General features: G+C 43.6%; 2 protein-coding genes across 3 annotated transcripts; one reads left to right on the top strand and one right to left on the bottom strand.

Annotated features, from left to right (window-relative positions):
- Nucleotides 1-9325: 9325 nt before the first annotated feature.
- ZBTB37 (zinc finger and BTB domain containing 37) lies at nt 9326-23191 on the top strand. 2 transcript variants are annotated; one of them, XM_088461875.1, is made up of 4 exons: nt 9326-9369; nt 15883-16838; nt 18438-18537; nt 20454-23191. In XM_088461875.1, the coding sequence occupies exons 2-4, from the start codon at nt 15910-15912 to the stop codon at nt 20979-20981; spliced, it is 1557 nt and encodes a 518-aa protein (XP_088318001.1). In that variant the 5' UTR covers nt 9326-9369; nt 15883-15909; the 3' UTR covers nt 20982-23191. The 2 variants fall into 2 exon arrangements, with proteins under 2 accessions (XP_088318001.1, XP_088318002.1); XM_088461876.1 differs by lacking the exon at nt 9326-9369 and adding an exon at nt 9489-9571.
- An 11294-nt stretch (nt 23192-34485) lies between these two features.
- Nucleotides 34486-51784, bottom strand: SERPINC1 (serpin family C member 1). The gene is made up of 6 exons (XM_088461874.1): nt 50893-51784; nt 47452-47667; nt 40878-41015; nt 38992-39388; nt 37329-37393; nt 34486-34719 (listed from the first exon to the last, which is right to left on the bottom strand). Exons 1-6 carry the CDS (start codon nt 51262-51264, stop codon nt 34543-34545), a joined length of 1365 nt encoding a protein of 454 aa, XP_088318000.1. The 5' UTR covers nt 51265-51784; the 3' UTR covers nt 34486-34542.
- Between the last annotated feature and the right edge of the window lie 1291 nt (nt 51785-53075).

The following is a 53075-nucleotide window of genomic DNA, read 5'->3' as shown; positions in this document are numbered from 1 at the left end:
TCACCAATTTCTCTGGTAGTCCCCCGAACCCAGAGTGGTTGGATCCTAGTGAAGTGGGCAGGATGGGGCAGCCAGGTCGGCATTGCGGAGGAGGGCAACGTTAGGGCATGATCATCGTGTGAAGCATGGTGTGGGGTCATGATGATACGTTTCAGAATCCTCCCCCCCCCCCGGTCCGCCCTCAAGTGGACGGCTGCAGAAGGGCTACGAAAGGGGCTGCGTGGGGGGGTTTGGCCGGCTGGAAGACTTCCCTGCTTTTCCGGGCGGCCGTGAGCTCCTCACGATTTTCGAGAGCTTCCTGGCTACATAGGGATGGGGCAGGGCGGATAAGACGTGGTTCAATTAGAATTGCGTAGTTTTAGCCTTCCCACCTCCCCATAGACACATGATTCACAGCAAAAACTACCTACATTTTTTAATTTGCCAACAGCAAATTAATTAAAGTGGTTCCTTATCTTGCATTAATTACTATATAGCAATTTTGGTCCAGCCAGAATGGGGAGTTTCTTGGTGAGCTGCATGATACAGTCACACAGGATTGTCGGCCAAAATATCAGGAGGATGTGAAAGAAAGACAATGAGGGGTATTCAATATGAAATGTTAACTTCACTGTCGAAGTTGACGTTTCATATCAGAGTTTTTACCAGCGTTAAAGTACCGGGCGCGCTCCCGCTTATACCCGTATTCAATATAAAATTAACGAAAACAGGAAACTCCGAAGTTGGATTTGCGTAAAGTTACGAATTTTTCCTTAAAAAAATTGTAAGACCCCCTAAAGTAGTAAAAACATGGGGGAACACTATGGGTACCCGTTTTAGCCTTTAATTGAAAGTCGGGGATTTAAATAGCTGCAACAGGTGTTTTTTCCCGACATTGAAGAAGTGATGCAGAAGAGCACTTAGGTTATTTTTTTCATTTTTTTTAAGTCGACCCATCAAATTTGGGGTACATGAAAATGGGTACTAGCATATTTTGATGTCCCTAAAGTAAGTTTTTAAAAATTCTGCATTTGTGCACCTGCCGCTATAATTCTATTGTAGAAAACATCTGCCGCATACTTGCAGAATAGCCCTGAACCTATTTCCCTATTCTTAAACAATTTTTTCCCTTTTTTTTTTTTTTTCACCCCAATTTTTAAATACATTTTTTGGGGTGTCCCTATTTTTTTTTTTAACTTTTTTTTTATACAGTTCTTTTTTAAATGTAATTCCCAGGTGTGCAGGCTATTTTTTTTAAGCCTGCACCCCTAAACCCCAATTCTGCACTTTTTTTCGACACCTATTCAATGGTGAAAAGTTATCAAAGACTTTTCAAAACTGCGATAAGTCTTTGAAATTGAATACGGTGTAAAAGTAAAACCTGCGATAATGACGTCATACCTCCGATATTAACGCAAAAACGATGTTATCGCTCTCATATTGAATACCCCTGATAGTGTGAGGTTATGTGTGGACTGTGAAAGGGGATGTAATTAGACATGGAAGCTATGAAGGTTATGTGGGAGGTTCTGGAATCTGATAAGCTTGTCTGAAGAGGAGAGTTTTCAGGACACGCTTGAAGGATTGGAGACTAAAGTCTTATTGTGCGTGGTAAGGCATTCCATAGAGTGGGTGCAGCCCGATGTCCTGTAAGCGTGAATGGGAGCAAGTAATGCAAGGGGATGAGAGACGCAGATCTTGTGCTGAGCGGAGAGATCGGGTTGGGAGATATTTTGAGATGAGTGAAGAGATAACCCCCACATGTTCACTAAATTGTTTTTATACAAAATATATATTCCCCAAATAATAAGATGAACTACAAACATTGGGCCTGATTCAGACCCGCTCGCTAGATGCGGCCGCTCGCTCCCAGCGTATGCAAATTCAGCTAAGTGACGTCAAGACAGGCGATCGCACGGCAAGGCATAAGCACACTCACTATGTGTATGCTGACGCCCATTAGCGTATGGTGCGACGCCCACTAGCGCACGTCATCTCCAAGAAGGGTATTAAAACATTGGTACATTGGGAACCATTGGTTCAGACCGCAGAGCTTGTGGTTGACTGTACCCTACCGCAAGCACTGCGAGTAGTTCTGTGTAAAAATCAGGGCCAGATTAACAATGGGGCGGATGGAGCTACAGCTCCAGGCCTCCACATAAAAATAGGCCCATTTTTCATGACAACATGATGTTGACTGGCCATCTCCTCTCCACACGATCAGCCATAAATCATAAGTAGTAAAATTGTATTTCTTTTTACCTCACAAAATGAAGGATTTTTTTTTCCTTTACATATTTAGAGAGACATTGGGGCTGAGAGTATAGGGGGGTACATGCCCACATGGCACTGGACCCACCCACACAGCACTTGTCACGCCTCCTCTGCTTCTTATAATAGACCCTTGGTCATTTTCAGCTCCAGGCCCATGTGGCCATCAATCCGGCCCTGGTAAAAATTAACCAGGTGACGAGTACTATGACGCTGCCTGTTAATTATACACGCCTCTGAAATGGCGTTGAAACACTCAGGCATGCTTGAGTTCGCAACTCCACTCCAACGTTACTACTGCCCTTCCCGTTACCACCCACAAACGGCCTCTCCTGTCACTCATTCCACTGGGCTGCCTTTGTTGGGCGAGCGAGCGCTACCCGATCGCTCAAACTAGTTCACGCTTGCTGCGATGCATATGCATGCACAAATGCATAACATCGGCCGTGTACGAGCCAGCGTCTGCTTGCGAACGGGTCTGAATCAGGCCCATTGTTAGTAATTTGTCAGCCTTTTACAGGCTAACTGTGTTTTTCAAAGTAGTAAGAATCAAGGGTCTATGGGCCTGAATCAGAGATGGCCGCTAATGCGATCGCAGCTGCAAAAATATGCTAATAGTCACAAAGCTTACCCGAGCATAAGGACGCCCACTGCTGCCGTCTCATGTGTGTGCGACGTTGCCTACCTGCGAAATTAACAGTAACATCGACGCACATCAAAAAAACTAGGTGCATCAAAATTGGGGTACATGAAAATGGGTAGGGTGCAAGCATATATTGAAGTCCCTAAGGTGCATTTATAAAATTCTTCAAAAATGCCCCTTGCCTCCACTTCCTGCAATGAAGAAAACACCTGCCGCATATGTGGGAACCCCCCCCCAAAAAATTAATTTTGTTAGTTTCAAACTTGTTCCCCATATTTTTTTTTTTCACCCCAAATTTAAACTTAATTTTTTTTTTATGTATCCCGATTTTTTTAAAAACTTTTTTTTGACACAGATATTTTTTAGAGGACTCTCCCAGGGGTGCGGGCTATTTTTTTTTAAGCCTGCACCCCTGAACCCCAAATATGCACTTTTTTTCGCAATCTATTCAGTGGTGAAAAGTTATCCCCGTTTTTTTTCGCACCGGAGATAATGAAAATAGGCAAAAATGACATCATCAGCGATAAATTATCGCCGATAACGGCCTTTTCGCTTCAAATTGATAAAAGGCCCATAGACTCTGTTGGACAGTAATTATCCACTTACAGTGGTTCATGCCTATTTGATAGTCATTTGCCACAAGCTGATAAACATTTGCGTATATATCTTTTTAATATATTTTTTACTCTATTTTATTTGATATATACTTTTTTCTATTGTGATTATATTAAAGTATTCATAACCCCACTCCCGGGAGTTTTATAAGTGTTGATTGTCTATTTTATTTATGAACAGTATTGTTTGTTCTTAATAAACTTCCATATATCATCCCTGACTGTGTTTGATAAGCGCCACCTACTATTCTTGTTTACTCTTCATTTTGCACATGAGAAATACTCTCTTTACAATGGCTGTCAGGGGGCACCAAGGAGCAGGATGGGTCTGAATGAGGCTTCTACTGCGGGTAAGGGGGGGTCGTGGCACGACGATGATGTAGTATTAGGGGCGGGGCCAGGGAGTCATTGTGGCCCCGCCCCCTCTTCACAATGCCACAATTGGCCAATCACTCCCTGGCCCCGCCCCCTCTTCACAATGCCGAGATTAATGGCATTGTGAAGCAGGGGGCAGGGCCATGATAACGCAATTCAGCACTAATCTCATCACCGCCCCCCCCACGCTACAGGGGTGTATGTATTGGAGTGGGGGGGCAGGGCGATGCGAGGAGTTGCAGGGGGTGACGGTGGTCGGGAGATTTGCCTACTGTTCTGGTGGGCCAGGAGCGCCACACAATTTTCGGGAGACTCACGGTCATCTTGGGAGAGTAGGCAAGTATGTCTATAACTGCTGCCTGTGCCCTACTGATCACTGCAGCGGTTATCTATTTGTGGGGCATGGGGAGCTGCAGTCTCTTATCTTCAGATACCACCGGGGCTGGTGCAAGTTGCAATAAACCAAAGGCGGTGCCTGAAAATTTGGCCACTGTCTATTTTGTCTCCAAATGCGTGGAAAGAACTTGTGCCCCTGGCTCTTTATTCAGCTCTGTGGTGGACCAAGGTGTAAAACTTGCCCCTATGCTTGAAATACGTTGTTTTCCACAGTGTTTACGAGAACACTTTTTACTTTGCTCCTTTGTTGTCCCAAAGTGTCAGGAAAGGTTGGTTCCAGCTACATTTAATAAAGGTTAAGCCCACCTGGAACAGGCTCTCTTAGCAATAGCCAAAGATCTCATCTCCGCAGCGTGTAAATTGCAATGAGTTATTGTTTAAATGTTTAATTGTAAAATATGCCTAGAAAGAGCTGTAGCCACTGTGGTGTAACCTTCCTACAAAGACTGACCTAAGTGCCTGCAGTCGCCAGGTTGCACTAAGTACCGGATTTCATAACTTCAGTTCCTGGGACTACATACTCAGGGCCTGATTCAGCAAAGATCGCTATTGTGATCGCAGCTGCGATTACGCACGCAGTGTAACTGCGATAGTATGCTAATTCATTGTGATTGCTATGCCACCGCAGCACTACATGAGGATGCCCACTTTACCTTACACACATCCATAATACTTAGCAAGACTGCACAAATATCAGTACAATCGAGTACCATCGCAGTCCCAACATACACTTGCACAAGGTCTGACCTTGTTAGAAATTGCTAACTTCGGCGCACGCTATCAGGCCTCAGGCTGTGTAGGGCATCGCAGTGATAGTTTATGCATGCCCATGCAACGGCATTCAAACGCACTGATGGAGATAGTGTACACAGAGATAAAGTACCAACCAGCTCCTGTCATTTTTCAAACACAGCCTGTAACATGACCGTTAGGAGCTTTTGGTTAATACTTTAGCTCCGTTCACTTTATCTCCATCCAAGGCTTAGTAAATAGACCCCATAATGAACTTTGGAAGATCGCTGGACTGTCAAGATTAGAAGGACTACAAGGGCCAGATATATTCTTATTTCATACCCGATCTCTCCAGATTTTATGGCTGGGTGTGCCCGCAGAAAGTGGGTCATGCTTGAGCAGGATTGCTACCTTGTCAGTACTAATAGTGAGGAAAGCCTGGTTCCACCTGACTGTGCCAAGCACTAATACCAGTGATTTCATAAAGAGTCTGGTAACTGTGATGTGTGTTTCTGTTTATATAGCAATGCAGTGTTTTACAGTGTGACTGCTTGCTATCCGGTCGTCTTGTCGGCATTTAGAAAGTTGACAGTCGGAATGTCGACAGGTCCTGAATGTTGACTGTCATATTGTCGACACGGCCATTAGATCGACAATCAATGTGTGGACATAAATTTAGGTCGACATGGTTAAAATGTCGACACATTCAGAATGGCACAATTTAACATTTTGACACTAATATGACAACATGTTTTTTGTTGATTTTTCGAGTTAGGGTTAGGGGTTAGGCTGAAATAACAAAAAGATCTGCATGTCTACATATTTAGTGTCGACCTAATGACCGTATCGATTTTCTGACTGTCGACATTCAGAACCTGACGACTTTCTTTATAATTGCTTAACTGTTCTTTAATAGTGCTATAGTGCTGTGAACATTTGCTTAATAAATGGTGTACTTATTTATATATTTGACTGTGTGCGCTAATACTTTTCAGGGTCAGGTGATAGCCTGGAAGGCGTCCTAGTAAGCGTTGACTTGGCGCAGGAGACAACACGTTAACTCTGATTGCACCCTAAGTTTGGAGGTACACATACTACAAAGGCCTGCAGCTCCATACACCCTAAACCTTTTCAGTAAGCCACATGCCTTATTACAGCCAGCAGGTGCTATTATGTTACTTATGTTTTATAGCATATCTGTTCAGCTGAAAAATGTTTTAGCTCCAAATAGTCTGGCAATCATATGATGCATTATTAACAGGCAGTTACAATAGGGACCAGTGAGAGACACAAAGAATCTTTGGGGAGTTTTATTTCAATCGTTTTGACACCAAGATGAAACAAACCTTTGTGCAAATATGTGTATTTGTGCAATACAGTACTGCTAACCTTCCTCAAAGTAGACGAAAGAAGTCTAAAGGTGTGGCTCATGCTCATCAGTCTCCTTCTGATAATAATTCCGAAGCTGTGAAATCCTCGGAGGAAGAAGATGTAATAAAAGATATCTTTTGTTTATACCCTTTTGAACAAAATAATTTGGTCACGAGAGCAGTAATGGATGCTTGCAAGAAGGTCCCGTTGTTAGGAAGCCTGTGGTTCTTCTAGTCCATCCAGTGATTTCCAAAATACTGAAACATTTCTTTAAAAACCCTGAAGCTGTCACATAGATCTATAAGGGGTATATTTACTAAAGAGCAGAATTTTAGAAGTGGAGATGTTGCCCATAGCAACCAATCAGACTCTACTTAACATGTATCTAGCACCTTCTAGAGAATAAAAGCTAGAACGTGATTTGTTGCTATGGGCAACAACTCCACTTCTAAAACCCGCACTTTAGTAAATATCCCCCTAAGACTTTTTAATTTTAAATGCAGCATACCAAGGAAAGGGTACTCTCCTATAGGAACTAGGTTTTCCTCTAGAATATGGAAGTTTTTCTTATGCAATGGGTCATAAACAGGGGCGTCTCCTACCTCTATCTCCCAGGGGGTCTTGTGCCCACTGCTGGACCTGCCTGCAATGTACACATCAAGCAGGTTTCTAGGGACTGCATCAGCTGCAGCCCCTAGAAGTCAGATTGGACTGACAATATAGCAGGAGAGTAGCTTCCCATTGGAAATACTCTCTCTGCTAATTGCAGCTCGAACTGGCAGTCCCAGGGGCAGAAAACTCCTCCCCCTGGGACTGCTTGTCCATCGTGTGATTACAAGGGAGCGCTTCCAATGAGAAGTCACTCCCACTGGAGCAGAAAGGGCTGTGCTGAGCATTTTTTAAATGGCTGTAACAGGTTTTTACACAGGGTTGAGACCTTGACAATCTTGAGATCAGTAAGGATGCAGCTTTCTCAGGTGACAGTGTATACTTGCCGGCTTTTTACACCCGCCTTCCGGGAGGGAGCTGTCAGGCTTCCACGGCAGGGGGGGGTTGTGGCGTTGATGCAACATTGGGGGCGTGGCATGGGTGTGACCTTGTGATCGAGGAATTGTGGCCCCGCCCCCTCTTCACGTCTTCACAATGCAGAGATTAATGGCATTCTGAAGCAGGGGGTGGGGCCACAATGACGTGATTCATTGCAAATCACATCACCACCAATCCCCCCCCCCCTGCGGGGGTTTCTATTGAAACCGCGGGGGAGGACAGGTCGGGGGCTGTCGGGAGGCTTGCCTGCCTTTCCGATCTTTTATGAGAGGCTCCCGGCCGAATCGGGAGGGTAGGTTAGCATGCAGTGGTCTGGTGTTCCGAGAAGATGCCAAGTAAAATAGCATGCTTTTGAGCCTATTAAATACTAATAAATACGTCTCTATTGAAGAAGACTAACTGCAGATAGGCCCTCAATGAATGACGTAGTGATTGCATTATTGCGGGCAGAAGGGGCAGCCATGCACCACACAGGAGGAACAATCAGACGTACATACCCAGACAGGCACCACACCCAGCAAAGAAGCATAATTAAGGCGTAGCATTGTAACATACAAATTCCTTAATTACAGGTTAGTTTGTTATAATATGACATATAATAGTACACATTATGTACTATATGAGGCATTTGGACAAGTCTGATGGCATAAGGGGAATCTGGATGGCCTGATGGCATACAAATGGTGCCTGGAGGGCTCTGTTTGCATATAAGTGCCATCTAGAGAGGTCTAATGTCGGTATACAGTCAGAATGTTGATATTCTGAATCTCGACAGCTTCTGAAAGTCAACAGTCAGAATTTCGACATGAACATAAGGTTCATGAGAAAAATGTCTACTTTCACAAATGTCAACATGTTCATAATATCAACATGTTAAATGAGTGTTGACAATATATTTTCGGGTTATTATTGGGTTAGGTTTAGGCTAAAATGTGCAAGCAACTGTATGTTAACATTATAAACATGTCATCACTTTAACCATGTTGACATTTGTGAATGCCGACAATGCTTGACGACCTAATGTTCATGACAACATTCTGTCGACTGTCAGAACCTGATGAAATTCTTGTGTCTCAGAAATTTATCAGAGCAAAACTGTGAATCCAAAATCGGCACCCTACATTACTGCAAGTAAAGATTAAGGCGCATATCCACTACACGACTAATGAACGACTGTATGATAGTGACATTGCTATCGTTTATTATACTGTGGAGTGGATAATGTGCCCACACTGAACGATATGTTCGGTGCAGGCACCCTCCCTCATCCCCAAACAAGCACAACCTGACAATATTGTCAGGTTGGGCAGTATGTTCAGGCAATGACAGATGCCAATAACGACTAGCGGGAGCGCACATCTATGTCCATATATATCGTGTAGTGAATATGTGCCTTTAGATACCCCTAATGAGCAGCTATTCCAAAATGTCAACTATAATTCAATGTCCCCTATTTATATAATATTCTACTTTACTTCATAAGTGTGGCTATAAAGTCTACAGTGGATGATTCCCAACTTTTCTTGGCAAAAGATAAACTAAATTTGCAAGTAATCCTAACCTGCAGCAACCATGCAGAGATGGCCAAATCCCAGCATGCCTTGCACACCCTCGGTTAATCAAGGCTGGCATGCTGGGACTTGTAGTTTCGCAACTGCTGCCAAACCATAACTGATTCCAGTTCTAAACTTTATTTCCATCCACAGACTGCATCCACTGCATTGGGAGACGTGTCTCCTCCACCCTTTGAAACCACCAGTAACTATGTTCCCACAGCTCCACACCCAAGATGGCTGCCTCCGTCTGACGGACGCCATGACAGGGTGGGCAACGTGAACTTCCGGGTGAGCGAGACGGGTGAGTGGAGGTATTTTGACATAGCACTTCCGGAGCACTGTGTTCCGGCGGTGGCCCCGTCCCGGCCCGTCCGCGCCCCCGGAGGTAGGTGGCAATAGTCAGGGCGTGGGAGGGGAGAACGATGGGTGAGGAGGCAGGGTAGGGCGCACACTTCATTCTACCGTGAGTAGGAGGGATCAACTCCAAACCAGCCTGCCCACCCCACCAGCCCTGTAACCCTCCTCCACACCCAGGGGTAACCTCGGTGTAATGGCAGCTGTGCCCGGCGCTTTCAGTCATCATTCGGGTGGGTCACAAATAACTTCTTAGCTCCATTGTGGATGGTCACTAACATTTGCAACACAGTGGCATAGTGGTTAGCATTGCTGCCTCAAAGCCCCTGAGGTCATGAGTCCAGTTCCTGACTAAGGCACTACCTGTGTGGAGTTTGTATGTTCTCCCAGTGTTTGCTCCGGTTTCCCCCGACACTCCAAAAACATTCTGGTAGTGTAAATGGGAGGTAGCTAATTAGTTGCCTGGCAGAATGTTGACCAGAGAATAGCATTACTACTTTAAATAATATTACTACCATATTGGCATTCATTGCGTGACATAAATAAATGGGTACAATGTGCAGGAGCCTATTTGCACTCAATAAGACATCTGCCGCTATCTATTACATCCTGTAGCACTATGTCAGTGGTTACTAGCCCAAGGACTGGTCAGCAAATGGTCTCAGTCCATGATCTTTATATTCTGTTACCTGTTTTCCACTGCCGCAATAACCCAGGGTATTTCCGGGTCTGCCAGGGTTGTGGCTCGGTGTAAAAGGGTCTTTGAAAAAAAAAACCTAGGTCAAGTGACTCGGGAATCCAACCCTGGTCGCTACCGGTGTTGAACCCAGGTAATGGTGCAGTGTAAACGTTGAGACCCAAGTCATGCTTTAAACCAGCGGATTGGCTAGCTTCAGTAGCACTTGGAGATGACATAATCTCCAAGTGTCCACTGTAACGCTGGAAGACCTGGGTTCAGTGAGAACGGCAGGACCCAGGAAATAACCCGGGTGTAGGGGTAATACCCAGCTTCGACCTGTGCTCAGTGACCCAGTTGGAGTTGGGTGTTTGGTGGAAAAGGGGTATAAAAGAGCTTGATTTTCTTCTTTGTCTGTATTATTGCATGGATACTTTCTGTAATGACATGACTATAATGTATCTTTGTGAGCTTTCATATATACAAGACTGTAAACTAAAGGCGGGTACACACTAGCACAATATCAGCCCAATTTGTCGTTTCTGGGCAAATCATAACGGCAAATCGGACATATAGTTGTGTGTATATATCCGATTTGCGCGATTGCATGCGACATCTTCTGGTTGGTCGTGCTGCAAGTCAGTTAGAAGATATCATGTACGATGCCATGCTACCGAATGCAGCATGGCATCCTACATTGCATCATCGCCCCCTGCATTGTGCAGGTGTATATGCACTTGTCGATGCAGGGTCCCGTCGTATCGGCTGGCTACATATCGTTCTAATGTGTAGCCGCCTTAAGAAATCTGAATGGACAAAAAACAAATGCTGGCCTGTGCCCTGGCCCCCTCATACCTTGTTTTATTTTAAACTCTTCTCACACAATATAACAAACTTTAAATATCGAAGTTTGCCTTGCTGCATGGTTGATGCTACTACCTTATCCACCTGTCTGAGAGCTTATTTCCTGATTAAAAAATCCGAATGTTGGCTGTACATGGTATGGTTTGGTTTCTAATGCTGGGAACACATTAGACGATATGTCGTCCGATTTATCGTTTTAACAGAACGATATGTATAGGGCACATCTTCTAATGTGTACCCGCGATTGCGCGCTCCCATGGGTTAATTATCAGCGACGTCATCACATCTGCTATTCTGCATAGTAGATGTGACGGTCCGACGGCATGCTCGTAGGTGCGGCCACTGAACGCTATATCGTTCTGTGTGTACAGGCAACCAATGTATCGTTACATCGGTCATCCAGTAGGCCACAATCCATGATCATCTAATGTGTATCCAGCATGAGTCTAATCATCTAACATGATTAGGCTATTACCCCTTTCACACTATCTGCAATAACCCGGGTTATTGCACGTGAACGCGCAGCAACCCAGGTTACTGTGCAGTGTGAAAAGACCAGGCTGATATAAGCTGACCCTGGTCGCAAGAAGGGTTTTCAACCCGGCTCGCGATGCAGTGTGAACGGGTAATCCGGTGTATGCGACCTGGGTCCCGTTCACAAGCATAGGAAGAGCCGGCGCTTGGACATGATCTCTCCAAGCGCTGGCTCAGCACTTGACGGCAGTGACGTCATCAACCCGGCAATAAGCCAGGTCAGGCCGCCAGTCTGAAAGGGGTCGCACCCAGGAAGGACGCGTGAACAAAATCCCGGGTGCAACCCGGCATAGTGATGTGGAAGGGGTATAAGAAACAATGTGTTGTCAGTTTGGCAACACCTACAGAGAAGCAAATATTCACGTCTGGTAATTTGGCCAGTGGGTGGAATAATTGGATTGGGAAGGGCCTGTGCTGTCTGGTTGTCCGTTAGCTCCATACACACCCTGATACCATCACGGGTACAAATGCATTTTTCATCCTCCCTATTCCAAATCAGTTGTAATGGGCAGAATGATAATTATATAGCCACACAAATAGATAATGCAGCCACTTCTAGCTGATTGTAGGAAACGCTGAATCATTGCTGATAATCTAATTATGGTACATAAGTTTGTGATTATGGTTCATAAATGGCCTGTTATTTAAATAATTGCTAATCGCTGTAAAGTGATTTTGTTGTAATTTGTTTAGTGTGTACATCTACCAATATATAATGAAGTCATTAGATGTCCAAAAGAGTGACATCTTCTGTACAGTAAATTGTTGAGAGAGAGCGCCCTGCGCTATATAGTGGCACTAGGACCCCTGGCTGATGGAGGTGTAACCTCTGTCCCGTGTGTACTACTGTGCACGCATGATCATACTGCGCATCTTCATGTCTGTCCTCCTTATAGAGTGGACGTGCCTCTGAGAGTATGTACAACGCTGAGCGATGGCGTTACAGAGGCCATTGACCCTGCAAGTTCCATTACACCACCACCGCTATACTGTTGTGTGTGTGTGTGTGTGTGTATATGTGTGTGTGTATATATATATATATATATATATATATATGTGTGTGTGCTTACTCCACTGCCATCACAGATGTGTGCTCACGTTTGTCCTCACACCGCCTGTGCTGCCCCATATGCTCCTCACTGGATCTGGTCCATCCATTGTATATGTGTATTGTGCACCTGCTGCATTAAAGCTGTGTCATCCTGCAAACCTGTTCTGCCTGGTTAATAAACCAAAGACCTGGTTAAGTTATCTATCATGTGACTAACTTCCATCACACACCACTGCCATCTATACCATCTATAGGGTCTGCCAATAGGTTATGGACCCAGGCCACCAGCATGTGCAGATTACGATACCAAAAACTGGGTTGCAGTGACGTGGAATAAAAGGATCTGTGTGAGTACGGAATAGTCCTTTATTCACAAGTAAGGGTGAAAATATACAGTGCAGGAACAAGCATGAAATTTGCCAAGTTAGTGGGTTCGGAGCATTAAGCTCCATAGAGGTTTGCTATACTGATGCAGTTAAAGAGGGTAAAGTAATGTAAAGTTACTAGTGATACCTGCAGTAATCCCAATCCATATGATGTGGATAGAGCCATCCATGTATACCTGAGGTCTAGCTGTAGGACAGAACATGCATTCCGTTGACAACACGCAAAATGTGAATAGCATTGTAGACATTTTATGAAAACAAAGGCTTAATCAGACAAATCAACCTGACTCGCTCTCTGTATGGTACTAAGCTAACTGCATGCAAAAATATGTTTGAATATATAGATAGGATGTTGTCTGCATCTCATCAATTGACTGCAGTAGGCATACAAGTAGATGAGGAGGAGTTTGTATTGGCGATGCTGCAAATCCTTACACCAGAGATTGCTTTTCTAGTAGTAGCTTTGGAGTCATGTGCTGCCAGGCTATCAACAGAGATTGTATGGGCCAAGCCACTGCAGTTTCAAGAGCACATCTGTTGAGACCAATGTTGAGAATTCCATTCTATTGTCAACGGATGCAAAACCTAAAAGGCCCAAGTACTTAAAGTGTCACAAACTGGTATATAAGGCATCAGAATGTAAAGCAAGTGAACCAAGTGGTATTTCATCATGAAAGCAGAGTCAGCATTAAATGTAGCTGGCAGTCATCGCATAGATTGTTGGTACATGGACTCAGGTGCTACAAGGCACTTCAGCTAAAATTAAAGTTGGTTCAATGTGCTAAAGTCATGTGATCCTGTAAATGTCGGAGGAAAAGAAGATAAAGTCCTAAATGCTACCTAAATTGGGATAATTGCTGTGCACTTGATAGGCAAAACAGTTGTCACAGAAATATATATTCACAGAGGGACATTGTGTTGTGTACAATAAAAGAGGAACACTAATTGCAACGGTAACCCAGTGCCAACAACTGAATATCCTAGACACCGAGGAGTGTTGTGCAATTGCAGCTTCAGATTCCAAGCAGTCTATGGAACTACGGCATAGGAGACTGGGTCACCTAGCATATGACAATGTTCAGATACTTCTATACAGCTTGATGACAGTGATGTCCTTGAACAACCCAAAAAGACCAGAATGCTAGGCAAACACGTTGCCCCTTTCCAAAGTCCAGAGCTAAAGCACTATTGGATCTAGCACATATAGATGTGTGTGGACCAATGGAGGTGGAGTCAAGGAGTGGGGAACCATTACTTCATGACACTCACAGATGATGCTACTAGGAAGATACACTTCCTGAAACCTAAAAAATCTTGCTACTTTTCTAAAGTGTAATGGCATCCAACACCAATTATAAATTGCCTACACACCTGAGCAGAATGGAGTGCGTGAGAGGGCAAATAGAACAATTGCTGAGATAGTAGAGACTATGTTAAGTGATGCAGGTCTGGATAAAAGATGCTGGGCAGAAGCAGTACTTACTGCAAAATCCCTCAAGATTCGAGCACTTACAGATGCAGTTAAAAGGCATGGGCCAGTAAAAAGCCAAGTGTCAATCATCTCAATACCTTTGGATGTAAAGCATATGCCCATATCACTATAGAAAGAAGGTCAGTTAGATCCTAAGTCAATCTCATGTTTTATGCTTGGATATTAACAAAGCAAAGGATACAGATTGTGGGACATTGTCAGTCAAAAACTCAAAGTCAAGTGACGTAGTATTTTATGAGCCAGCTTCAACCAAAAGTAAGCTGAATGTTGCAACCTCAAATTATACAAGAACTAAAGTCAAGTAGCAACTGGCAAGAGTGGAAATCAGCCATAGACAAAGAGCTTAGAGTATGCTTACTAAAGAAATCATTGTATGGGTTAAATCAAAGTGGCGGCTCCTAGAACATCAAACTTGATCGTGTTGTTAGAAATTAGCTTTGTACATTCTAAAACTCATCACTGCTTATGCTGCAAGTGGAAGGAGAAAGGTTGATTTATCATGGTTGTGTACATAGGTGATTGATTTGTTGCTTGCTGGGCAAGAAGGTTTTTAGCAGAAGTCAAAATGCTACTAAGTAAAAGTTCAAACTAAATGATCTTGGACCTACAATGCAGATCCTGGCATTGGCACTCCCAGGAAACAAGGGCGACATGCCCCTAATCCAGGAATGCAGCCCGGGCGCCACCCTCCTCCCTGTCCCCAAAAGGCCACAGCTTGTCCATCAGGCTCAAGTGATCTCAGGACCTGTTCTGCACATACTCGCCAACGGATATGTACGTGAACCATCAGATATACGCCCATATCTGAATCAAGTCCATGGTTTTCTGGTGCAGTTTTCCCATTTTCAAATTAAATGCTCCGCTGTAAAATATATATAATGTTTATAGCTGCTTTTATTGCTTTTGAAATGACTAGGGATGACCATTGATGGCACCATATGTTGGGAGGAAAATATAATGGTTTACATAATTGGCGGCCATCAGTGCAGCGGACGGTTGCTGACCAATCAGGAAGGGGGCAAGGTTTGGTGGGTCACAACAGATGGCAATGTTAAATTACCGGGCTCTCCACCATCGATGAAGGAGATGGCCATCCCTATAAATGACTATTGAAGACGTGAATAAAACACGGTCTTGATTAGTGGGCAAACACAATTTTGCATCTGAAACAGCAACTCTTTTAGTCAGACATAACCACAATTAGATTAAAATAAGTTTGCTTACAGTGCTGAATGTAATGTTAACTTCTTTCATGTAATAAGCCACTGTTGGTTTTTGATCTGACTTATCTCTTATTGTTTCAGTGAGTCTGTCTCTATAGCATACCAACCAGAAAATTTCTTATTGCAAGGGAAGTCCTAACAAGGGTGTTTGTAGGTGGAAAATCTGTGTCTGCACAAGCTCACGTCTCTTTTGTTAGAGCAACTGTTTTGAAAAGAGTATTTAGCCATAAAGTTTGGAAATTTGTAGACCAATGCTTGGAGAATTTTATCTAAGAAATGAAGCTGTGTATTCAAATGATCTTGTCTCTACTCCTGCAGGGTTGAGTGCTAACGAGAGGGGCAGCCATGGAGAAAGGAGGCAACATCCAGCTGGAGATTCCAGAGTACAGCAACTCTGTGCTGAGCCACCTCAACCAGCTGCGGATGCAAGGGCGTCTGTGTGATATTGTGGTCAATGTGCAGGGACAGTCGTTTCGGGCACACAAAGTGGTCCTAGCTGCCAGCTCGCCCTATTTCCGAGACCACATGTCCCTAAACGAGATGAGTGCAGTATCTTTGTCTGTCATTAAAAATCCTGGGGTGTTCGAACAACTTCTATCTTTCTGCTATACAGGTCGTATTTGCCTGCAACTTGCAGACATCATAAGTTATCTGACCGCTGCCAGCTTTTTACAGATGCAGCACATTATTGACAAGTGCACGCAGATTCTCGAGGGCATCCATTTAAAGATCAGTTCACCGGAATCAGAGGAAGAACTAAGTCAAAGTAGACCTAAACACCAAGAGAGGATACAGGATACCCACCGGGTCAGCCAGAGTTTGACTCGCTCCTTAAGTCCACGACACAGCACTCCAAGGACCTCAGGGAATCGCAGGGGTCAGGTAAGCACTGTACTAGACATTAGAGAGCTGAGTCCTGCAGAGGAGTCCACAAGTCCTCAGATGGTGGAGCAGGGGTCAGATGTGGAAAGCAGGGAGCCCATTCTTCGAATCAACCGAGCAGGACAATGGTATGTGGAGACCGGATCAGCAGACCGAGGGGAACGTAGCGATGATGACGTCAGGGTGATGGGGGGCCTTCGTATCAAGACAGAGAACTTGGATGAGTGGCTAGGACCAGAGAACCAACCCTCTGGAGAAGATGGAAGCAGTGCAGAGGAAGTGACTGCCATGGTGATTGATACAACAGGGCCCAGTGTTGCAGGACAGGAGAGCTATAACTTGGGGTCTTCTGGCTCTAAAGTGTCCAGGCCAACAAGCAGTGAGATAGACAGGTAAGTGGTAGTGTGGTTTTTAATAGGCTACACACCCCATTTCTTAATTTTTTTTTTTTTTGCTTCCACACTAAAAAAGTTGATCATGTGAATATTTCATTAGTTCTAGTTCTGTGGTGCCATCATAGGTTGTTTGCCAACCACAAAAGTGTAAATCAGCAGCACAAATGTTCTTTAGTTACAAGCCGATTGTACACCCTTACAGCCAGTGCATGGATTTGCAGGCCAAGATGGCAGCATGTGTGGGTGCTACAGCCTGCTCTCCCTAAAAGGAAGAGTTGGGCATATAGAGGGCGCCCCTTGCTAAACGTGGATTTGACGCTCAAACGCACCTGCACATTTTGTAGGACAACTTTATTTAAAAGAGCTAAACGGACGGGGAGCGTGCAATTACAGAGGCGTTCTCTGCTTTGCAGGAGCACACAGCCTTTTCTTTTTTTGCTAAAGCAATTCACCACCACCACCTCCTCCTATTCCAGTGACTGGTTCTCATACCTCTACCCCTACCCCCCATACTTATAATGGGACACATTTGGCACATTTTAGTTGCAATTCTGGCTTTTAAGTCACAGTTCTTGGAGATGTACGTTGACCAGTGTAATTAAATTGGAAATGTACTAAGCTTTTGAGAGCAATAAAGTACCAACTAATCAGTTCTTAACTGTCATATTTCAAGCACCGACTGTAAACTGACAGGAGCTGATTGGTTGGTACTTCATCTCTCCCCACTTTAGCGCTATTCAAGGTTTGATGCATCTAACCCTAAATTCTTTAAGGGGGCGATTCAAATGTTTGAGCTGGTGGCTGTCAGTGCCAAGCGCCTTACGGAGCTATTGTTATTGCTCTGGTCAGGTGTGAACAGCTGTCCGCGTCAGCATTTCTGCTCACCCCTTCCTAAGAAAGCGAGCAGGAATGTGTAAAAAAAAAAGTCTGTGGTTTGGGCGCCCTAATCAGGACTTTAGATGGGTATAGCCACTATACGTGGCTAAACCCTGTGTTATTGGGCACAACAAACGAGATAATTAATGGGCGCCCAAAACAATAGAATTGTTACATTGGTCGACCATTAATTATTGCGGCACCAAAAACAATTAAATCCTCCCCTAAGTCCATAAACATAACACACAATAAAAACACATCTGATTTCGCTTCCATGATTAATTTAACACACAATTGAGGCTGAATGGGGCATTTTGTTAGGCGTAAAATAAAGAAAAGAAGTTTTGATGAATGAATGGGATGGTCCTAATGTGGTAGTAAGTTGGAGTGTGATGTGGCAATTCTCTTTCCACCACACACCTTCCAACTGATACAATTATGTGCAATTTAAGTTTACCGGGGGGTGATTTCCAATGCTAGTAAAGTGGGTGTGCACCTGGTTCTGTGCTTGGTGGATGAATAGGAGGACTTTCACACGGTGCAGGTTCACAGATTGTGAATTGCAGCTTCAGACCATCATTTTTCAAAGTATGTGAATTTTTGAGCTTCAATTATGGGTGTCCTCCGTTAGTCCCACACAAATATAATTTACTTATTTTGTGCTGTTTCATATCTCTATGTGACCATTCCTGACCCTTCTCATTCACCTTCTTACTGAAGATTTAGCCCATCTGGTAGTGTGGGCACCATGCCAGAGAGACACAGAGCGAAGAGCGAGTCTCCACGGCGGCTGGAGGATCCAAAGCAGCACAGCTCCCAGGTCAGTGATCCGCCTGTACCAGCTCAGCATGGTCATCTATCATATGACGGGCGGAAATAGATATTAAAAGATGAATAATAATATTTTTAGCCATTACTCTGCGGCTATAAAATGTCCACTGTTGAATTACATGCAAATTTCAAAGGTTTTATAAGGTAAATAATAATAGCAGTATTCATCAATAACCGAATTATGGAGCTTTGTACTAGAAAATATTAGTAAAGGCATAAATGACCTACATTAGTTCTCATGTTTGTCTATCTCATTGTCATGGAAACCACTTTGCTGTCACCAGGCAAGCGCTTCGCACTGCAGAACTGTCCACACTTACATGGTGTCTCTGCCTTGTTTTTTTATAGTTAAACTAGAATCATAAACTACATACAAAGAACTATGTTATGGATCTCTTGGCCCAGGTTTTGAGAACGTTAAGAAATCCACTGAAAACCTAAGATTTACTTTTGGGTGGAGTTCAGTATGGTGGGATAAACGATAGAATTAAACTTTCGTTTGGTTCAGTATTCTCTCGATTCCGAAGAGAAGCCTCAAACTGTTAAGCACTCCTATTAGTATAATATTTTATTCATTTATTTATTAGCCCCAACATATTCTGTAGCACTTTACAATTGGGAACTGACGCTTGAAACAAGCAGCAGTGTTGTCAGTGCTGCTCCCATGGTAACTGTCATGAACAGCAGTGGTATACGTATGGCCTTTAGTAAAGCCGGGTACACATCAGACGATGCGATGGTCATCTTGATTTCCCTTGAACTCCCGGACAAATGATAAGGTGCGTACACACTGTGCAATCTTCCGAACGAGATATATCACGCATAGTTCTTCGTTAGATTGATAAGATATAACGTTAACATATCTCCTGGTTGTGCGTACACACTGCACGATTTGCGGAAATCGTTGACGATATCCCCAAATTGAGCTGCATGTACAACAGATCTGAAGATGCAATGGACGGCCCTGCGGGAGCGGTCATAGTGCGTGCTCACTGGATGATTTGAGCGATTTGTCGTTCTGATCTGACAAAAAACGACAAGTCGTTTAAAAAAATCGTCTGTTGTGTACCCAGCTCTACAGAGGGCAGAGCAGCGATGGACTGCTGGAACCTTCTGGGACAGCAGCCAAAACAGGGAAACGTTACATCGAGACTAACTGGAATTATAATTTATTTTTAATTTTTTTTTCGTATCATAGAGAACTTTCCCCACAACTAAATCTTTCCTGATTGGCCCGCTGCATGGTTATAATTTCTATTATCAGGGGAAATGAAACCGCTTGAATGATCGAGGATCTTATCCTGAACTAAAATGCGTCCACTTTCTGCTTCCAGTTTTTCTGACCACAACATTTCTGTAGCCTGATGCTCTCACTTCATCAGAATATCCCCTCACCGTGAGACAATCATGGTTCAAATCTTCACGGCAAAAGATAATGGGGCTAATGCAGAGCTGCGTTTGCGGAAGGATCTTGTGTGTTGAGCCGAGCGTATAGAACTATGTGGGAAACAGTTGTATGGAACTTGGTTGTATTTCCACTTGCAATGAAAGGCATAATTGGGTGGCGGTGGGGTGCTCACACAAGGGCCAAGTTTACTGGGGGCCTGGTAACGGGACTGTGGTCTCCGCAGAATTATACATACACAGAGGTCTATCTTTATTGAGATGGATCTCTTGTATCAGTGATAGGGCTGGTGTAAGTGCGCACTGTGCTGACGCAGGGGCATGGTGGTCACATAGATGCGTACAAGTCCGGCATAGAGGTGAATATCACATTTTAGTGCCATGCACACAATTGTAGTCGAGTTACAAGCGGGTCTGCAGCGGCCACTTTATGAACTCTCGCATTGCGCTACTGAACATGTCGTTATTACAGATATCCTTTTGCCTTTTTTCCTCATACAGGGAGATGAAGCGGGAGCTATTGGAGTGAGCGGTTACGTAGAATATCTCCGCGAGCAAGAGGTGTCGGAGCGATGGTTCCGCTATAATCCACGACTAACCTGTATTTACTGCGCCAAATCCTTTAACCAGAAGGGCAGCCTGGATCGGCACATGCGGCTCCACATGGGCATCACTCCTTTTGTATGTCGAATGTGTGGGAAGAAATACACCCGCAAGGATCAGCTGGAGTATCATATCCGGAAGCACACAGGCAACAAGCCCTTCCACTGCCATGTGTGTGGGAAAAGCTTCCCCTTCCAGGCCATCCTCAATCAGCACTTTCGGAAGAACCACCCTGGCTGTATTCCTCTCGAAGGGCCTCATAGCATTTCCCCCGAGACCACCACTGTTGTCACCTCCCGAGGTCCAGCAGGTGAAGCATCTCCACCTCACGAGGAAGCCGGTGGAGTGACTCCTTCAGCGACAGCTGAGGTGACATATGGCGGGGATTCAGCTCACGGCTCCGTGTCCACTACTGGACCGGACTAAGACACAAAAGAATATATATTACAGGAGGACACAAAGAGACTAGATTCCTCCTCCCCTTACCTCAGCAAAACTTCAACATTGTACCCTTCCCTCCTGCTCCTCTCTATTTCCCAGTTGAAGTTTCACAGGATTGGCTCCTGGGGCAATTGTAGAATGCAGAATTTGGGAAGCTTGCAAATTTCATTGCCAAAATCGGAAAGAGAAAATTGTTTTAGCTTCCTCTGGGCCTCCTTTTCTTGTAGACTTCACAGAACTGTAATTACCATTCTATGTCAAAGCATCGACCGCTGTACGAAGGAAAAGAGCTAATGTTTTTGTTTTTTTCTTAAAAAAAAAAAAGTGAATTTGCCCTTTTTTCTTTTTCTTTTTCTTTTTTTTTTTAAGTACAGTTAATGACTAACGGAGATTTTGGTGTACTTGTTGAAATTGAACGTTTTGCAGTTACATTGTGAGGTGTCTCGGTGGAGGGGTGTTTGCACCTTTTGTCAATTAAGCTTTCTTCTGAATTGTGCTTGGCAGATGGCGTTTTCTGGTCCTGACCTGCGTAGAAGTTTGATGGTGCTGACTTATGTATATTAGTAAGGTGCTTAAGACGCTTCTATAGCAGTGTCAAACCTCTTCCATATTAATTAAGAAAAGTGAGATGTTTTAAATGAAGCTCGGAAATTTGGTGTTAGGTGGTGGCACGGCAATAATTTACCCTTTGGAGATCACAGTTGCACCTCACTATGCTTAGAATGTTATGGTGGCTATTTCTGGGCAGGGCTGGATTTATTGTTTAGGAGTCTAACCATTGGTCCCTCAAGCCCCACCCCATGCCTAGCCACACCTCTTTTCTGTGAACATTCTGTAGCCTTGCAGAATATACTGTAGTTACATAGTCTGCAAATCGCTTTGCTTGGATGATCTTCCAAACCCTCAAATTAATCCAACATTTTCCCCTCACTTGCTGAAATAAAGGTTTGACATGGAGGCATAGCAGGCCAAGGGATGGCCTTCATCCTCTACTAGGCACTGAACTGCAGTGTCTGTTGCTAAATCCGACTTGGGATCTTTAAAAGTGAAATAAGCCATGTCTACTTATGTATGGTTTTACTGATAAGATAAGTGATTCCTTCCCCCCCCCCCCACCACACCCCCACCCTACCCTCGATGTCAGTCATTTTGCCAGCTGCCTGCTTCCCGAATCTCCCAAGAGAGTTGTGTTTGCTATAAATTAGGATGCATTAAGCTAGTTTCTTGAACGTAGAGCAGAGGCATTCCCAAAGACACGAGATGGGCTCCAAAACTATCTGGTCAGCCCCCATATTTTATTTGGTTATTGTTTATTTATAAGTGACTAGAGCTAGTCATCTTTCCTATGCTTCATTCGTACCGTTACTTGTTCACGGAGATCTGCAGAACACAGCCACATTTCAGTATACATTATCAGTGTGCTTCTTATATGCCCATAGACACAACTTCAATTCGTAAGTCTCCCAGCATGTAAGAGTTTTATAACAGTATTTCACTTATTTATTTGTATTTTGTTACCAGCAACGCACAGTTTTTCATATTTGAATGAGCAGCATTTTATTTTATACTATTTTTTTTTTTCTTTTTTTAAATAATGAAGTGTGGTTTCATATTATTAAGGAATTTGTAGTATACTCAAACCTACAGGGCCTCATTTACAGTTGAAGATATGAACATTTCGATAACAAATCCGCGTGTAGAGTTTTGCATATTGTGCACTTGCATCCTCTATGCCAGAAGAGGCAGCAAGCGTGAGCCAACTACAGCAATGGCACGTTCATATAAGTGCAACATGATTAGACAGGGCACGTCACCACAGTGCCGTAACTAGCTGGTGCCATGCCCCTTAACCAGGTGATGTCACGTGGAGGGGCATGGGGAGTACAGCACTGCCCAACGCATCCTGAGGGTGGTGCCACCCACAGAGCATTGCACTCTATGTGGTGACACCATTCGCACACCCCTAGTTATGGCTGTGCATCACCAGATACTGTTAGGAGGCGTATCATTTGCAGGTACTGGAGGGCTGGTGCATAGTTACATTCCTGATGGCGGTCCACAGCACTAATGCTTCTGATTGGCTGCTTGTGTATTGACCTCTCCAGCTTGATCCTGCTTAAGTCATTAGTGTTGTGGCTGTTTTATATCAAGTCACAATTCGTCAAGAAGAATGGCAGTGATTTATTTCAAAAGATAAACAATGGTAGTAGATCGTTTTGTATTATTTATGAGGAAAAAATGTGGCTTTTTAATTTTTTTTTTTTATAACTGTCAATATGTTGTTCTCTCGTGTTTCATAACATTATATTTTGTACAAATAGGGTAATGTTACTTTAATATTTACTGTTAACACATCAAGCTGTATCTCTATGCTATCGTTAGGCGTCAGTATATACCTGGCTCATATGCCTGGCACAAATATCACTGCTTCTGAGTCGTGCGAATCGTGAAAATCGCCAGACCCCACATACTTACGCACACCTGCCAACTCTAAATGAGGCCCAGATCGTCTGTACTTTGACAGATCTTAAATGCTATCAGAATTGCTTTGGCGTTCCCTGACCCAACCTTTCAAAACAACGGCTACCTTTACCTACATCGGAGTAGTGCACACGTATCACTTTGTGTTATTATTAATACATTGAGTAAATCTGTGTATATATTTTTCCCCATTTACTTTGATTGTATTCAGTATTTTTGTTTTTAATTACACAGTTGATGACATCATTTTTGTGCCTCACTGATGTCGCTGTGTCCTTGCTGCAGTCTCATAGTAACTGCTTCATCTCCCTAGATGGCTGTGTTAGCTGTATGTAGAAGGCAGGGTCACTGTGAGGACTGTCCGTATATAAACCAGGGAAAGAAACATGTTGATATAGAAACGACGTGTCCTTGGATATAGGTTTCCCTCTGCTTTCCTATTTATTCCCGGAGGTGAATTGCTTTATTTTTCTTGTATTTTTCTTTCTGTTATTTGAAGCTATATCAAAAGAAAAATGCGGACAGTGTTGCGTTATCTTGACGTATATGTATGGATTGGAAGTATCCAGGAAAGACCCTAGACATTGAAACTCAGGGTTATTGACTCCACTTATCCACGTACCTCTCGGTCCTAGATTCTGGTAATGTGCAATGAGCAACCTGTGGACTCTTCTCTATAACAGCTGCATTGCATCTGTAAGGTATAAGCTCTCTTGGTAGAATACGATTAATGGTCTGCTAGGAACATTTTGCCTTGCATAGCGTCACATTGCGGAGAGTGGGAAGTGAGTGCTTAGCTTTAGGGGTTATTAAATGGACTTCGTTGAGCAGCGGTGACAGCTCCATGTTATGGAATCTGAATATTTCCAATATTATAATCTAATTATCAGGTAGAGTACGGTACTTTATCCAATGGGAAGTAAGAATAAAACCCCTTTTTTTTTTTGTTCTAAGTATATTTCAACAACTATGTTCTTTAACGATGTGGAAAGAAACCTTTTGTAATGATTTGTAAAATAGCACTTTAATACAAACTGGCCTTATTCCTTAAGGCAATAAAGCACCTCAGAAGACAGAGTGTAGGTTCTCTAATACAGGTGCTAGTACACTGCAGTAATGTCACGTGATCATTGCAATAATATAGATGTCTGCTTGGCGTACGTATCTGCTGTACAAGTCCTATTACATTATAATTCAATACTTCAACAAAGAATAGATTCCTGATTGACGGTCTCAATTGTACAGGGGAAAATCGCTGCATATTTAGCAGATTGACTTAAAAAATTAAAATACAGCACAAAATAAAACTCATTTTGCTACAGTACATTTTGCTCATCTATAGTTTTAATCAGTTTGCGGTGGCTTAAGGATTCTCCAGCTCCTGAAGTCTAAGTATATTCATGCTTGAGCACAGGTGACTTAATTAGTACCTCAATCAATTTGATTTAACCATCTGGACTCAAGCATGGCTATCCTTAAAACCTGGATTGTAATGGCGGAGTTTGGGAACCTCTGCTATAGGGGATGGCTGGCCGGTGGGACTTGGCAGCATTAGAGTGTAACCGGCTTCTATACATGGATGCCCTCTGCAGCTGTGTACATCCTGCTGCCAGGTCCCACAGCCAATCGTGACAAATATTGTGGTGTGGCCAATGGTTTCAACCCCTTTAAGGTGCCCATATATGTTGGCATTTTATCAGCCAATTAGGCTACTATAGGATTAATTGCTTCAATATTACAACCTACGTGGATAAAACAAATATTCATCCCAGGAAGAGGAATATCTGATTGGATGTGTTTTGATGTTTATTAATCCTGCCCGTGCAATTTATTAATTTATTAATCTGTGCCCTGTGAGATTCGGCACTAGGGCTGGGTGACTGGAGCTATGTAATGTGCGCCCATATTGGACATCTGACCTGGGCACTTGGTTCAAGTGCCTCTCTCTGTCCGTGTACGGGCACCGTTAAAGCAGATTACATGGGGCTATTGATCACATTGCGGCTTGCTTTTAATTGCTTTCTACGTTAGTTTTACTGTGTTGGCTAACAAAGGGAAACGGTTACACACTCCATCCATATTAACTTTATTTTATTTATTTTTAAACTTTTGTAGTTTTCCGAAACACCGATCCCCTACTGTTTATAATAATGTCTTTAATTGTATTGTACAAGTGTCAAGAACATGTTTAATGCAACATAGAGTTACACTCCAGCTAATGGCCAAATCCTGTATCTTGAGACTCTTCTCTATTTTGTTGCACAGGTTATTTAGTGTTTAGTATTATTATACATGACGTCTTTTCTTTGTGATGCTAGGGCCGGGTCTCACGACACTGACCAGCTAACCTCGGATTGTTTCCTCGCTACTGCGGACTGTGCTGAAATGAATTTGTGCGCACAACCTCTATTTCTTGATGAGCTTCCTCTTACCCTGGAAGACAAGATTTTTGCCCCTGAAGTGAACTCTTTTAGCTGTAGAGTCTAATGATCACGGTTTCTTTTCTATGTAATATTACTAATTTATTTTTAGGAGTAGTTCATCATTTAGTTTTTCATAGGCATGGAAGGGTCCTCACAGATTGTCTGGTTTAAATATGAGTGATTTACTATTAACAGAGGATTACAATCGATTAAATACGGCATGCTTATATAAAATGGTTGTTTTTAACATTCGTAGGGGAGGCATTTATTATCTGCAAACCAAACTTCCTGCCTTTAATACAGTCTTTATTTTAAGAAGACTCCAGGCTCGCTCATTGATGTACTGGGAAAATGGGTAAAAATGCATGAAAACTAAAGTGCACTTTAGGGATGGGTTTTTAATGCATTTTTACTGTGCTTTTCATGCCATAATCTATTGTACTGATAGCGCTCAGTAATATATTTTAAATATCAGAGTGGAATGGCTGGAACATGCCCATATAAGACCAATCATCCTATTTTTAATTCACTTTTCTGACATTACTTAGCAGATGAATAGTGCTTTTAGCAGGTAGTTGTGAACGAGCCCCCAATTTCCAAGTGGTGTTGAATTTTTTTCCCCAACTTATTTCATTTGCTATAGGGTTTGCAGGGCATGTAGCACCTTACGATTGTACCAGTTCATATAGTTTATTGGGTATGCAGTCACATTGTGGACAGTCTTTATGTCAATATTGAAAATGACAACAGTTATGATGTCAACATGGTTAAAATATCGACATCTGGAAAATGTCAATATTAGGTTTAGGAGTTAGCTGTAGGGATTCCTTAAAAATGAATTGTCAACATGCTGAACATGTGGACATTAGCAACATGTCGATATAATATACCAAACCCATAAGGTTCTCACTTATGTCAGATTTTAAGGACATTGAAAGCTCAACATAACAAGTTGATAACCTGTTCTAGAACAACATTGTGCACTCTCTCATGTCTGATCTCCCATCTATAGTGACAAGACGATATTCAATTGTTTGCACTGTCGGGTGCAGTACTGGGTGTCCATTACTTATTGCCCATGTTGCTCCCAAATGCACCGGGTTTAGGTGCGCAATTCAGCTAAACCCATCTAAAGTACTGAGCGCGCTGATTTGGGCGTCCAAAAGCCAGACTTTTCGCGGATTTCTGCTCACCCCCTTAGAGGTCACAAGCAGACAGGGGCGGCTGCGGCACTCGAGCCAATCAGCAGAAACCATTGAATAGCTCCAGTCGGGCACCTAATACTTATGAGCGCCCCCCAAAAAAACATTATATTCTCCCGAAAGATTTCAGACTCTCAAAGGATGTTGATGTCTGTAGTATTAATTCCATGTTTACCATTAAATGCCACATTTAGTTCTTTAAATTGTATCTGTCGCCTACCTGTAGCAGAGGCAGACATATAGGTGAAGGGTCAGTTAGCGGTTGGAACTTTGCATGCTAATACTCCTCAGGATATTAAGGCAAGAAAACCTAGCGTGTCTCATAGAGGTGCAAGTGTTTTCCTACCATAATAATCGTAAACGTGAGAAGCTGCCCATCGCTTTGGAACCTTGTGACCAAATGAATTTACCCCATGGACTAAACTAATATTCTAGTGAATGGATAAAATGCCTTTTCCTGAATTGGAGCAGATCACAAAATGGCTGCCTTGACTGAAAGGAGACACTTCACCAACATTCCTGTAATGGTGGACACTGCTTAATTTGCAGGCGCCAATGTAAACCACCCTGTATTACACACATTGTGAAATACCAGTGCTCACGACAAAACAGGCACACACTTGCTATGCTATTTACTATGGATGACAGGACATAGCAATATATTATAATTAAACTGATCAAAACTGCAGTAATCTGACAGGTCATATTGGAGCTGTTGTACAAAACTAAAGGAACTGTAAGGCAATGTTATTGTGTATAATATTATTATTATTATTATGTTGTCTTCTGATTAGTCTATTACCATGATGTCAATGTTTATATTTTATTGAATTACTGACTAGTATACTGTAATTGCACAACATTACAGATAACACATTCTCTTGTGTTATTATCAGAGGTGGATTTATAAGATTGGAACCATGATGAGATTTTAGTGACTTATATTTGGTTAATTAAACATTGACATGCAACAGCAACATTACATTAGTGAAAGGGATTGAACATAGATAACATGCTTTAACTACTGCTGCTTGGCCCTCCGTGTTACAGGGAACATGCTTCTTCCTGGCTTCTGTTTACAGGTGGTTTTAAATAGAGTAATGGCACCTTTTGTAATTATACTTCATCGAGTGTACGTGTGAGTTCAGCCAGTTCTGAAATAGGAGGGCCGAAACCAACTTGTAACCAGATCAATGGAATGGTCACAGCGGCACAGTGTATTTCAGGAGTAGTATGCTGGTATTGTGGGTGGCAGTGACCTGTACATTCATTTGACTGTGTAAGTGAAGGAAAGCCTGCGGCAGTGTCATGACATGTGAGGGTAATGGAGGCTAGTGTGAAGCCACAGACTGAGCAGGGCCTCCAGCCGCAGAGTGTAGTAATGTGATGGTCTTCTCAGACTAGTGCAGCTATAATGGTATAGTATAGTGACTACTGCTAATTAAACATGGAAATGCATGACAATGGAAATATGCTAGTGATGGGAGCAATGCCTGCCAACATGCCCCACTTCAAAGTGGGCATATTTGGTCCATTCAAACTGCACCCATTACAGGTGAGGCTGGTTGGCAGCTATGTATGAATGTGGGCACCTCATGTTAGAGGGAGGAATGTCAGTCATAGCAGCGGATCAGGACTAGGCAGCCAGTGGCCCACCAGCTGTATGATCATAAGTTGCATACTTCTGTTATAGACCATGTATGAGTCTCCTGCTAACCAAAGTCCCAGCATTCTCATCGTACTCTAGTTGCTCAGATCAGTTCGTGGTCAGCTGGCTTCATATGACATCTGTAGAACCCAACTTCTCCGTGGACTGCAGTGTAATTAAGTATTATGGGACTGTTTCTCTTCTTTTTTCATGCTAGAGTACAGGATGTTAGAGATTTTCGGGGTGTCTTCTAGCTCATTTATCAAAACTTGTAGCATTCAAGTATGTGAATTTAGCCACTGTGACCTTTTTAATAGTCCAGATACATTTCTTTGCTAGAGTGGAAGGGAACTCCACTCCCTCAGCCAGAATACACTGGATACAGTTCCTGTCTTACCTCTCACTGTTGCATAAGTATTAGTTCTGCTTTAAGTATTTTCTAGTCCACACTGAGTAATATTGTCTTGGTGTGACAAAATAAGTGAGCTACAAGTCATAGTCAGCCCCGGCCCAACAGTGATTTCCTGTACTGAGGTCTGAAAGCGTTGGTTATCGGATTGCTTAAGGCAGGAGTAGCCAACCCTGGTCCCCGAGAGCTGAGGATCGGGTTGGCTACACCTGGCTTAAGGGATTTGTGCACACACGCATTATGTGATTCTGTCCAGTGTAAACAGTCTTAGCCAGTAAACAGAGAAGACATGAGCTTACTGAGAGATCATTGATCCCTATGGAGAGCCATGGATGCAGTACACACTGCTGTCTTACCAAAGCAGGTGACAGAGAGCAGAGGTGGGGGGGTGTTTATACTTTCCTATGTCCCCGTTTCCTTATACCCCTTGCTAACACTGTTGTGTGCATTGTGCTAGTGTCACACTGTTGAAATAGCTGATCTCTGAGTGAGCTTATCTCCGCCCTTCACTAGTCCATAACAGGAGAGCTGAGACTGACTTAAATAAGTCCTGTGGACCTAGCCTTAGACAGTCTGTGGGAATTGGATGCATAGTGAATAGACACCTAATCTGGCACCGTAGTCATTGGTCTGCCTATATTACACTTTGTTCTTCCTGCTTTGGATTTTTTATTTGGCCAGAATGGGTTGCAAATCTCTGCTTTAAATTTTCTATTTGTGTATGATCACTAGTAAATCATATATGGCACTGTTAGTAAGTGTTTTAAGGACATTCTATCAATAATACAACTTTTACTTACACTACAAGTATCTTCTCTTCCTGGAGACAGACATTGTCACCAACAAGTGTTATCTGATTGGCAGGTTAGATGCCTACGTAGTGATTGGAGGATGAGGCGATCATGCTGGTGCCACATAAATGGGGTTTTATATGTAATATTTTAAATGTACCTGTTTTACTTTTTTTATTTTCATTACTCCTATTAGCACAGTGCTGCAAAGTGCAAAAACATGAGCAAGTGTATGTAACTATAGGTTGTGCTCAATATACTTGGTCTACCTATGCCTACACAGTGCTAGTAGCCAATGTATAGACTCGAGCAGAATTCAGCTTACTCACTGGGAACAAGCAACATTACAGTGGCATTAGGCTGCCTGGGTCTCAGTGATGTCTCTAGTTCCTATGTGACTGGATAGGCCGCATTCTCCACTACAAGTAGGTGACCAGGACATGTTTGAAACGGATGTTAAATTATTTCAGGGGGAATCTATTACAGACTTTGTATCACATATGGGTGAAATTCAGTTTTTAGGTGGTATATTTTGCCGTTTGCAGAAAATACTAAACTTCCATTACTTCATTTTTGGATTATTTTTTTTTTTATTTGTGCAGCTATACTGTAGATTTATCCAGACAAAATGGATCTCTACAAGTACAAAATGAATATTCATAATTGTATTTTGTTGTCACTTGACCTGTATGACTCTGCTAAAGGGCCTATTGGGCCAAATTCCAGCTACCTGAGTCTATGCTTGGGACCCCTTTTACCCAGTATTTGGGGAAGGGGGGACCTGATGGAACCAGGTCACTACAAAGGACCCTAATAGACAGTGTCAGCAGAGTCTAATCCGGGCCCTGACTGCAGGGTAACGCTTCCTATTCTATTCACCAAAGTAATGACAACGGAAGGTCTCAAACCGATAACAATTAATGCTGGACCTACTAAGTGTATTATGATTGAGGACAGAAGCATTGTACATGAGTAGTGTTCATTCTAGCACCTTGCACCTGTCACAACCCGTGCAGTTCCTCTTTCCTGCCTGGGGTGTCGCTCTCTGCTCTGGTGCTTCTAGCACACGTGTCTACATCAGAAGTTTGTTGCATCAGCTGTGTGTGCTAGAAGCACCAGAGCAGAGAGCAACAAGCCGGTAAGAGGAACTGCATTGGTTGTGGCAGGTGCAGGGTGCTAGAATGAACACTACATGAGAGTAGGAAGTAGGACTCCCCTGCAGCCAGCTGTGCGCTTTGTCTCCTTTGTGGTGGCCCCAGCCAAATTGCAGGGGGGCCCTATTGCAGAGGAAGTGATCAAAAGGAGAGACCCCTCGTTAGCCCGGTAAAGACGAGAGTATGTTTTATTTAGAAAAACTTCAAGGTGGAATAGCCATTTAAAAAAATAAAATGAAAAATATTTTGTGGGATTCCCTTTAACTCACATTGATCTGCTGTAAATCTGGCCCTTATTAATTGACTGTCTCACTAGATCTAAGGTTATTGGGAAAACGCCTTGTTTGACTGTTATGCCATTGCATGCTAAGGAAAAGTCAGTGAAATGAGAATAATTTATTGAGTACATCATTTATTGCAGCACTAAGACTACTCGAGTGAAATCCTACATAGTTTGTTTGCCTGACTGATGCTTTTGTGTTTGAGTAACGAGTACGTTTTGTAAGAACCATACATCCATTTATCACATATTTATAATGAACACGTTTTTTATCGGACTCCTAAATTCTTATACAACTGTGAAATGTATGCTTTCTTGTAACCTTGAATGGAACAGAATAACTCCGCACATCCGGATACTGGTCTTATTAAATGGGGGAGATGTCTTTTGATAATCATGTCCATTTGGAGTGTGAGAAGACTGTATTACTTTGGAGCTTTGTATCCAGACGTCTTACAAGGGATTTTAAATTGGCACAAGAAAATGAATAAAAGATATATGTGAGTGCAAGATCACTGTCTCATGTTTGATTTATGCAGTTTGCAAATATGTGTGTTTTGCAGCGAGGTCCCACATCATTTACAGCTCCACATACCTGTCCCACATCATTTACACCTCTACATACCTGCCTTACATCATTTACAGCTCCACATACCTGTCCCACATCATTTACACCTCTACATACCTGTCCTACATCATTTACAGCTCCACACCTGTCCCACATCATTTATACCTCCACATACCTGTCCCACATTTACACCTCTACATACCTGTCCCACATCATCTACATCTCCACATACCTGTCCTGCATAATTTACACCTGCACAAACCTGTGGGCCTGATTCAGTAGTGTACGAAAATGCAACTACATACGCATATCGAGCGATTATTAGATATTGTGCATACATATAAGCCATGCTGCGATCGCACTGCAATTACGGACACAGAAGAATCCATTGCAGAGTGAGTGACAAGCTGTGAGCATTTGGGGTTGGTGATGGGGAGTGGTAGGAAACGCAGGCGTGCCTGTCAGGTTGAACGCCGTTGCTTGGGCATGCATAAATTAGCCACTGTGTTTACATACGCAGCATGAGAGCTCACTGCGTGCAAAGAGACTTGCAGTGTCTGCGGCAGGTCAGACCTGGTGTAAATGCTTCGTGAGTGGTCGATGATACCGATGTTTACGCAGATAAGCAACGTCATACGCATGTGAGAAGGCAGTACTGGGCATATTTAGGTCGGCGGTGCTTTTGCATGCATTATATTTTTGCTGCTGCATTTCGTGCAAATTCGCAGCTGCGATCGGTGCTGAATCAGGCCTTGTGTCCAGACATTTTTACATCCAAGCTGAATCAGGCCCAAAATCCGAGAAAAGTTCAAGGACCTATGAGTCAACGGGGTGTTTTCACCTGTTTACTAGCTTAGTTATTGGAGATTTCTTCCTGATCAGACCCATAAAAAAAAAAAAATCTGCCGGCTGCTTTCGTGGTCAATCAGCTTAAAGCCTCACTTACTGTCCAAAATAACTGGACATTATAGTTTTGTTTTAGGAAGTGAAGCTGGGATGGATCCTCAGGGTCTGTGCATGTGGGTCCTTTCTGGTCCTTCTCCACTCCCCCTCCATCAAAATGAATAATATAACACAAGACAACACTAAATTAGAAAACCCACACTAACACTACGCTCCTCACAAACACAGCCAAATAAACACTGATAAGACGGAAAATAAGAAAGACCCCAGACAAAAAATAAAACAAACTTTAAACTACACAGAAAATGACAAGACTACTGTCAGAAATCGCAGTAACACTCACTAAACTTCTCTGCATGTGGTTATGTTTTACCCTATAGAAAACCTGTTTGTCTATTTTTGTCATCTATCTTCATCGGAAATGTCAAAACCAACAATAAAACCAACCAACATCACCATTGATTTTCAAATGACACAGAACACTGACGGATAGTAAAGACACATTTTTTTTTTTTAAGACACAAACATGCTGTCTATAGCCATCAATTTCCGTTGGTTTTAAAAGTGAAGCTTAGTAAATTTGCCCTTATAAGTGGATATAAAGATGTATTTGAACCAACTATAACAGATTACCAAATAAATTGTGTCTGTGTGTGCCCAAAAAGGAGTATTGCACCTTGCTTCTCTACCCTTTTCGAAACTGTTTTATAGCAAAGGGCCTGATTCAGAGATGGACGTAGTTCACATCACTGTTGCGTAGCTGAGGCCAGGACATCTGCGTCAAAAGACACAGACCCTGGCTTCTGAACTCCCAGAAAACGGGGCTGCAGCTAAGCGGGCACTGCATGCGAGGACGCAGGACAGGTCATGCGCGAATGTGCCATCGCTCCACCACCAAGAGAGTCTTTGTGCAACTTTTCCCTTAAAATGTCTTATTCGCAAAGCAATGCGAATAGGACACACAAGCAGCTTATGCTAATTAAAATAATATGTGTCATGCTATATTCTTTGTGTGACTGCGGCTGTATCTGCATTTGAAATGCTATGTTACTGTGTCACAGCCGCTGACACTAATGTAGCATTTTGCATGCAGAACTAGCAGCAGTCACACACAGAATATAGGCTGTATGTAATTTTAATCAGCATAAGCTGCTTGTACGTCCTATTCATATTGCTTTGTGAATAAGAAGTATTTTAAGGGAGAAAGTCGCACGAAAATACTGTCTGCGCTACTGAGTCGACATTGTGTAATGCGACTTGTAGCGCACGGAGGATAGATGTATGGGGACACATCTGTACATCTCTGAATGAGGCCTAAAGTGGTAATCATAGCAAAATTTTTATGTAATTACATATAAAAAATATATATTTTTTTATAACAGTTGCCTTTGAGTGAACCCTCATTATACATGTAGAGGAGTTTTCTGATGACTAGTACAAAATGAAAAGCAGGTATTTCTAATGTTCATGTATCTGGATGTAGAAATATGTTTGAATTAAGAGCTACGCACCATTAGAAACACACTTATTTAACGTTTATAAACCCTGCAACAGGATTTTTATTATACATTAATCTCTTACTATTTCATTAGGAAAATATAGAAAGGGAAACAAAAACACATGTATGTTATTAATAAGCCTAAAGGACAGACTTTGGAATGCCTTTAATTATGTTCTTCATGCAGAGTTAGTTACAGCCGGGATTGGCTACTCGGCCCATGAAAATAATAGCATTGATTGCGACTTCTCGGATGAAGACCAGGAAAGGCCTGTTGGCTTTAAATGTGATGCGTTTTGGGTTAAATGACCGTCCTGCCACAAGGATAGAAGTAGCTGCCGAAGCCTCACTACCTTCCTCGTTGACCTGGGGTAAAAATACATATTAGTTTCAGTTTAGTGAAGACCAGCAACTATTCTACCATTCTGACTATAATTTGGCCCCTAGAGTCATTTCTACATTGGATTTAAATTTACCATTGTTGTTGCTTAAGCAGAATCTGCCTTATATCTGTTACATAAATAAGGACACGGGCGAAAAAAAGAGGGAGCTCCTATCGGCACTATTACATAGACACGATAAGGTGATTGAAAATGTTGGTAAAAATTAAGAGTAATAGAAAATGATAATAACTTCTTTGTACATGATAGCAACAGTCAGTGGGCACTCTTACCTCCCAACATTTGAGTCTCCGAGGTGGGGCTTAAGCGCGTGCTCCTGAAAAGGGGGCATGGCCCGCCAAAGGGTTGTGGCCTATAGGCACGCCCCTTTGACATCACTAATGGGCTGCCCACGAGATTCCTCCCTGTACTGTGAATAGATGCCATGCGCTCTGCTTCTATTCTCTCTCTGCTCACCCGCTGCTCTGTTATGCAGTGCAGCAGTGCGTGCTTCCCCCCCCCCACCGCGGGACACTGCGGCCTGAGGGTGGGACAGTCCCAAAAAAACAGGACTGTCCCGCTGAATGTGGCACATTTGGGAGGTATGTGTACAGGATAGTCACCTGTCCTGTGGTACATGTATAAACCGGGAAAGAGACAACACAAGTTACATTGTTCTCACAGCATTGATGTGATTCCTTCTGTATAAACAGTATATATGTAGCATATCTATAATGGTGCAGGGTGTGCAGTGCACATGGGAGCCTGTGTCCAGGGAGGGGGGGCAACGTGCTGCAACTCTGCACCCATAGACGATACCTCTCCATTGCAGAACTAATCGGGGAAGGTGCAGCTGCCATGTTCCTAGAGATGTGTGCATGTGCAGAGGAGGAATCGGGAAAATGGTCAGAGTGCCATGTTGCCAGCCAGGGATCTGCACAAGCGCATTAGACTCTGGCACTGAGACAGAATTTGCTCGGCGCTTGTGTATAGAGGCCCGTGCATGAGAGTAAAAGCAATTGTTTATTACAATCTAAAATAACTAGGTAAAAGAACCATATAGTCTGACATACACAGGTAATATTTAAGCATAAAAGTGGGCTATATTTAATCTTTCATAATAAGATATGATAAGATTCCAGTTTGGTTACGTATGTTTAGCGATGGTGCTGTCAGATGTTTCTCCTGGGCTATGTATTCCTGTCTGTTGCAGCTTCATACGGGAATTCCAAGTGGATACCAGCGGTTGATGTGCTAGATCAGGGGTGCAAAATCCAGTGTAGTGACAGCCAGTATTGTATATGAGGCAGGCCACATATAGTAAATGTACAGAGGCCTCTGCGTTTCGCTCATGATGTCAACTTCATCAGACACCCCACAGGCATACATTGCCTAGGTGCGACATCGGACAGCGCCAGTGCTGTTCATACTTACCCAAAGTGGAGTTTTCCTGGACATATTCTGCACACAGCCGCACCACAAGGACTTTTTCCACATCTGAACAGGTAACAAATTCCACTAATATACTGCCTTGAAATGTACCTATCCCATGCTAAGTGCAGGAGACTGAAATTGGTGCCCACTTTGCATATGCATGACTTTGTATACACACCCACTAAACGTATCTCTTACCCCACAGGTTCTCAAACTTGGTCCTCAGGACCCCAAACAGTGCATGTTTTCCGGGTCTCCTCACAGAATCACAAGTGAAATAATTAGTTCCACCTGTGGATCTTTTAAAATGTGTCTGAGTAATGAATATACAAGTGCACCTGCTGGGTGACCTATGTGCGGTCCTAAGAACTGAGGACCTCATTCAGAGTCGGTCGTACCCAGCGATGTTCACAGAACAGCGCATGCGTAAGTTTCGCAATGCACGTGCGCAAACTAGCTGTTGCGATCGGAAATTTTTATCTCCTTCAACTTGGGCAGGTCGTTAGTTAGAGTGACAGGATGAGGCGTTTGTGGGTGGTAACAGGGGAAGGTGCTTGTGAACGGGGGAGTGGAGATCCGAACGCAGGCGTGCCTGACTATGCAAACGGCGTTTTATGGGATTGCACAATTAACTAAGTAGTGTCATGGCACATGTGACATGGGAGGTTTTTACAGTGACTTGATCGTAGTGCTTAAGAGAGGGTATGGTCAACCTTAAGCTCCACGACCAGCTCCGATGGTCTCGATTAATCCTTATATGCCTGGAGATGACATGTATTGCGAACGAGAAGAGGGCGTGTTTTTAGTCTTACGGCCGCATCCTCCCCTCGCTCGTCCAGCTAACGATCCCATCTTAACGACGCAACTTGCGAGCGCTTCATTTGCATACCCGGCCCCTTTTCCCTTACGACCGAGCGGCTGCAACGACCGACTCTGAATGAGGTCCTGAGTTTGAGAACCACTGCCTTACATAGTTGCGCCCACATTCCAATTTGTGTGCGATTCAGAAGCAGGCCCATTTGCAGAAATGCTCCATGTGTATTCACATATGGTAATGAGCAGTGATGATGTTTCAATAATTTATCTCTATGCTTCATATTTGAACATTTTAATTTTGGGGCTTTACTGGCTCTAAGTGTTAGTTACTCTTTCGGCTCTCACCTCCAAAAACGCTTTGTGAAATGCATCTGACACATATAAGTCTGATCTTCCGTTTGCAACAATTCCTGTGAAAATCAAAATAGAAAATGAAAAACACATATATCGTTCACCAATTACCATTGTACAAACAAAATTAACCAGACTTTAAAGTGCATCTATCTCTTCCACAGGGATGAAGAGTCAATTTCTTACACTGGAGAAAGTACAGTATCTCAGCAGTGTCACTGGTTCCCATGAATTAAATGAAGACAATGGGGCATATTCAATTGGGTGCGAGAATAGCAAAAATCCTGCACCCCCGCGGTTTTCCCTGCAGGTGCGGGATTTTCCCTGCAGGTGCGGGATTTTTGCTATTCAATCAGGAGCGGGGTTTTCCCTGCAGGTGCGGGATTTTTGCTATTCAATCAGGAGCGGGGTTTTTTACTTTTTGCGGGCCGGGAGGTTTTTTTTTTTGCGCTCCTCCAGTGCATGAAAAAGTTGGGAAATGCTGTTGGACCCCGGCGGCACCCCTCGTAATGACTAATTAAGCAATTGGAAGTTTCCAATTTGCTTAATTAGTCAGTAATTACTCCCCTTTCCGAAAGGGGGGTGTGTGTGTCCCAAGTTCAGAGTGCCCCACTGGAATGGGTGCTGGGAGAACTACATCTCCCAGCAGCCCTTGCCCCTCCCACCAGGCCATGGAGCCTCCCAGCAGCCCCCTCTCCTGTGAGAAGATAGAGGAGAGGCCAACGGGAGCCCCGGAGACCCCTGGGCAGGTAAGTGCAGAAATTTTTTTTCTTTTTACGCGGAGCAGGATTTTCAAGGCTGAAAACCCTGTGACCACTTTATTTTTTATTGGATACCGCGGGTATCGCGAACGCGCATACCTGCGGTATTCCAAAATTGGGCGCAAGGTTTTTTCCTCACTAAACATCGCACCAATTGAATATGCCCTAATATGAGACAGAGGTATATTTACTAAAGTGCTGCTTTTTTTAGTGGAGTTGTTGCCCATAGCAACCAATCAGATTCTAGCTATTAGCTTTTAGAAGGTGCTAGATATATGATAAGTAGAATCTCATAGGTTGCTATGGGCAACAACTTCACTTCTAAAAACCTGCCCTTTAGTAAATATACCCTGTACAGTCATTTGGGAGCTGAATTATCCGAGTGGAGCTTATCATTTCACTAGTAATTAGTGACATTACAGAGGCGACATTTTCTCAATGGTATCCTGGTAACTTGACAAGCTGCATTCAGCTCACAAATTGTTGGCCCCCGCTATGTACCTAGGAGGGGATCCGGTCAATACCCCGACAGTCAGGATGCTGGCGCTTAGAATGCCAGCGCCAGAATCTCAACACTTATCTGAATACCGGCACCCCGACGGAAGTACTGCGGTCAGGGGGAGGGTTAGGGGTTAAGGTTAGGCACTAGGGGGAGTGTTCGGTTTAGGGTGTGGGGAGGGGGTGGTTAAGTTCAGGCACCAGGGATGGAGGGTTAGGGTAGGGGTAGGATACTGACCGACAAGTGTCGGTATCCTAGCCCTATCGGGATGCCGGTGATGGGATGCTGACCGCCGGCATCCCATACCCAAACCCCCAGGAGATGCTACAGGTTCATAGCAAATTATGGGTGGAACAATATTTCTGAATAAAAATAAAATAAAGATGACGCAACAAACCTGGAAGCCGTGCAGTATTTGGATCAAACAGGTCTACGAGACCCAGTTTCTGTAACTTCTCTTTGACACTGAAAGAATCCTCAATCTTGAATCTTGGAAAGTGGACGGATAGCTGAACAACCTGAGATTGATGCAGCCACTCCGTGAACTTCTCTAGAGTCAGTTCTCTCTCCACCTTTTCCAGCGCAGTGTCCTCTGATGGCAGCACCAATACCATCGAAATGTCATCACCTTTGTATGGCAATTCAAGAACCTGGACTGCATCATCTTTGAAAGCACCATAGCGGAACATCCCCTCCTGATACATCATTGAGGTTTCACATGGCTCGGTTCTGCCTGGTACATGGAATTCTCCCAGGATTGTGTTTATCGAATCAAACTTGGACTTCCACAGTCCCTGCAAACAATGAATAAATCAAATGTATAAACTTTCTTAAGCATGATTCATTTACCGGTTTAGACTTTATGCAGCAAATCTGATTTGTACTTGTGGAGCTGTTAAAATGTGTATTTTGTTCAAACCTATCAGTGATTAGAGATTTGGGCTAAATGTACCATGCAGCGCTTTTGTCCTTTGCCGTGTCTTTAGCAGTTACAGAGGCTGAATTTAAAGGAGCAATCATATTCAATACAAAATCAGGCATGTTTTGCATGGAATAGAATAGCCCCTTACAGTGGCGTAACGTGGGGGGGCGGGGAGGATTGAGTGGGGCACGTGTCTTGGGCTCCATCGGCTGCAGTCTAAGGCAGTGCGGTCCGAGGCACTACACACTAAAACACACCGCCACCGACTGCAGCCAATAAGAGTCAGACAGACTCTAATTGGCTGGAGGTTACTCATGAGCTACGCCATCCGACTCCCGCAGTGGCTGAAGGGAGAGACGTCATGATGTCTTTCCCATAGTGTTGAGCAGGACCAGAGGAGTGGATGGCAGCAGGAGCAGGGATTCGGTAAGTGAATTATGTGTGTCTGTGTGTGTTTTGCGCACTACTACTAGGGGCACTGTATAATGGGCACTACTGGGGGCACTAATGGAGGCACTGCATAAGGGGCACTACCGAGGGCACTGCTATTGGGTGCATTGCTACTGGGGGCATTCGGTAAGTCAATTATGTGTGTGTTTTGGGCACTACTACTGGGGGCAGTAATGGAGGCACTGTCTAATGGGCACTACTGGGGACACTGTATAATGGGCACTACTGGACTGGTGGTACTGTATAAGGGGCACTACTGAGGGCACTGTATAAAGGGGCACTAATGGAGGAACTGCATAAGGGGCACTACTACTGAGGGCACTGCTACGGGGGCACTGCATAAGGGGCACTACTACTTTGGGCATTAAGGCATATGGAAAGGAATGTTCCCAGAGTGACGAGAAACGGTGGTGTCATGTTGACAAGCCCCCGTTTTTCAGTGTCCACGCCCATAGAGCCATCTGGCCACTCCCACTTAGTTGGACAAAAAGTTGAGGGGGGGCACCATTTTTCATCTTGCCCGGGCTCTAAAAACACTAGCTATGCCACTGACCCCTTTAGATCCAGAGGCCAAAACTAAAGATGCATCAGCTTTAAAAAGCGCCGCAAAGTACATTTAGCCCCTCATCTCCTACTTCCAATCATCCACAGAATGTGTGTCCCATGTATTAGCATTCAAAATTTCACCTGCAAAGAGTAGAGGCAACATTGTGTGTCTGGACAATGTAGTGCATAATGTCACGTTGTCTGTAGTTACTTATATGTTCCACTCACAGCACACATAATCTAGTTATCTTAGTGAATAGAGATTGGTGTTACAGATGTCTGTACAGGTGCAGCAACAGGCGTAACAAGGTGTTGTACAACAACAGTGAGAAAAGCTCCTGCCATCAGCCATGAATAAGCCCCACCTTGAAGTAGATTGCATTCACCAGAACCAACATAGTATCCTCAGTGATGGCTCCTTCTGGGATAACATTGGTAATTCTCTTCTCGGTTTTATTGGCTACCCAATTATTAATCATTTCTCTTGATTCTTCAGCTTTCTCCTGAAACCACAAAAATACATAGGATCGTATTATTAGTGTGAATGTGATCATTATATTAGATCCCTGGAGAGAGCTGGAATCACATGCTATGGTATTCCCGGCAGGGATGCATCACCTTCCATCACCAGTTATGTCATTACATAATGTTGTGTAGTGGTTTGCTGCTATCATAATGCAGTTACATTGTGACATTTTTATCATTAAAAAGCAGGAGCTTTTATCATTAACCAGCACCATTGACCGTGACGGCGTCAGCAGCTAGGTCGCTACATCAACCAGGCATGCAGGCCGATGGAATGACCCCAATAACCGACCTGCGGGAGCGATGTGCCTGAGACATCGGCCCGATCAGCGGGGTCGAATGACAACTTGTCTAATGTGTACCCAGCATAACAGTCATGATTTTGTTACCAGACAGGGGCCTGACTTGGAGATTGTTGGGGCCATCAGTAAATTTAGGTATGTTTCAGGTGGGTGTGATACGTTATGTCTACAATTACATGCCGCAGTGCCCAAGCCTTCCTATAGGATTTAGGATGCAGACATTCAGCTACCTACCAGGAGGAGGAAGCTGAATGTCGCCAAGTATGACTATACCACTGATAACTCTTTTACACCAAGCATTTGACCCATGAAATTACCAGGTAAACCCAGGTCAAGTGTCAATGTGAAAGGATCAACCTGGGTTTTGTGTGCCGGGTCTGCGAACCTGGTCATATCCAGGGTTATTCTCAGGACTGATGTGGATACGCTGTGGTGTACAATCCATTATGAGTGCAGCTGCCTGATCTTTCTCGCCAAACATTCAATGTCTGCTGATCCACTCTGTCAGTCCCTCCATTGGCTACCAGTCTTCTACCGCATTCAATATAAAATACTTACACTCACACAAACCAAACCACACCAACATACATCTCTTCACTCATCACAAAATATCTCCCAACCCGACCTCTCTGCTCAGCACAAGATCTGCATCTCTCATCCCCACACATTACTTGCTCCCATTACAGGACTTTTTTCGGGCTGCACCTACCTTTTGGAATGCCCTCCCACGCACAGTAAGACTTTACACTAGTCTCCAAACATTCAAACGTTCCCTGAAAACTCACCTCTTCACACAAGCTTATCAGATTCCAGAATCTCCCGCATAACCTTCATAGCTTCCATATCTAATTATATAACCTCTCACAGTCCACACATAACCTCACACTTGGGGCATTATTTATTATCATTATTTTTACTAAAATAAAGTTAAAAAGGGTGTTTTCACACCCTTTTCACATTATTTTAGTATCACCTAAATTTTCTAAAGGGCAATTGGAGTAGAATTCATAAAATTCTACTCCAAGCCCTAATTACCACATATTTTTTGTAATCAGATCGCATTTTCCATAATTGTAATGGGAAATGCGATCTGTCTGCAAGTTACTACAAATAAATTGTGAAAAAATACCAGGAAGCCCTGTGATAATAAGGCCTGGACGTGGCGTTATCCAGGGTATCCCCCGTTCCGTTTACCGGACTCCTGCTCTGCTCTAACAGGCAGAGCAGAGCCTGGAGCCGGCCCCAGTGATCAGCTGTGTGATCTAAACAGACCACAAGCTGATACACTGCAAAAAAACCAAAAAACTTTCCCGAGTCCAGGGACCGGAGATCGGGGCTCCGGTGATGTCCTCTGGTCAGCTGGGGGGTGTCGCAATTGCAGGGGGCGGGGCTTAGCGGCAGCCGGTCGGCGCATTAGCGGGCACTTACCACTGTATTTTTTGCCAAATTTACCATGGCAAGTGTGCAGAGAGGATTCGCAGGGACAGAGCTTGCGATAAAGCCTGCAATTGATTTTTAGTAAATCCCTGTGATATTGGCTAAATTCGCAATGCGAATTCAGTCGGTAATATCACACTACAATCTGCATTTTAATGCGGATTGAAGTAAATAGACCCCATAGTCTTTTTGTTCACATCCTGCTGACCCTAAGCCAACTTTCCGGTGTGACTGGATCATACAGCTCACCAAGAACCTCTGCAATCTAGCTGGACCAATTTGCATGTAGCACCTATTCTTGTGTATCAACACCTATTTCCCTACAGATTGTAAGCTTGCAAGCAGGGCCCTCTTACCTTTATGTATGTCTATTACAACCCAGTCTTGTTCAATTAATGTTGTTTCAAACTGTAAAGTGCAACGGAATATGCTGCGCTATATAAGAAACTGTTAATAAATAATAATAAATAACAGGGCCAACCCGTGTTATTTTATCCGGTATATGTTTGCAAGCTGCTCTTTGGCGGATCGATATTAGTTTTGCAGGGCAGACAGGTGCAGTGTGAAAGGGGACAACCCAGGAATAACCCGGGCCCAATGTGTGGTGTGAAAGGGGTTTGAGCAGCTGTGACACGGTTCAAAACGGTTTTCATTAACCCTGGATCGGACCCGGGATTTAGATGTGAAAGGGGTATAAAAGTAATACATTCAGTTGCTCTAGATAAGATAATAGTGTTATATTATGATTAGTTGTTTATATGTTAGACTTTGGTTTTAACATAGACAATGACCAAAATAAAACGAATTGCTGCCTCTTGCCTTACATACTAATGCTTAAAGTCACTTCCTTATTTATTTTGTAGTCTATTTTATAAAACCGGATGTTGGTATTAGGAATCATTATTCTAATATGCAAAACACTAACAAAAAAAAGGAAAAAAGATTGTTTCTTTATTTTGCAATGAACATTTCTGAATTTGACTGAGGGGCCTATTCATCATCGATAAATGGCCCAGTCACTATGCGGAAACGCTAGTTTTAGGAGTTTGATCATGAGAACAAGCACCATCATCAGACGGCACTTGTTCTCGGATCCCCGCTCTTTCCTATGGGAAGGAGTTCCGGGGATACGAAGAGGGATCCGAGCGGATCCCTCCACCGCCTCCTCACTACCTCCCTGGCGGCTGTGCGCATTCGTGACCTAGGGTCACGCATGTGTAGCCGGGATGACTGGGAGAAGGTAAGTAATGCAGCTACTTCTGCATCTCCCATACTAACTGAGGGGACAGCTGCTTTCCGGAGCAGCTGTCCCTGCACCGGAGCAGTGATGAATTGCTCCGGTGTAATCTATCCCCCGCTGTGAGTTGAATACTTCATCATCGGAGGCCATACGGCCTCCGATGATGAATAGGCCCATGAATTAATTCAAATAACTTTATTATTTAAAAGTTGCATAAAAACCATTGGATTTAGTTTTTACAACTCTGTCAAGTTAGGAGTAAATTTAACACAAAATAAATATATATGCTGTATATATAATAAAATGCTTCGTGAGCCATTGTTACTCATTTTCCTGCGGTCTCTTTGTTTACAATTAAGCTTATCGCGTTTGACATGCCGTGGTAACCAGCTCCTAAAACTTACGATGGGATGGGGTCATCAAAGGACAACATACCATTGACAACGGGTTGCGTACGGAATGTGGGCGCTCGGGATCCAGTCAGTTAAAATCCCAACACCGGTATCCCGGCAGAGTTAGGATACCGACACCTGTCGGTAGGTATCCTAACCCTCCCCCACTCCTTACCCCTAGCCCTCCCTCCCTGGTGTCTAAACCTAACCTCCCCCCTCCCCGCACCCTAACCTTCCCCCCTTAGTGCCTAACCCTAACGCTTACCGTCCCCCTAACCCTGCTACTTACCTTTGGGAAACCAGCAGTTGGGATGCCGGTGCCGGGATTTCGACAGGTGTCAGGATTCCAGCGCCGGTTTTCTAAGCGTGGGCATCTCATGTGCCAGGATATTAACAGTATACCTTGACAACAATGCATTCACTTGCAGTACAAGGTAATACCCCTTTCAGATGCCGGGTCGCACCCGGGATTTTGTTCACAGGTCCATCCCGGGTGCGACCCCTTTCAGACTGGCAGCCCGACCCAGCACTAATGCCGGGTCAATGACGTCACCACCATCACGTGCTGAGATCTTCCTACGCAATGAACGGAACCCGGGTCGCATCGACCCAGGTTACCCGTTCACACTGCACCGTGAGCAGTGTGAACGTTTCTTGTGACCAGGGTTGAAATGCTTATGTCAACCTGGACTTTTCTCACCGCACAGTAACCCAGGTTGCTGCGCTTTTATGTGCAATAACCTGGGTTATTGCTTGTAGTGTGAAAGGGGTATTAGTAAATAGAACAGTTGGCATCCAAGAAAAGCCGCTGTGCCATAGTTATATAGGGAATGGAGGATTGATGTGAAAGCCCAGACCAGTATCTTTTCAAACTAACTTCATTCAGGACCGTTGAATTCTCCAGCGCACAATTACATGTGCTCAGATCAACTGCTAGAGTTACTCATGTCAACAAAATGATACACCATTAATGAAAATTAATGGTAATTTAGAAATTACTGGAATGTATGGATTTTCAAAACTATGTGGAGTTGTATTTCTTTCAGTAATGAACAGAAATTAGAATTATTATTTATTTATTTACATTTTCGGGGAAATTACCAGCTTAACATTCTTCTTGCTCTCTCTGAAGGCAATATAATCACATACATTTATATTTGAACTGTATGTCAGTAGAACATTTATTTTGAATTAATTTGCTAATATCACTTTGTGAACATAATTATTAGCCAGCATTTATCTGTCTCTTAATCGCTATATGCATTCTGCATGTAGTTGGATATTACTGCCTCATTTATTTCATATTATCAGCCTTAATAGATTTTAGTAATAGACAGTCGTAGCTGGAAAACTGCGCACTAAGGGCCAATGAGTATTGTGTGGAGTGTGCTGCACGTAATGAAAGGTTGTCCTCCCTAATTACAATTGAATATCAAATTGAGATATTACTGCGCACTACTCCTTTACTGACTCAGTGTGATCTGAATTATTAACGTGGGCAGGAGTCCCTCTCTATACCCCTATGTTTGGAGTAAGGGTAAGATCTTGTACAATCCTATAAGATGTGCAAATATACTATAATCAAGAATCTGATGTGAAGACGATCATATTATTAACAATATACTTTACTGATAATAAAGAACATATAATATACAAACTAGAACGGTATCGAGAATCAATCTGTGGTCTAATACCATTTAAATCATATGAATAAAAAAGTCACTACAATGCACAATGCCCAAACTAATGAAGAAACATGGATGGTGAAGTAGACTGTGTTGCTTATAGTTGATGTATGTTTCACAGTCAGAAAAGTAAATGTTGAACGAATTCTGTTTCCAGGGGGATGTAATACAGCGTCTCGTGGTCCCCTTGTCCAAGTAGTACTGCCAATTCGTAACTCAAAGTCACTAATATACTGATGACGCTGTAGTTGCCCGGGTTGTCTTCAGGGCATAAAGGGAACCACAGATTGATTCTGGATACCATTCTAGTTTGTATATTATATGTTCTTTATTATCTTTAGACTGTAAGCTCTCACGAGCAGGGACCTCTATCCTCATGTGCTTCTCTTTATATTTTCTTCTACTCCTTACTCCCCATAAGGACACTTTGTTGGTCGGTATTCTAACCCTCCCTTCCCTGGAGCCTAACCCTATCCTCCCCCTCCTAGTGCCTAAACCTAACCTCCCCCTCCCCGCACCCTAAACCTAACTCTACCCCCTTAGTGCCTAACCCCTAACTCTAACCCCCCCCCTAACCTCGCTACTTATCTTCGGGATGCCGGCGCCGTGATTCTGACAGGTGTTGGGGATTCCAGCGCCGGCATTCTGACCACCGGAACCCCCTCCGTCGGGATTTTAACAGCATCCCGTCAGTGTGTATGACAATCTGAGTGTGAGTTCTGCAGTTCAGTGAATCAGATTCAGTTTGAGTCCCGGGGCAGGTTGTATGAAGCCTTGGAGAGAAATAAAGTGTAGTTGCCCCAAGCAACCAATCAGCTTCTGACTGTGATTTCAAAGACTGTGCCAGATAAATGACAGAAGCTGATTAGTTGCTTTTGGCAACTTCTCCATTTTCTCTCTCTCTCCAAGACTGCTCATTTTTGAAAAAAGGGAATTTATCACCCGAAGAGCCTGATGATGGATGGGATGGTAAAGGATGCTGACATTGTATATGAAGCTAGAAACAAATAATTTATGCTGCAATGTGTTTTGCGATGTAAAGATAAACCAATAAAAAAAAAAATATATAAATTATTTATTCAAACATCCTGGTGTCCATTATTGTCATCAGTATTGTCCGTGCAGCACTTCACCTGCTACATCTGCATTACATCTGCTCAACCTGCGTTTGTGACCATCCCTGTATGCCTTTTCTAGCACACATTACCCTGACAAGGAAGAGATTGAGCTACACTCAGGTGATAAGCACAAGGGCAATACCAGGTAGGTAGGAGTCATTGGAAGACTTACTGTACCACCACACTACACACAGGCGAACAGGGGTCACATGTACACACAAGAGACGGAGGCAAACTCACCTTGAAGTTCAGAGGCCACAGTTTGGCTCCATAAACCACCTCACTAATTTCTTGATAAGTCTGATTGAAGGTCAAAGACTTTTCCCCGAAGAGGCGATTGGTTGATACCAGCTCCGATGATTTGTTGGCTTTCCGGTAAAGTCGACAATTCAGTTTGGCAAAGAAGAAGTGGATTTGGTCAGACGCCTTTGTAGAAACTGAATCAAAGTGGAAAACCTTTTATAAAGAGAAGATAAAATCAACATGGTTATTTGTGGAATTCGTGAGTTGTATAGTTGTGGAGAATAATCTGTGATGGAAGTGAAAAGTGATAGACACAGGGTTTATTCTTTTATAGCATTTCTATGGCCACTAACAACTGCAAAATAAATCTAAGCATAAAAATGTTTACATTTGTGGGATTGGGTGGTGGGATAGACAAATTCCTCATCTGAAACTATATGAAAAAGTTCCTAGAGACTTAAGCTGCAACCAAATACGTAATGACTCATTCCACAAAATGGCTGCCACCGCTGTGAGTGTGTGTGTGAGGGCCAAACAACTTGAGCAGGCAGAAAGATGGAAGATGATCCAGTTTTAAAAGTTAAAGCATAAAAATAAATCCATTTTCAGGGCTACATCTGACATAAATAATGCTGTACAGAATTTATAAATATATTGATCAAGGAATACTTGAACAGGGCAATGAAATATAATACACTTAAGAAATGTACTGTCAGAGTTTCAGGTCACCGAACTGCAAAATAGTTCACGGTGGGGGGATCTCAACTTCTGTTTTCTGAACTGTCCAATTGCGGTCTTGGAGGTGTAGACTCCTACGTAGTGATTATAGCAGAGTAATGAGCTGCAGAAGACCTGATGGGTAAGTGAATGGATAATCTGCCTATTATTAGTATTGGAATAGGGACTGTGTTGCTATGGATGGTACATACTAACAGGTTAATATAGTCCTATTAACACAAATAAAATGATTCCATTTGGATGACTTGGTTTCCAGGACATCTATTTATCATGCACCCAATGATCCATTAATCTTTGGGTATCGGAACCTAGCACTTTTTTTTAAATAAAGAAGAATACAAGAGGTGGGAGATACAGACAAAACATTCTGACACCTGACTGCTCCCTTTCTGGCTGCAGATGAAGCAGGTTTGTTTTCCACCCGACCCCACATTCTAAAACGGTTGCACCACTCTTCAGTACCTGCTGGCTACCTTATCCTAATGCAAGTATCTGCCCATCTATGCTGAGCATCTGTCCGTCTTCATGGGGATAGGGGGGTCAACCCTCTGTTTTTACACCCACAGCATCATGCTCCATGCTGGGTGCAAAAGATCCGTCAGAAACAGGAATCCTACCTCTGTCCGCACTCTCTAAACAAGCATGGAAGTCAGTCCACGTGCCTGTAACACTACCATGAGACGGAACAGTTCCACGAGTTCTCATGGTCGCCACCCAGAAGTGCCCATTTCACAGAAAGAGTGGTCCGTCCATGTGCGTGCGCATGGTACAGGGCATTCAGAGTCAGCGACTGCTTTCTATGGGACATGCACAGTTTTAAGATATCCGCCAGATTCATCTCCATTTGGACTTGCGTCCTAATCAGAATCAAACCCCTAATGATCAAATTATTACAGTAGAATAACTATAATTATGAGCATCTTGTTTAATTAATTTTGGGAATGTACATTCCATAGAAATGTTCTGTAACCATGCCATGTAATCAGGTAATTTTCTCTACATCTTGTACAATATAAGCATACTGTATCCCAGAAAAAAATATTTCCAATTATTACTCTATTCGCTTGGCTTTACCTGTTTCATCTCAGTGTCTATTCATAACACTTATACCCCTTTTACACCGGAGCTAAAATCCTGGTTTTTGAAGGGTTAACCCGGGCAGCTCCCTGGTGTAAAAGGGGAGAGAGTTGGATCGCCGTGTCGAGTGACCTGGAAATCCAACACAGGTTACTAGCAGGGTTTAACACGGGCGTAGCCCGTGAAACCCTGCTATGAGAACAGCGCACTCCGGGTCACGATGACCTGGAGTGCGCTGCTAGCCGGCCAATTGGTCCGGCTTCAGTGGCGCTTGGAGATGACGTCACCTCCAAGCGACCACTTTCACTCCGCAAAAGCCGGGTCTATGCAGACCCGACTACGGTGTGAGCGGCGCTGACTCGGGAATATCCCGAGTCGGCGCCGGCAAAATTCCGGGTCTGATCCGGATAGGAACTTTATTCCAACTCCGGGTCAGACCCGGAATTTAGGTGGAAAAGGGGTATAAGTGGCATATTTAATTGGCCATGAGATTTTTGCCGCAAAACTTAATGCGGCTATCACATCCAACATTTGATTAACGTGGCTATGCGTGTTTTTCTCCAAAATCCCGCTGGAAATTTAAAAAAAATGGGGAAATCAGCCTGTACCTTAAAAACCTCAAATAAATATTGGATAACAGTATAGGGGGTATATTTACTAAAGATCGATTTTAATCAATTTCAAATCGAACAAAATCGATTAAAATCGATGTTGAGTGCGATGCACTCCAGGGCTTAGGTTGCGGTGGGTAACGCCATATTCCTAATAGCGTTACCCTATAGAAGCCTATGGGCTTGTATCGGGAGAGTGCTGTGAGAGGGATCCAATTGGATCCTTTGCCGGCATTCATGCGAAGGGAGGCGGGATGCATCCCGCCCACAATCTTAAAAACACCTGTCCCATCCACACAGCACCCTCATATACCGGTCCCACATCTTTTAATACATTATTCTGCACTTTGCTTAAAAATACCCCAATCATGACATGTAAGTATTAGCCCAATTAGGTTAATTGTAAACTTCTAATTGACTAACTGATCATTAGGGGGAGGAGGGGGGTGTCCCAGGGGCTCTGAAACAAGTCCTGACATTTTTTAACTTAAAATAACGATTTTACCCTACTTTGTACCTGCTCTGGAGCTGCGATGTAAAAGCTGCAGCAAATCCTATAAAATATACCCCGTCTAAGATTCTTGTGGCCAATTTTTTCACGCTGCGAGATAAATACATTTAACACGGCCGATTGAATATACCGCCAAGATGTCTTTAGGAAAGTTCTCAATTATAGACATGTATACCCTGGGGAATGATTATATAATGTTAGCAGGATAAGAGACATCAATGAGTATGGTTGTTAATGTGCTGAACATAGTTTCCAAGGACACTGCAGATGGACAGCGACTAAAATACTGTGACTGCACATGTGGTAATTACGCCTGGCCTTAGGGATTTTGCACAATTTATTGGACATCATCCACAAAATTTTCAGTAATAACCTGGGAGGTCAGTGCCAAGGTAACTATAATTGTTATGTTCCAGAGCTGAGACACCCGGATTGCTTTTGCAATCCTACAGCAGAAGACTTTGTAAGATCAGAGTATGTTCTGTTACATGAATTTCTCACCTCCATAAGCTGCTTTAAGGTGTTATCACAAGAACCAAGCTTGGCCATGGTGAAGGCCTGAGAGATGCTGAGGGGTGACATAAAGAGGTTCTCAGCATTGGTCTTGGAGTCAGCCACGGTTTTGTAGAAGTCCATGGCAAACCTACAATTTGCCTTTGAAAGTTCCCAGACCCTTGGATTGGTGGCATCAGGAATCTTTTCTGGAGGGGACGCTTCCTTCTCCTTCTCCTCTGTTTCTACCACCTCTTTACGGTAAATGCACAAGGGCTCCAGCGGGATGTCTTTGGGTTTGGCTATGCAAATGTCAGGATATTGGGACCGGGAGGAAACCAAGCCCAGCAGGCTGCAGAGCAATACTGGAAGGAGATTCATACCTATGACGCAAGATAAAGGACAGACTCAGGATTGGATAACAAAACATCAATTTGCAGGATGCTCTGTTTTAGAGTGTGATCTTTTATGAACTATGTATAAGGGACATCCACAAAGTTACTTTCTTTGTAATAACAAGGATAAATTGATGTTAAAATATATGTTGCACTCCAATCAGTAACCATGTATATACCTACATCAGCAATTTATGCGACAAGGTTCTTAAATACCTATTTTCCAGGTAGGAGAAATTGCAGGAAATAAAAGTGCAGGGGGTATATTTACTAAAGCAACCAATCAGATTCTAGCTATTATCTTCTAGAAGGTGCTTGATCAGCGGTGGCCAACCAGCATCTCTTGAGCCACATGTGGCTCTTTAGGTTATGTGCTGCGGCTCTCCCCATTGTAACGGTGAATGCTGGCCTCTTGAAGTAGTCAGAGGCTAAAGAAGCTTCTGATAGCTTCAGAGGTCTGCGCTCCCAGTGATGCAGTGCGCGGGTGATGTCATGACGTCACCTGCAATGTGAGGAGCCTGCGCCGTGCACCTGCTGGATCCAGTCACATCCAGTCAGAGGCAGCGGCAGCCAGAGCGGTCAGGTAAGTACGGAGCTGGGGTCACTGCATATGGGCCAAAACTAAGGACTGCATAAGTGGCACAAATACAGGGGGCACTGCATAAGGGGCACAATACAGGAGGCACTGCATAATGGATAAAACTACAGGGGGCACTGCATAATGGATAAAACTACAGGGGGCACTGCATAATGGATAAAACTACAGGGGGCACTGCATAAGGGGCACAAATACAGGAGGCACTGTATAATGGGCAAAATTACAGGGGGCACAAATCAGGGGCGTATCTATAATGGGTGCAGGGTGTGCGGGACACACGGGCTCCTGGGTCCAGGCACCGCACACCCTGCACCCACGTTGGCACGGGTAGTCGGGCGGTGTAAAAACGACTGGAAAATACCCGCCGCACCCATTTTCCCGTCGTTTGCGCATGCGTAGTACAAGAAAAATGGCAGCCGTGGCCATTTTTCCGGCGACCTGCGCATACTCTATAGACTCTGGGTGCACTCTAGTGCCCAGAATCTATAATTCCGGCGCTGGCCGTACACAGCTCAGTGCGCTGCCGGCCACCGGACAGGGAGGAGGGCCCCTCCTCTCTAGAAACGCCCCTGGCACATATACAGGGGGCACTACATAAAAGGCACTAACACTACTCCCTAAGAGCCAGTGGGGGGGGGGAGGGGCAGCCTGAGACCTACGGGAGTGATGCCTACTTTCATGCATATGGTGGCAGAGTGGAGCTGTTGAGATAACTTCAGGGGGTGGGGTGGAGGTGGCTGGGTTGACACATGAGAGGCCGCTGTGGTGGCATGGGGAGCGGGGGGGGTTCATTGACACATGAATGCGGGCTGGAATGGCAAGGGAGGGGTCTGGAGTGAAACATGGAGGGGCTGAAGTGTGTATTGCGTGAATCTTGCTTTTTCACTGTATTTTATGTGGATCTGGTTTTTAAAATGTATTTTATAGAGATGTACGGGTTCAGTTATATTTTGTTCTTATCGCCAAATTATCAGAAGTTCAGATTTATCTTATTGGCTATCCAAAACACGTGACACCAGGATAGCCAATATGATGCCGTTTTTGAGATCCGAACATAGAGTAAAACCGAATCGCAAATCTCTAGTATTTTATGTGGATCTGCCTTGTTTCTGTGTATTTTATGTGGATCTGCCTTGTTTCTGTGTATTTATGTGGATCTGCCTTGTTTCAGTGTATTTTATGTGGATCTGCCTTGTTTC

The sequence above is a fragment of the Taudactylus pleione genome, unplaced genomic scaffold (genome assembly GCF_031769625.1).
Source record: "Taudactylus pleione unplaced genomic scaffold, aTauple2 ptg001123l, whole genome shotgun sequence".
NCBI classification, from domain to species: Eukaryota; Metazoa; Chordata; class Amphibia; order Anura; family Myobatrachidae; genus Taudactylus; species Taudactylus pleione.
The sequence above is the reverse complement of the archived record's forward strand: the minus strand, read 5'-3'. Positions and strand labels throughout refer to the sequence as shown.

Coding starts and splice junctions, on each gene's coding strand:
- ZBTB37 (XM_088461875.1), top strand. CDS start 15,910: ATGGAGAAAGGAGGCAACATCCAGCTGGAGATTCCAGAGTACAGCAAC. Junction 16,839..18,437: donor ACAAGCAGTGAGATAGACAG/GTAAGTGGTAGT, acceptor TTCTTACTGAAG/ATTTAGCCCATCTGGTAGTG. Junction 18,538..20,453: donor CAAAGCAGCACAGCTCCCAG/GTCAGTGATCCG, acceptor TTCCTCATACAG/GGAGATGAAGCGGGAGCTAT.
- SERPINC1 (XM_088461874.1), bottom strand. CDS start 51,264: ATGAATCTCCTTCCAGTATTGCTCTGCAGCCTGCTGGGCTTGGTTTCC. Junction 41,016..47,451: donor TGTGGCCTCTGAACTTCAAG/GTGAGTTTGCCT, acceptor TTGTGGTTTCAG/GAGAAAGCTGAAGAATCAAG. Junction 39,389..40,877: donor TGAATGCAATCTACTTCAAG/GTGGGGCTTATT, acceptor CATTGTTTGCAG/GGACTGTGGAAGTCCAAGTT.